Source organism: Pinus tabuliformis, chromosome X, assembly GCF_031772625.1.
Source record: "Pinus tabuliformis cultivar Carrire ecotype Pingquan chromosome X, CPIR1, whole genome shotgun sequence".
NCBI lineage: Eukaryota > Viridiplantae > Streptophyta > Pinopsida > Pinales > Pinaceae > Pinus > Pinus tabuliformis.
The window spans coordinates 888585385-888657473 of NC_142308.1; the positions used below are offsets into that span (position 1 = coordinate 888585385).

At 36.0% G+C, this 72089-nt stretch overlaps 1 protein-coding gene across 1 annotated transcript; it reads left to right on the plus strand.

The window, feature by feature from the left end:
* Positions 1-30631: 30631 nt before the first annotated feature.
* On the plus strand, positions 30632-48860 carry LOC149142545 (clavaminate synthase-like protein At3g21360). The gene is made up of 2 exons (XM_089451508.1): positions 30632-30994; positions 48777-48860. Exons 1-2 carry the CDS (start codon positions 30632-30634, stop codon positions 48858-48860), a joined length of 447 nt encoding a protein of 148 aa, XP_089307634.1.
* The last annotated feature ends 23229 nt before the right edge of the window (positions 48861-72089 follow it).

Genomic DNA, 72089 nt, shown 5'->3' on the forward strand with positions numbered 1-72089 from the left:
GGTAGCAGATTTCCTTGCCAATCTGGGAGTAGACAATAGGCACTCTCTCCTCACAGGGGACCTAGATATAATACAAAATCATGAACAGAAACAAGAATGCAACATTTTGGTCCAAAAGGATGTAGGCTCCCCCGATGTGGGTGCTTCAGTTGGTAGTTAAGGAGATGGGATAGGCTTGCGGCAAAGTAGGACGACACCTGCCAGCCTAGCACCACCTGGATAAGGATGGGACGAGCCTCATACAGAGGAGGGTGCGTTCACATGGTCTCAAGCATTGGGATGGCAGCATGCACAGCCGGAACCTGGACCGGACCATCACCTCCGCATGCTTCAGGTATAGCTGGGCTTCGGCTCCATTAATTGCAGAAGTTATGGCGGGGGATAGTCGAGGAGAGCTGGCGGTAATCAATCTCATGTATAGCCATGGTCTCGGTTGGAAGTTTCATATGCATTGTTGGTCGGGCGAAGGTGGGTTCTGGGACGCTGTTGGGTCATGCTCGGCTTCTGAGACGCACCCTCCGCCAGCTCCAAATTGGCTCTTTTCTCCTCTCTCGGAATACCTGTGCGCTCTCTCTGCTCCATTTCCCATCATGGTGAGACAACGGTTAATTAGCAGAAGGGGCGGTTCGAGAGGTGGCAGCTCTCGACAGCAAGTCCGGAGGCGCAGCACCTCGGGCTCTCCCTCTTCCTCTGCAGAAAATAGTTGCTATCGCAACTATAGAAGTGGACGAGGTAGAGCAGGCCTTCGCTCAGCTCCATTTCCTCTGCCCCAGCACCCCTCTCCCCATACCATGCTCTTCCACTTCTGCAACACTCTCAACCAGCCAGTTATCACTGCCACCATCTCCATCTCCTTCTCCAAGGAATCGATTCAGAGTGGCGAGATGCCCTGACCTGGAGGCGATGCGCCTAAACCGGAGCCCAGTCACCGTAGAAACCAGCAGAATGAAAGAAGGGACAAGGCAATTGTGCATGGTGGACAGCCCAAGCGGAAAGGGAAGGAGGCTATGAGGGAAAGGCAGGAGGATTCAGAGCCTCAGCATGCCAAGCCAGCCATGGAAGTGGGCAAGATGAACGAGGAGAACACGCAGTAGGCTGAAGGAAGAGGAGAAGGCGAGCAATCTCAGCCAGATAACCGTGAAGATTGGAGCTGCCCGGTGGTGGAGGAACCTGCCACGGAGGAGTTCATCAACCAAATTACCAATGCCAGGTGGCACTTCATCTAACATTTGGTTCCACCTCTTTTTTGTCCACGTAGGTACATCCAGGAGGATGAATTGCTGGTTTTATGTTGTTTTCTTAGCTCTCTTTAGAAAACTGAGGAAAATGTTCAATGATGTCCTTCTTCTTTTTGTAATTCCCGCACTATCAGACTAGTTTCCCCTCTGTTGGGGCAGTCTTAGAACTAGTTTTTCGGCAAGCTGAGATAGGCTGTTTTCTTTTACAACCAGTTCCTCTCTGTAAATATCTTTCTTCCTCTTAATAGATTAACCTTACTTAGAAAAAAAAAAAACTGTAAACAATGAAACTACAAAAATGAAGTGGTATATAAATGGGCAATAAAAACAATGAGAAAACATTTAGAAAAATGACAAGTAATTTAAAAGAAAAGTAAGTACAAATTACCTTGATGTGAAAATAATAAAATAATTACGAATTACCCTGATGTGGAAATGATAATAATTTTTTCTACGTAGTCAGCCAACAATAATATTCTCATGTAATGATCATCCAAAGCAAAAAATAAGTACAAATTATCCTGATGTGCAAATAATAGTAATTTTCGTTTGCATAGTTAGATGATTTATTCGTTATGCTAACCTTTACCAAATTATATTAATAAGAAATGATAATTTCATATAATTTCATGTCGTTCTTTCTTAAATTTGTTGTAGTAATATCTTCACTTAGTCATTTTTTTCCCATTTTATCCATCGAATGAGAGTCAAATGTTAATGAGTAAATAAATATGAAACAACTCAAATGATGGTAGTTGCAATCAACATAATCTCATGTTCCCAATTCCCAGAGGTTCTCTTCTCATTCTTGATGGGTTACCATATCTGTTTCATGACCAGTGAACCTCTGACCTACTTCTGCCATAATTTTCACTGGATTATAATTTAAATTTAATCAATTAACAACTATGATAGTTCCCACATAACATTCTATCAAATTTAGCTTTTCCCTGGCCACTACAATTTGACTAAATATTTATTACGTCGTAAGGTGTTCCCCTTTGAAATAAACTCTCCTCTTTCCCACCTGTCATTATTGTGGACCATATGATTATGTGTTAAACGATTGAAAGAGGTTCAACCGTTCGATAAAGGAGTAACAATTGTTCGAGTACAAAGAGGGTTCCAAGGGGCCTGAAAACTAGTGGAAGCACAACCATGAATGGTGGGCCTGCGGAAGGGAAAGTAGTTATAATTTCTCATTCTGTAATGACTATTTGAGTACAAAGAGGGTCCCAAGGGGCCTAAAAACTAGTGGATGCTCAGCTACGAATGGTTTGCCTACAGTCATAGGATGCAACAGTCTCCCATCGACGTTGTGAACAACAAGGCAACAAAAGTCTCCCATCAATGTTGTGAAGAGGAATGCCACATTTTGTCGGGAGTTTCACCTGCTACACAAAATCTATGACCTTGCACTTGCAACCCTCATCAACAAGGACCACTGCATCATGGTTAGTAATGCATCTTTCTTTTAAAGCTTTTTCCATCTAGAGTTTTAAGGTTTGATTCGCTCTTACACCTATCGTTGTGTTACATCAGTGAACTAGATGGACTATTGTGTTACATTTCAAAAATGTAAAATTTTCTAAACAACTTTTTAATAAACCATAGCCGGAATTTCTAATGGTAAATATTGAGACTTGTCTAACCAAATGGGAAAGAACTTGTGTTGGTTCACCTGGTTAATGTGGGGAAATCCCGCTGACACCAAGTTGTAGAGCTCCGCCATGAGGAGCAGTGGAGAGAAAATGAGCCAAACTGAGGGCATGACTTCCCACGTTTGATACCCTAACTAATTGTGGAAGAAGGTGGACCATCGGATTAACTCCAGAAGAGACAATGGTTCAGATGTACCCAGCTGTCCAACCAAATGTATTTGAGTATCCTGAGGAACTTCATAAGGACACTTACTATCTATTTGAATGTAAACAATATACACTTACGGTAAACGCAGGATTAAAAATAATTTACCATCAATTAATTTATGAAGTTTGTGATAAATGTCAAGTTTCGAATAGTTCAACATTGACCTAAAAATAATTCCCAGAAAACATTTTTTCTTTCTGAATTTAAAACTATTTTTTTCAAACCAAAAAAATAATATGAATGATAATAATACAAACCAGAGATTGAACCAACTTCTAATGGAAAAATAAAGATTAATTTCTCTTGAAAATTAATAATTACAGGAATCGCGGTACCAACCTTTACAAAAATTCCATAGCCAGAGAAAAAATTATAGTAATCGCAGTATTGGCCTCTAAGAAAATTCCTTTACTAGACAATAAAAAGAAAATTCAAATTGCGATATGAAAATTCATAGCCAAAGGAAAGCCTGGAACTGAAATATAAATTAAATTGCTAATAATTTCCATTCTCCCAGACACAAAATTATACAGATTTCAACATTTTACAAAACTCAATGCTCTGCTGACATCGTGCAGGGAGAAAAAGAGGTTGCAATTCATTTTATCCATCCTTGTTTAAACGATTCCAAAATACAACATATTAAAACAAAAAAGAATTCCTTCAAATCACATAGATTCGACTTCTAGCAATATCTCTGGCACAAACCTCGGGTTCTGGTAGAAGATTTAGTTAACAACTAAAAATCTAGAGACATCACATATATACAATTTTTCCTTTTACATGGATAAGGGATCTAGCAGAAGACCAAGGCTCTAATTTAAGAAATAGAGATATTTAGAGGAGAAGACTAGGGCTTTAATTTAATATTTAGAGATATTTAGAGGAGTGCAAGTCTGTTCCTTTTAAACAATGAAACAACCAGTTGAGTGGCTTTTCTGCTAGGGAAAAAAATCCACACTGCAACATAAAGCCGATTAAATTAATTTATGGCCAAGAAAAATATTTATTCAATAATTCGTGATTCGGGTCATCTTAGACTTTCTGCTTGTCATCATCCTCAAATCTGATAATATTTTTTGTAGATGAAGAAGTGCTTCATATTCATTAAAACTCAATTGTATCAATGATTGTATTTTCCATGAGATAGTCGCTCCCTGAAACGTTGTGCCTTTTTCTTTCCAATGATGCTTCTTACAACAAAACTATGATTGATTCTCACAACAAAATTCAATCCTTGGACCTATAACAGTTTAATTGTGTCTGGAATATTGTAAGTATTAAAGAATAATTTATGTATTGATTCTATAAAACTTTTGTAAATCTGGTATATGTCTGAGAACTATAACCCTTGAAAGAAGGGACGGTATGGGGGAGGGGTCTCTAGCTTTGCAGGGAGGTTTTAGTAATGAAATACGAGGGAAAAGAAAATTCCTTCTTAAGTAGTCATAATAAAAGATTACACACTAGGAGTAGAATGAAAACCAGTCCCGTATCACCTACAGGAAAGTGTGCCTGTGCTGGAGAAGACCATGAAAAATTGGTACCGCCAGAACAAGATTGGAGGCCTAGAACCTCTCTACCGAAAACTATTTCCATGACTCAACGAGGTGGTATTTTTCATGGCTACGACCTGTGGAACCTCCACCGAGTCCTTAACACAGATAAATATTAGGCCGATAGGTAATAGGAAGGGAAACAGACCTTATGGCCGAGAGGGTTAACTGTGAACCCCAAGTTCTTGAAATCATAACTGTTTCTACAAAGAGAACTCAATAAAAACAAAATATGACCTTGAATGCAAAATATTATATGAATACATTAAGAGTTAATTGACTATAGCTAGTTTCGGAAAATAAATTTTCTGTTAAGTATAGGAGAAAAACCCTTGTTAGGTGAACTAGGTTGTGGAAGGGGTTGAGACCAGGTTGCCGAGTGCATAGCTACCGAGTCTAGTCCCCTTCGAACCTCTGTTCAAGTTCCTCCATTCAGGTATAAACTGAACCAGACTAAACCACAATTTCCATTCTTAAAGTTGTCTAAATTCAGGAACTGAATACATTCAACAAGACATTAAGAATTTAAAGCATAAAATTCTATAAGCATATATATATATATATATATATATATATATATATATATATATAAAGCATTCAATGAAATACCATAAACCCACAGGAAAAGATAGTGGAATCCAGTTTCACAGTTAACAAGTAGGAAACCCTCTTCTGGGTCAAAATTGCTAAGAAGCTCTACATTTGTCTGAACAAAAGTTTAGCAAAACTCACAAAAAGGAAGCCCACAATTCTTAACCTATAAAATACCTAGCCACAAGAAAATAAACAATTTTTTATAGTCAGGATATAGTTGCAGCAGTGTTATTGGTGCCCAAATTGCCTGAGGAGCAATACATGTCACATACAACACAAATAGATAGTGAAAACCAATTTCATAGTTAACGATTAGGAAATCCTCTTCTGGGTCAAAATATCCAAGGGGCTCTACATTTTTCTAAATAATAGTTCAACAAAACTCACAAAAGGGAAATCCACAATTATTAACCTATAAACTACACAGCTAGAAGCAAATCAACACCTGTTTATAGTCAGGATATAGTTACAGCAGTGCTACTAGTGCCCAAATTGTCTGAGGAGCAATGACTATCACATACAAAACAAATTGGGGTGAGAATCATAAGGAAACTAAATGAAGGGATAAGCTGTAACTTAAAGAGCAGGAACAAAATCGTAAGTAGCTCACTGCCTGTAATAGGAAACTATGTCATTTGCACCTGAAAATTGTGTAGGTTACCTTCTATTAACCCTGACGTAAAACCAGAGACCAGTCACCTGTATGCTCCCTGCAATCCAATTGAGGGTTCAGAGAGAGCCCAGAAAAATAAACCACAATCGAGGGTTCAGAGAGAGCCCAGAAAAATAAACCATAGTTGGAATTGCCAATGGTAAATATTGAGACTTATCTAACCAAATGGGTGAAAGGACCTGCATTGGTTCACCTAGTTAACATTGGGAAATGCCAAAACAAAAAATCCATCGATGCCAAGTTGCAGAGCTCGGCCATGAGGAGCAGTGGAGAGAAAATGAGCCAGACTGAGGACACGACCTCCTGTGTTTGATACCCTAACTGATTGTGGAAGAAGGTGGACCGTCGGATTAGCTCCGGAAAAGACAACGGTTCAGATGTACCCAGTTGTCCACCACGATGACCGACAGATGTCACCCTCACCTCCTTCGTGAACCTTCGGGCAAACCTTATGGTGCATAGTTAAGTTGCAATGTTTATTGGAGCATGACAAATTATGGTATGGTTTTTAATAACATTTCAAGTAGGTATGGTATGCCATCCATTAACCAAAGTATCAGATTACCATAATAATTATTCAAAGAATGCATCTACTCCTAGGTGTTTAAGCATATGGTAATAATTAAAAAAAAATATTACTTATTTCTGATTGTGTTAAAGTTTTAAGTTTTACATGTTACAAGTGGATACAAACAATACCATCAATTATGTGCATATTTACATTTTATTGGGTTGCCTCCAGCGTTTTACTAATTATAAAACGCCCCACGTAAGTCGAATAGAAATTCTTGGGATAACCAAGAAAGGGGATGCATTTGTAAAATCCCAAAAACCACAATGCATCACCAATTCATTTGCCTACGTAGTTTTCGGAAAGAAATGGGAAATGAAATCATTATATAGGTTAATAAGGTTATATAAATTAAATAATTGATAAATATAAATAGATATTAGTTTATGATAAGTATCAATATAATAAGTATATTTAATTAAATTTATTATATTATTAACTAGATTAATTATTTAGAATTATAATTTTTTTTATGTTTAGTATAAAAATGATTTACATATTGAAATTCCAAATTCCTCTTTTATATGAATTTAACTAATCCCAAATTTTGTTTTTTCAATTTTTATGTTTTCTTTTTTGAGTTAAATTTACATTACTACTTTTACTTCAATTCTTGTACATTTATTTCCTATAAAATAAAAACAGTAGAAAATATTTAATTCCACAAGAGGTAGACTGATTAATTAGAAGTTATAGTAAAACAGAAATTTGAATCTCCTTATGAACTCGATTGGAAAAAGAAATTACCAAGATTGTCGCTGGAACTAGTTTTACTCGAAAAAACCATAAGTGTGATATAACACCTGAAGGAAGAAAAACTGAGATATAACTATCTAGTTCTGAGTAATACAACTCTGCGAGAATATTAAGAGCTTGTGGTTGAGGGTTTGGGGCCGTCGGTGACCCTGTTTCTTGAACACCATCACAAATTTCTGTAGAATACTTACTCCCTATCAGATTGGTTAGCTAGTAAGAATACAATGGATAAATATGAAGTAAAAGTATCCATAGTGCGACAAAGCTAGCACAACTGTGTGTACAAGTAGCAAAAACATTTTTGGAAAATTAAAGACCATAAAATTTCCTCTTCGGTAACAGATACTTGCGAAATTTCCAAAACAAGAAATTCATGCTTACAATATCACGAGGACAGAAGGATAAACCCATAGAACATTGGAGGAAGAAAAAGCATTGGAAAATATATATATGTATTCATGGTCCAAGTCTAAGAAACCATACATTATGGAAAACCCAGAAAAATAAACATGAGAGTTCATGCAATCCAGTAACATGTCTTGCTATAATAATTCCAAACTAGTTCCTGCATCAGCAAATTCTATCCATGACATGCTCAGAATGCCAAATATTACATTTAACTGAGGAAAAGAAAAAAATGGAAAGCCATCATGGGTGCAAACTAAGAGTGTTGTACACCGCTTAACACGAGTGACAGTAGGAGTTTCTGATATGCCAAAATTTACTGAGACTAAACCCATTGAAACAAAACCAGTAGGGGAGCCACAAAGCTTACATGGAGGGTCTTTAGAGGCTCAAGCTCTATATGGGTGAGGTCAAAATCCTTTAGAGGGTTTTCCATAGGCGCGGCCTCGTTCATTTGCCAATTCTGCAAATAAAAAAAAAAGAGGGTTAGTGGAATAGTAAAACCTGCAATCATGCCCAAGCTTGCAGTAACAATAAAACTATAGGAAAACAATTTATTCTCACGTGGGTAACCACAAACAGGTTGCCTATCTTGAGTATGAAACCCTTGAGCAACATTCCAAATAGTTTAACAGCATCAAACGACATGCTTGCAACACAAATCCACCACCATGGACAGAGAACGGAGCTCGGCGCGAAGGAGGAACAAGCAGAATGAACCGCGAAGCTAGTCCCAGAAGAGGGTAAAACACTTCGATTAACACTAAGCCATTGGATCAGGGCCTGGCAATCTCCTCTGTAGATGTCATGGAGGATCCCGAGGACTATTGAAAGCTCCTCTGTGTGTATTAACTCATAGGAATAGATAAAGTATATGCCAGCCAAAACCAAGGCGTGCCAAACCAGAGAGGAGTAAGAACCATGTGAAATATAGGGAGAAGCAGGCCTGGAATTTGACGTCCTGTGGGACGTATTTTTGGTTGAAGAACGTATTTGACAAGAGCTGAAAAAATTTCCACGTCAAATCCGGTGTGTGATACACCCCTGCGAACTGTCAAAATGACATCTATTTCAACAAGTGAAACGTAAAAATTTATAATACCTTATTTGGCTGGGACCAGCAAGTTGCAGTAGTACATAACACAGTTTAAACTTGAATTCTTCACCGTCCTACTACCTACTACCTAGTACTTACCATAGTTACCAAATTTGAATTCAAATTCGAGTTTGAATTCGATTCGGTACGGAAAAAATTCGATTACCTAAAATTCAATACGGAAAAAATTCAGAAATATACATATTACAACTATTTTATTTGTAACATTGCATTTCGTTGCCTACATGCAATTGATAATGGTATCAATTATGATGTACAAATGATGTATATATTGTATATGTTGCTTCTTCAGCAGGGATGCTTTTCCCCCCTGAAAAAAACTATTTAAATATATGTTTTAACCAAAAAACAAATTGAGCTAACCATTAAAACTATTATAAATTATATAATATGATATTCAATAAAAATTTAATTTCTATACAAATTTCATATTACAAAACATACCGATTTCATATTATCATAAATTTTATACTTAAATAAAGTGAAATATTTTTTCAAAATTTAAACTGTTAATTAATAACTAGCTAAAAAAATCAAATTCCTTTTATTTAACTTAAATAAATATATCTCTCACAAATACTTACAATATAATTTGTAAATTAAAAATCTAAGATATATCAGTATTATGTTTTACAAACGTCATTCTGTTGTAGCTTTTCGCTATATCTCATAATTCCTAACCTATTTATACATCATAAGCGGTAAGTTAATATATATATCATAATCCCTAGCCTATTTATACCAACGAATTTCAACAAAACCTTTGCCATATAAATCATAACCGATACTTTGATATGTATCACTAGGCATTTCATTAAAAACTTGCCATCTAATTTATGCTCCAAAAATTCATTGCAATCGGCACTGTTCTCCCTGTACCGAACTTCGTATCAGCCAATTATTCGACGAACCGAATCGAGCCACCGAATTCTCGAATTTTTTCGACTAGTGCGATCGAATTTGGTAACTGTGGTACTTACCATTAATTATCCAACTACAATCTACCGCTCAAATTTAATCCGATGAGACTTGTAATTTGGAAATTGCAATCTACTGCTTACATGTTCATTGCAAATTTACAGAATTCATGTATGGTGACTCACTCACGGTCACCTCCGGGTCGGCGCCGTGTTCTTTCGCAACTTTGAAGAGTTGCCTTGTGTTCAATTCTGCAATAGTTTGCGAGTGGATTATCCAGTCTAAACACGCAGAAGCTCACAAAAACTATCTTTACTGGTTCGTTTTATGAGCGTGTTACTGTAAAAACGCAAGCATTATAGCCAATTAGCTTTTTATGCATGTTTATATTGTGATGCATTGTACACGGAGCCTTAAGTTTGCCTTTTTCAAAAAAAATCAGTTTGGGTGTTTTTGTTGGGGTCTAGTTCAACAGTAAGTTTGGGATTTAGAACTAATGGCTAAGTTGAATTTTTCATCGTTAGCCTGCAAAAAGCTTTTCTTTTGTTGGGTGTTAGCCTCCTGCTGCAGCAGGTTAATCATCTTTCATGATCGACAGTTTTACATGCCAAATATGTCGTACTATGCATGCTGCAATGCTCCATATTTGCTACAGATGGCCAAAGAAGTGTCCATAAGAGTATGCTAGTCTAAGTGCCACTGCTGTGTTCCAATTTTGATAAGCAATCCATTTTTCGGTTTAAGGCAGTATTTTAGTTGGAGGTACTCAGGCTGGAGTTCACTAACCTCTCTCTTCTTCTCATCACCCTTATTATATAAACTCCCTATTAGTTTTTCCCTTCCCCTATTAAAATCATGTATATAAATCCCCCTATGTAAATACCCCTCCCTGGCATTATAGCCATAAATCTACCAAGTCCGGGAAATCACAGTCCATCTGGGATTGCTTTTAGCCCATCCACGTCATTGAGGAACTAGTTTGACATCTGGTCAGCTAGTAACCTCTCCTTTAACCCTAAAAACTCGCATAAACCCATTTCCCTAAGTTTTAACCCATCCGCCGCGCGTATTAAAAAAGGAATATTCCTGCGAATATTCCCACCCCTTAACCCGCCGTCCCTTCGCATCCGCCGCCAGCCGTCCAATCCACAGCCCTGCAGATCGACGGTGGGCGGGCATCCCCATTCCCGACACGCCCGACCTTTAACGTCCGGGAGTTCGGCGGTTTTGCCGCCGTACTCCCGCCACGCGTCAGGCGCTGGGCTGTGGCGGAGCCCCCTCCCCTGAAACCGCCTTTGCCCATAAGCGGTGCGCCATATACCGCTTACCGCCCTGCCGGGTGACGTCACCGCCCACGTCACCCCCTGCACAGTCACCGCCCACGTCACCCCTTGTCCAGTCACCTGATGAGTCACCAGACTGCGTGGCCTCCTGCCACGTCATTGCCACGTGTCATCGCCACCATACCTGCCACGTCATCATCCGTACGTGATGACGTCATGCTGACATCATCCTGCCACATCGCCCTGCTGACATCATGTTGACGTCACCCGCCGTACAATGCTGACGTCATGCTGACGTCATCAGCACTTTTTTGGGCGCAGAGGCGCAAAAGTCGCACTTCGAAGCCCCGGAATCGAATTCTGAGGCAGTTTTTGATGGATTTTTTGGGCCAAAATGGAGAATCTTCAGGGAATCTTTAGGGAATCTTCTCACCATGCAGCCCCAGGAAGCCTGAAAAGGCGGAAAAATGATCGGTTTTCTTCACAGAGCATACCAAAATGATCAGAAGACAATTCCAGATGATACCGAGGCCGAACAGCGGCCATTTACTGGTGATTAGACCAGCAGCACAGCAGATCAGCAGTCTAGATTTTGTCAGAGAGTATCAGTGGAAGAAAGGACGCCAGAGAGAATCAGTCAAGGTTTTTTAGGGGCTCGAGGCACCTGAACATTTATGGAGCCCCCAAAAAATCAAATCAATAAGCATCAGCCCATCCTTGCCTTCAAATCACCATTAAGGCATTCAAAGCACCAGGACAGCAAGAAGCAGAAACCCATACTCATTTATTGCAGAAAACACTGCAGCAAGCCACCGAGGATAGCATCATTTATTCAGTTTTGACACATCGGCCCTGAGCGCGGCCCGAGATATTTTTTGCATTCATTTCTAGATAGGATTAGGTCAAGTAGTCATTTTTATGACCTAATTAGGTCAAGATGTAATAAAGGAACTCTGCAGAGAGTTTTTGCCCTATATATACCACCCTCTGTATAGTTTTAAGGGTTGGTTAATTGAGATTTTCACTAGAGACTCGCTGTGTATACCTGAAATTTTTTGTAATCAAAGATTGCTTAAAGCTTGGAGAGTGAACTGTCTGTTGCTGATGAATGTTCTGAAGAGTTGAAGATGGAATTCCTGCGCTGCGGTCTGAAGCAATAAGTGCCTCTTATCTTTGTTTATGTGTTTGCCATTATCTAAATAGCAGAAAAAAGGAATAGCCTAGAATTAGTTTAAACACTCTCTATGCTCAATTTCTGTTGTTTCTTTATGTTTTCCTCTAAAGGAATTGGTTATGAACATTGAATTCCTCCCGGCTCATGTTTACCCCAATTCACCTGTGCTGGCCAATTATCTAGGGATTCTTAACTGCCCCTAGGTAGCGCCCTGTTATTTTCTCTACTAATTTGTTGGAGAGATTCTTAACTGCCTCTCTTCTTTTAGCATTCATTCCATCCTTTGAACCTGAAAGTCGCTTCTGCTTCAGTTATCTTGCTCCATTTTTGCCTCACTGTTATTAAGGAAAGACACCAGCAGTTCCCCTCCTTGACTCCACGCCCAATGGTTTGAAACATTCAGACTATACTCTGCCTCTCTACCTGGAAGTGTCAGTTTTCCCACCAAAACTCAATCAAACCCCCTGTGCATCATATCTAGCCTAAAATCACCCTTTTCAACAAAGCTAAATCATAAAGAGAGAGCCCTCTCTGGCTGCAGGTAGGCTAGGACCTGCAGTCCAAAGTTGGTTTGTGGTTACCTCGGCCGTATCCCTTTAGGAGTCAAAAGGGACAACCTGAGTGATAACATTGGGTTTGACTGGTCAGGATTCTTACTGATAGTTGTTGGGCTTATTGTCCACTCGAGGGTTTAACTGACATGAAGTAGCTAGGCTGATATGGCAAGTGGGACTGCAAAAGAGTTGGAATGCTCCTTTACTTGGGTTCCAAAATCATGGCTAGGAATTACCAAGCCAACTACAATAGGTCAATTAGTTCTTGCAGCTTTGTCGACTGTGCAATCCTAAGCTGGAATCTCCTAGGTTCATTTGCTACTTGATTTTGATTGTGGTTTTCATCGTAACCTGCTTACTGGGATTTGAACTCGTGTCTCTTCATTGCAAATGCTGCTAAATTACAGCCCCTGTTCTCACGAATACATTCACCCCCAGGCTATGAGTGTCAGTTGGATGGCTTTTGCAGCTCTTGATGTTTATTTTTAGGGGGAATTTTATGTTCATTGGTATCTTATACTTGTCCAGTGCTAATGATAGTAACCTCCTAGAACTGTTGGTTCTGGAAAGCTGGTCTTATAGGGTTGACCCCAACGACCATTCTCAGTCAGATAAGGTCCTGAAAGTTCTTACTAGCTTCAGTTTAGTTATTGCTTTTGTTTATACTTAGTGCTAGAGTCTCTGTTTGGTGTGTTGCATATTTGGGATGCAAATTTTAGCAGGCTGAAGTTCATTTTCAGGTATATTTACGTTCTGCTTATTTATTCTACAATGTTGTCAACTATTATATTCACTTTGTTGTTGTGTATTAGTCCAATAACATCTGTCGTGTACTGTTATATCTCTACTTTCTTGCCCTGCATTATTCTTGTTTGCATGTTATACACTTGCTGCATATTTTATTTTTAACTGGTAAGGCATAAAACACTATGCTTTTCATATACCTACGTCATCACTATGTCTTAGGAGGGTCCGCAACTGCAAACCGAAAAATAATTTATAGACTGGTGAATCGCAGTGTCGCAGAAAAGGTGTCTTCGAGTTCTGCACATTCGACAACTTCTGCACATTCGGCTCTGGTGCAGTGGTGCTCCTCTCTTGTGGATTGACCGTGTCTGAGTGGAATCTGTGAGCAAACTTGGATGCTCAACAACTCAAATCTCCACTTCAAGTTTCACAAGTAACATTCCAATACTTAAAATACAACCAAATTCATATTCTAATACTTTTCTCCTATAAAATAATATGGTACTTTTGACATACTATTGTTTGATTTCTTCATAACTCAACTACCTGGTGGGTTAATATTGCAAAATTTCCTATAATTTTACAATTTCCCAAACAATCTTTCCATGCAAGTTTACAATTTTACAATTTCCCAAAAAAAAATTTCCATGGAAATTTACAATACTTTTAGGAATCAAACCTCTGTTTAACTCTATGCATTTAAGCATTTTGGATGGTGGGTTTAGTTGAACCCAAGACTTCCCTGGTCACTGGCATGGTATTCTGTGATCAGTGCTTGTCTGCTCTTAGCCAACCCCTTGTGAGTGTGATGCAAAGCATCAAGAATGAGATAGAGAAACAATCAGGATCTAATTCATACCATTTTAACAAGATCCTCATCTTCTGTTATTGGAATTGAAGGCTATCCAAACGCCCAAAAGCAGAAAAGTGACAGGGCATTAGCTTTCTGCAACATGGGTATGTTATAGACATGGGTATTATTTGAAGTCGGAATAGTGTAATCCTGTCTTGTTGTGATAATTGTCTTGTATCCCTCTGCTTCAAACAACGTAGTTATCGTGACAATATAGTGAAGTCACAAGAGCACAGTATAAAAGAACTCTCACTTTGTGAAAAGAGTAGAGGATTTCACCATAAAAGTGTTCAGAAATTCCATGGAAACATTCATCTACAATTTCCATGTTTGAAACATTATAGAGTTTTTTCAGCCCAGCAGATATCGCTAAAGCTGCGTAATTTCTTTGCCACAGAATAAATTCAAAAATTTATTAAAAAAAATGATTTAAAAAAAAATCTAATAAATTCAAGAATTTATTTAAAAAAATAAATCTCATTTAAAAAAATTATTATTAAATATTTATGAATAATGGAAATTTAAAATGAATTTTTATAAATAACAGTCATTATCAGCCTCCAATTTGATGACTTATTGTGTATTGTGGAATAAATTTAAAAAAATTCTTAGAATAGAGTTGTCTGTGACACTCACATACATATTTGATTAAAAAGTAAAATGAAAGGTAAAAAAAATGCAAAAAAACTCATCAAATTTTAATTTGACAGGCAAAAGGAATTTGAAATTCCAGGCCTGGGGAGGACTGGTGGCATAGTGGAAGAGTGTATTGAATTCCAACACAAAGGTAGCGCCATAACTAGGGATAACTAGGGATACCAGAGGAATTACAACCCTAACTAGGGATACAAGAGGAGTTACAACCCTCGAGAGGACGAGAACAATCCAACTTCGGACTGAAAATAACCAAGATGACCTCACACGAGTCAGACCAATGATAAGGCGTGACTTAGTTAAGAGGTATAATGGATTTTTCATAACAGTCAAGTGCTGGATATTCGAGAGCAACAAAAAGGGTGGTGTCAAAATCATTTTCCTTATTATATTTCTCGTAGATTTTTCATGCAATTAATAAGTAGAATGTTAAATTCTTTCGCAACATGCAAGATGTTTATTAGAGTTCATTAGGTTTTGAATTTTGAAACTTATTAGTAAAAACTATTGGTGTAATAGTAAAGTAATAATGAGAATATAACTATTGTGTGATTTTTGAACAAGAAAATTGGTTTTGTAATATCATAAGCTTAGTTGTGGAATTCCAAGCAAAACAATAATTACACATTAAAGAGAAAGGGGGCCACTAACTAGACCAAGGGCACTTGAAAAAGGTGGATCGACAAATCACTAAAAAAAACTTACATGCATGTATCTTCCTATAGAATAAAAGGTTGTCACAATCGACTTTTCTATTCGATCTCGTACACGTGATTGATCACCATGAAGACACTTGGAAGGAAAAACGACCGAACATCTTAGCAAACCTAATCCAATTAATATATACGTCAAAGAGATTTGGAAATCTAGTTTAAATAACAAAAATATAAATCGTGGTAACATAACGCTCCTTTAATACTTAACAACTTACAAATTCAACAACGGGGTAGCAAATTATAATTTATTGCTATACATGGGGTCTTCCATGAGAAGAGACAAACATCAAACCTAGTAAACGAGATAGAGGCTTATGGTTGATGGTATATATTTTCTTATTTATTATCATTATATGATGGAATGAGTTGAATTGTGTGATATAGATAGGTAGTTTATGAGTTGAAATGTTTTATTTTTAATAACATTATATGATAGGTAGCATGAGAGGTTGAAAGAGGTAATAAGGAATGTAACTTTATAATGAGAAATTGTGGCTTTCAAATAAAAACATATTTGATTCTCACATATCTGAATTTGTCATTAAAGGTGACTATAACAACAAATAGGGACTTCTAAATAGAGATTTATCTCATATATTTTTAATTTCTCAATTATATTATTCAATTTTAAAATATTATTTATTTTAAAGTTTATTTTTTAATTGAATTTTTATTTTAATAATTTTTGTTTAAAATATAATGAGATAGAGGCTTATGGTTGATGGTATATATTGTCTTATTTATTATCATTATATGATGGAATGAGTTGAATTGTGTGATGTAGGTAGGTAGCCTATGAGTTGAAATGTTTTATTTTTAATAACGTTATATGATAGGTAGCATGAGAGATTGAAAGAGGTAATAACCATTGCAACTTTATAATGAGAAATTGTAGCTTTCAAATAAAAATATATTTGATTCTCACATCTCTAAATTTGTCATTAAAGGTGACTATAACAACAAACAGGGACCTCTAAATAGAGATTTATCTAATATATTTTTAATTTCTCAATTATATTACTCAATTTTAAAATATTATTTATTTTAAAATTTATTTTTTAATTGAAATTTTATTTTAAAAAATTTTGTTTAAAATATAATGAGATAGAGGCTTATGGTTGATGGTATATATTGTCTTATGTATTATCATTATATGATGGAATGAGTTGAATTGTGTGATGTAGGTAGGTAGCCTATGAGTTGAAATGTTTTATTTTTAATAACATTATATGATAGGTAGCATGAGAGGTTGAAAGAGGTAATAACCAATGCAACCTTATAATGAGAAATTGTAGCTTTCAAATAAAAACATAGGTAGCATGAGAGGTTGAAAGAGGTAATAACCATTGCAACTTTATAATGAGAAATTGTAGCTTTCAAATAAAAACATATTTGATTCTCACATTTATAAATTTGTCATTAAAGGTAACTATAACAACAAACAGGGACCTCTAAATAGAGATTTATCTAGTATATTTTTAATTCCTCAATTATATTACGCAATTTTAAAATATTATTTATTTTAAAATTTTCTTTTTAATTGAATTTTTATTTTAATAATTTTTGTTTAAAATATAATGGGATAGGGGCTTATGGTTGATGGTATATATTGTATGATGTATTATCATTATATGATGGAGTGAGTTGAATTGTGTCATGTAGGTAGGTAGCCTATGAGTTGAAATGTTTTATTTTTAATAACATTATATGATAGGTAGCATGAGAGGTTGAAAGAGGTAATAACCAATGGAACTTTATAATGAGAAATTGCAGCTTTCAAATAAAAACATATTTGATTCTCACATCTCTGAATTTGTTATTAAAGGTGACTATAACAACAAACAGGGACCTCTAAATAGAGATTTATCTAATATATTTTTAATTCCTCAATTATATTGCTCAATTTTAAAATATATATATATTTTTTTTAATTGAATTTTTTTTTTAATAATTTTTGTTTAAAATATAATGAGATAGAGGCTTATGGTTGATGGCATATATTGACTTATTTATTATCATTATATGATGGAATGAGTTGAATTGTGTGATGTAGGTAGGCAGTCTATGAGTTGAAATGCTTTATTTTTAATAACATTATGTGATAGGTAGCATGAGAGGTTGGAAGAGGTAATAACCAATGCAACTTTATAATGAGAAATTGTAGCTTTCAAATAAAAACATATTTGATTCTCATATCTCTGAATTTGTCATTAAAGGTGACTATAACAACAAACAGGGACCTCTAAATAGAGATTTATGTAATATATTTTCAATTCCTCAATTATATTACTCAATTTTAAAATGTTATTTATTTTAATTTTTTTTTCAATTGAATTTTGATTTTAATAATTTTTGTTTAAAATATAATGAGATAGAGGCTTATGGTTGACGGTATATATTGTCTTATTTATTATCATTATATGATGGAATGAGTTGAATTGTGTGATGTAGGTAGGTAGCCTATGAGTTGAAATGTTTTATTTTTACTAGCATTATATGATAGGTAGCATGAGAGGTTGAAAGAGGTAATAACCAATGCAACTTTATAATGAGAAATTGTAGCTTTCAAATAAAAACATATTTGATCCTCACATCTCTGAATTTGTCATTAAAGGTGACTATAACAACAAAGAAGGACCTCTAAATAGAGATTTATCTAATATATTTTTAATTCCTCAATTATATTACTCAATTTTAAAATATTGTTTATTTTTTTTTTTTCAATTGAATTTTGATTTTAATAATTTTTGTTTAAAATATAATGAGATAGAGGCTTATGGTTGATGGTATGTATTGTCTTATTTATTATCATTATATGATGGAATGAGTTGAATTGTGTGATGTAGGTAGGTAGCTTATGAGTTGAAATGTTTTATTTTTACTAACATTATATGATAAGTAGCATGAGAGGTTGAAAGAGGTAATAACCAATGCAACTTTATAATGAGAAATTGTAGCTTTCAAATAAAAACATATTTGATTCTCACATCTCTGAATTTGTCATTAAAGGTGACTATAACAACAAACAGGGACCTCTAAATAGAGATTTATCTAATATATTTTTAATTCCTCAATTATATTACTCAATTTTAAAATATTATTTATTTTAATTTTTTTTAATCGAATTTTTATTTTAATAATTTTTGTTTAAAATATAATGAGATAGAGCCTTATGGTTGATGGTATATATTGTCTTATTTATTATCATTATATGATGGAATGAGTTGAATTGTGTGATGTAGGTAGGTAGCCTATGAGTTGAAATGTTTTATTTTAATAACATTATATGATTGGTAGCATGAGAGGTTGAAAGAGGTAATAACCAATGCAACTTTATAATGAGAAATTGTAGCTTTCAAATAAAAACATATTTGATTCTCACATCTCTGAATTTGTCATTAAAGGTGACTATAACAACAAACAAGGATCTCCAAATAGAGATTTATCTAATATATTTTAATTCCTCATTCATATTACTCAATTTTAAAATATTATTTTTTTTTATTTTTTTTAATTGAATTTTTATTTTAATAATTTTTGTTTAAAATATAATGAGATAGAGGCTTATGGTTGATGGTATATATTGTCTTATTTATTATCATTATATGATGGAATGAGTTGAATTGTGTGATGTAATTAGGTAGCCTATGAGTTGAAATGTTTTATTTTTAATAACATTATATGATAGGTAGCATGAGAGGTTGAAAGAGGTAATTACCAATGCAACTTTATAATGAGAAATTGTAGCTTTCAAATAAAAACATATTTGATTATCACATATCTAAATTTGTCATTAAAGGTGACTATAACAACAAACAGGGACCTCTAAATAGAGATTTATCTTCTTTTTTTTTTAATTTCTCAATTATATTACTCAATTTTAAAATATTATTGATTTTAAAATTTATTTTTTAATTGAATTTTTATTTTAATAACTTTTGTTTAAAATATATTAAACTATAATTATTATATAACATAAAAATATTTAATATATATTAGATGATCATTTTTTTTATGAATATATAAGATATATTAGATGATAGTTTTTTTAGGAATATATTGGATTTTAATTACTTTCTAATGTGTATTTTCAAATATAGTTTAAATGAATTAAGATTTTAAGGGGAAATTATATTAATATGTTAGATGTAAGGATTTTGTGATCTATATTGTAAATAAATGTCTTCCAGATTAATCACGTTATTAGGATTTGGTTCATCCTCGGGACAAGGTGAAAAAATCAATCACTCTTCAAGAATAAATAGTATTGATGCATCATTGCTCACAGTTAGCCGTTGAAAACTAGTCGTTGGTGATTAGTTAAAAATATTCTAAAAATGATAGTTAGGAATTATTAATTAATTAAAATATTATAAATTTAGTTACAAAGTAGCTGTAAGGAATCATAATTACTTATATTAATTCTTTTTAATATAGTACGAACAATTAATTAAAATAATACTATATGGGTCAAGAAATCGTTACAAATTATTATTTATATATAAATTAGTTCTTAAGAATAACTCAAAAATTAATTAAAAAGATGCTTTAAAGGTTAGGAATTGGTTATAAATATTATTATAGAGTAGTTTATATATTTTAATTATATTAAATCAACTAATTATAATATTGATTAATAATAAGGTTATAGGGTAAAGAATAAGCTCCAAAATATTATATATTTATAAATTATAGGGTTAAGAATTGGTTTAGAATTATCTAATAATAAAGTAATTAGGAGTTTACTTAATTAATTTAATTATATTAAATAAATAATTTATAATATAAAAAATTGAATCATAATAAAGATAAAGGGTTAATAAAGGTTACAAAATATTATATATTTATAAAGAAAATGTTAGGAGCGTATTTGTTTTAATTATGTTAAACAAATAAATCAGAATATGGAAAAATTATTAAATAGTAATAAAGTTATAGGGGTAAAAAACACAAGGAAACTAAAAAAATTAAAAGACCTAGCCTGCGTGCTCTGCAACTGCTACAGCCGCCTTTGACTACACCCGGGTTTGCTGCTAGATCCTATTCCAGATGGCCCCTCCGGAGGCTCCACCGGAGGAGGCCGCTCAGCAACTAGCTTTCTCAGCTCTCATAAATTCTTTGCCGCCCCAACGAGCTCGCCCTGCCATCTCTAAATTCGTAAAAAAAATAGAGGGATTGCAAGAAGTTTCCCTTCCTCCTACCTTGCCCAGAATGGCTGCACTTGCTTTGGCAGAAAAGGGACTGATAGGGAAATTCACAGGCCTTTGGCCCTCACCAAAAACTGTTCAGAGGTGGGTGGAAAGAAACTGGGCGGACAAAATTCAAGGGAAAATTGCTATTAGATTCTGCGGGAAGGGATACTTCACCTTCCACTTTGAGACAAAGAACGACAAGGACCTGATATTTCGCAATGGGCCTTATTTCATGGACTCCAGAGGTCTGTACTTAAACAAATGGACGCCAGACTTCGATCCAGAGCTTGATATTCCTAATGTGGTTCCTGTCTGGGTTCGCCTCCCCCATCTCCCATTACACTGCTGGGGAGATGAATCAGTGCGTGCCATCGGAAATGCAGTTGGAAAATATATTGACAGGAGCGAGCCAAGAGACAACATGCAGGCATGTGCCCGTATCTGTGTCGAGGTTGACCTGGGCAAAGGACTTCCAGAAGCCATCAAGCTCAAAGTTGATGAATGGTCGCACATACAACAACTCGATTACGAACAGATCCCCTTCAAGTGTAAGGTATGTCACGAGTATGGTCATTTTGCTAATCGCTGTACTAAGCTCATTAATGTTGATAACAATACTCAAGAACAACAATGGGAAGTGGTAAAAAGGAAAAAACCAGCACCTAGCCCCATTTTGCCCAATGAACCTGGACCTTCCTCTCTTAACCCTTCCGCCCAATCCCCATCTCCTCCTCCTTCCCCTCCTCATCGACCTCAATCCCCTGGATTGGAAAAATCCCTTCAATCTCCCCCATCCTCCAATCCTTTCCATGTTCTCTCCCTTCCTGAAGATGATCCTACTCCCTCGAATCCTCCTGAACATCCCTCTTCCCCTCATTCTATGACTACCCTCCCCCCCCTCTTATCAGACCCCCTCCCTCCTAGAATCACTCGCAGTAACTCCAAGGACCAGGGATCTTCCTTTGATGGTCAAAAGAAGCCAGGCAAAAAGACCTCAAAACAACATAGGGATGAGAATGCGCAGAAAGATATAGCCCTTGGACTGCAGAATCCAATAGAATCTTACATTCAAGGCAAAAAAGATCAAGAAATAGCAAGTAGAGACAAGGGAGGTAGAGCACCTCCTCGAATTAGAGGTCTGAAATGATCAAAATTCTTTCATGGAACAGCAGGGGACTTGGGCACCCCTCCAAAGCCAATGCTCTAAAAGATCTTATAGCGCAGGAGAAACCATCCATTATCTTATTATAGGAAACAAAGCAAAGAGAACCAGAAATCAACAGGATCGTTGAAAAGTATAAATGTTACAAAGGAAGCATATGCGAAGCTAGAGGGGCTTCTGGTGGAATCACTACCATCTGGAATCACAATGAATGGAATAGTGAAGCTGATCTAATTGAATAGAATTGGATAAAACGGTTCTGAGAAATAACATTAGCAAACAGTAGATTGTCATTTTTAATTTATATGTCCCTAATCACTACAGGGATAAAGAAATCTGTTGGGAAACCCTCAGTAAAAACATCATGGAAGAAGATAACAGTAACATCATATTAGGAGGTGACTTCAACTTAATCCTACATGCCAATGAAAAGCGTGGGGGGAGATTTATGCCAGATCCTTTCAGAAATCAAATGGAAAATATAATGCACATTGGTGACTTGATAGATATACCTCCAAAAAATCGCAAGTATACATGGAGCAATTGTAGGCTGGGCAGCAACAACATCATGGAGAGGCTGGATCGGTTCTTGGTCAACTTCTCCCTCCTATCAACCTTTTCAACTATCAATTCCTCCATCTTGCCATTTGCTGCCTCCGATCAATACCCTATCACTCTAGCTCTAGATACATACTGCCACCTCGGTCCGCTTCCATTTAAATATAATCACATTTGGAGTGATTATCAAGCTGCATGAAACATCATCCAGCACACTCGGGACAGCATATTGAAGGATCCCTAGGCTTCATATGGGAAAATAAATTAAGGAATGTGCAAAAAATGCTCAAAAATTGGGCCAAATTGCACTACAATGAGCCTAAAAAGGAGAAACGTGAGCTTAAGTCCAAAATTGCAGAACTTCAATGCACAATAGAACAAAAGGAATATTGCCAAAATGAAAAGGCTCAAGAAGAAGAGCTTTACAACCAACTGAGCAGAATTAAAAGAGAGGAGGAAGAAAAGTGGCACATCAAATCAAGGCAAATGTGGCTGGAAAGCGGGGACAAGAATACTTCCTTCTTTCACAAACAAGCCACTGCAAGACAAATCAGAAATACCATAACTACCATTGTTGATAGCGCAGGTACTCAGCACGTTGAACAAGCAGATATCAAAGGAGCTGCCACAGACCATTTTAAGGATCTCTTAACTGAAACAAAGGAGGAAGAACCTTATGATGATCTGCTACAGCATTTGCCTACTAAAATCACAGCTGATTTGAACAAAAGCCTGATAGCAGAAATAAAAGAGGAAGAAATAGTGGAAGCAATCTGGAGTCTCCATCCCAACAAGGCACCTGGACCGGATGGATTCCCTATTTGTTTTTACAGAGATTACTGGGAGCTGATAAAGAAGGATCTCATCAAATACTTCAAGTGGATCCAGAAAAAAGGCAAAATTGGTGGATATACAAATTCTACCCATCTTGCCCTCATTCCTAAGGAGAACCACCCTTCCAATTTCTCTCGCTTCAGGCCTATATCATTATGCAATTCTTCATACAAAATCTTCACTAAAATCATAGCCTCTCGGCTAAAACCTCTCCTTCCGATGCTAATCTCTGAAAACCAAGGAGGCTTTATGGCTAATAGACAAATTTCAGATTCTATTCTGTTGGTTCAAGAAGCCATTCATTCAAGTCATGCAAGGAATGAAAAAGGATTCATTTTGAAACTAGACTTGGCCAATGCCTTCGACAGGGTAAGGCATTCATTCTTATTTGCAGTTCTTCAGAGGATGGGCTTCTCACCTCTCCTTATTAATGTCATAAGAGCCTGTATCTCTGGCCCATGGATCGCTCCCCTCATCAACGGAAGACCTAGACCTTCCTTTCAATCCTCAAGAGGATTAAGACAAGGTTGTCCCTTATCCCCATATATATTCATCCTTATGGCAGAATCATTCAGCTATGCACTTGACCAGAAGAGACAGTCAGGCCTCATCACGGGCATTAAGTTTGAAGATGGCATTAAAAACATAAATCACTCTCAATTCGCTGATGACACCCTATTGCTAGGGGGGGCGACCACCATTATAGCAAGAAGATTCAAATCCCTGCTAGACAAATTTATGAGATATTCAGGAGGTCAAATAAATCATCTCAAAAGCTGCATTTATGGATGGAATGCTTCACCTCAAACGATTCACAGCATAGCCAACATTTTTGGTGTCCCCTGCAAGTTAAATTGGGACTGCTTCAGTTACTTGGGAATGTCGGTAAGCATAGGGAATGCAAAGACAGGTGTTTGGGATTTAACATTAGACAAAATGAAAAGGAAAGTTCAGAAATGGGGAACTCTGTGGCTCAATCCAGCTGGGCGACAGGTGCTTCTAAAATCAGGTCTCTCCTCCCTTTCCCTTCTATCAATTCTCCCTGGCACAAGCTCCAGCCTCATACCATCGAGAAATGGATAACATTCTCAGATTTCTTCTCTAGAAAGGAGGCAAGAACAAAAATAAAAAATGCAACCTAGTAAAATGGACACAAGTCATTCAAAGCCTAGAGAATGGAGGTCTTGGCATAAGATCCCCATCTCTCATGAATTTAGCATTTGGCGAAAAGTTGATTTGGAGACTTCTGGACAATCAAACAGCACGGTGGAAAAAAGTCCTGGAGGCAAAATATCTCAATCAGCCAAGGCAGCATCTTCTCACTTCTGAGATCCCCAGCAGAAATTGTACAAAGATATGGAAGCTTTGCAAAAAAGCCATTGCATTCATGGCACAAAATGTCTCCAAAGTGCCAAAAGGAGGTGAAACAGTGAACTTTGGTTCGGAAAAAATCATGGGGAACCCTCCCTTAAACAATCTCCCAGGTATGGATCCTATAATTCATTATTTACAAAGCAAAGGTATATCTAATCTGAGCCAAATCTCTCAATGGAATGTATCAACCAATGTTTGGATGCGATGGGAATTTCCACCCATACCCCACCATCTTAAAGGCAGCTTCGATTCTTTTTGCAACCACCTGCACAGTATTGCGCCCACCATCAAAGATGAAAAGGATGAGTTCCGATGGGATCCTACACGAACCAAATATTCAACCAACATAGGTTACAACTATCTAAGTAGCAAGGAATACCCAACGACTGTTTGGACACCCTGGAAAATTTTAAAGAGAGCTGAAGCAATTCCAAAAGTCAAATTTTTCATGTGGACTCTCCTACATGGGAAACTTCTAACTGTAGAGAATCTCAAGAAAAGAGGCATCGTTGGACCCTCTAGATGTCCCAACTATAAAGTTGCAAAAGAATCCATACAGCCTTATTCATTTCCTGTCCCTTTGCAGCCTCATGCTGGAACAACATCATCCCTTTTGCACCCCCCATTTGGAATTCTCAGCACTCCATTGAGGAAGCTCTAAAAAACTGGAGGAGAAACTACCCTTGGCAATCAGTGCAGCAAAATCTAGCTAAAAGAGTTTGTAACACCATCCCTTTTGCTCTTTTGTGGCGTATATGGATTGCCCAGAACAACATGATATTCCAAGATAAAATAACTACAACCAGGCACATTCTCATCAAAGCAACAAGTCTGGCTTCTGAAACCATAGCTTCCAAAACAACAAAAAAAGTCGACTCCACCAGTGTATGGGCAGAGGAAAGAAGTTTCATTTGGCACCTTATTGACAAGACCAGTAATACTTCAACAGCACAATGAGCAAGTTCAGAGGGAAAGCCAACAATCCTGATTGGAAAATCCGCCTAACAAAGGAAGAATTTAGTAAATGGCTCTAATCAAAGCAATCTCATTCTTTATTCTTTGACGGAGCATCTAAGTTTAATCTGGGAGCATCGGGATCAGGCAACATCATCCTCAACCCTTCAGGCATTCCAGTTTCCTCTTTCGAATGGGGTTTGGGAAATCTAACCAACAATAGAGCTGAAGCACTGGGCCTCTACCAGGGCATCCTTCAACTTCAGGTCCAAGGGATCAAAAAAGCGCTTATATTTGGTGACTCTACCATCATAATAAGCTTAATGAACAACAATCGACAAGCATCCAATCTTTTTTTACATCAAACCGTCAACCACTGTAAAAGTCTGCTAACTCAGGATTTGGAGTACCATTTTTTTCATGTCCTCCACTCCAAAAATCAAGATGCAGACAAAAGAGCCACTCAAGCCTGCTCACGAGAAAGAGGAAGTATCCTATGCAACCACATGAATCTGCATCAATTCATTCCCTGATATTCATGATCGCTCCAAATCGATTCCCTCCAATGAATTGCGCCTCTCCTAATAAGGACTCTGACCAAATTCAAAAAATGCCAGATATTCACAGCAGCAAATCCCAAACTTTACAGTCGTATTACATCTCTGGCGATTTTGACACAAAAAATCGAATCCTAAACAGTAAAACATGTGATCGCCCTTGCTTCCTCCTTGTGATCTGGTCCTCTTCTTGCCCCTGTCTGCCCGCTACAAAATCTAGCTCCGAGTTCCCCCTTGACCGAATCCTCCTCTTCGATTCAACAACTCCCGCTTCTCTATTCCTCTGCTCCTCTGTTTTGGCCTGTTGTGGTTTATCCAGTTCGGCTATAGTGCCTGATTCTTAGACAAATAGCTCTCTCAGAACTGTAAACAAATTTATAGTAGCAGTAAGTGCAGGCTCTTATCCAAAATTCCCCAAGACAACGCTGAAGTTCTCCTTATGAATCAAAGCGAGTATTTCTTTGAACAAGAGAAATCCCGCGCTCTCTCAAATACCTTCCAAGAGTCAGGTGAGATCCTCAAGTTCATTTTGAACAAGATCATCAGGTCAAACAGTCCAAGCACCAGCCCCTCCAGTGCAAGAGTTGCAGTAGTAGACAACCATCCGGAGGCTCCAAATGCGTGACAGATCAGCCTTATAAGCTTCGACTAGATGTATTGCAAAGTCAGCCTGCTTCTGTCCCAATTTATCAGAATTTATACTTGTATTAGGACCTTTCAATCGAATAGTAAAAGCATTTTTGTGAACTGTCATAATGTAATACAACCACAAGCTATTTCGGTGAACTCATCCTTTGTAAAATCGGAGCTTAGTCTCCCTCTTCTTTTTTGAATATATCTAGCAAACGACTTTGTGAAAAAAAAAAAAAACACAAGAAAACTAATATTACAGATCACTCCAAGAACTTAATAAATTGGGGAAGAGACGGGGTTGGAATCATGAAGAGACGGCTGGAATCCATCTCTTGTTCAATTTCCAACCATCATCCTTATTAAATTTCTTGCATTCCTCTCAATCTCAATAGCCTCTTGAAGCTTCCTCTGGTGGAAGTGATCAACCATAGCAATGACTCTGGAATTATCAATTCAGGCATGGTGTTTGGATTCTTCCACCCTGGTGTCTTCCATAATTTATTAAGTTCTTAGTGTCTGTTTCTAAATATTATTAATATGTAATATTAGTTTCCTTCTATTTTTTACCCCTATAACTTTATTATTATTACTAATTTTGTATACTCTAATTTATTTGTTTAACATAGTTAAAACAAATACACTCCTAACATTTTCTTTATAAATATATGATATTTTGTAACTTTTATTAACCCTTTATCTTTATTATGATTCAATTTTTATATTATAAATTATTTATTGAATATAATTAAAATAAATAATTAAATTCCTAATTACTTTATTATTATATAATTCTTAACCAATTATACTTTATAAATATATAATATTTTGGAACATATTCCTTACTTATAACCTTATTATTATTTAATATTATAATTAATTGATTTAATATAATTAAAATATATAGACTACTCTATAATAATATTTATGAGGAATTCCTAACCCTTAGAAGGTATTTAAATTAAATTTGAGTTATTTTTTACAACTACTTTATATAAATAATAATTTGTAACTATTTCTTAACCCATATAGTATTATTTTAATTAATTATGCATACTATATTAAAAAAGAATTAATATAAATAATTATGATTCTTTATAGCTACTTTGTAACTAAATTTATAATATTTTAAATAATTAATAATTTGTAACTACCATTTTTAGAATATTTTTAAGTAACCACCAATGACTAGTTTTTAATGGCTAACTCCAGGCAATGATGCATTCATACTATTTATTCTTGAAGAGTATTGATTTTTTCACTTTGTCGTGAAGATTAACCACATTAATTGGTTCGAAATATTGACCAAATCTTAATGATGTAATTAATCCCATAAACATTTATTTATATCAATATAATTTATTTATTAAAATTTCATATAAAAGAAAAAATATTTTGTTTTTTTATAAAATAAAAAATAATTATCTTATATATTTTGAAAAATTAAAAAAAGAAATTATATCAATCTAATTTATTTATTATAATTTCAAATAAAAAACCTTTTAGATTTCTATATTATCTTTGTTATAAAATGAAAAGGTAGTTATCTTGTATATTTAGAAAATTGCACCACTGAATTTAGGATTTTATAGTTTAACAGGAATATAAGAGTTAAATTATCCCTTATATTCCTTTCCATGTGTTTGATAGGTGTTAATAATTTTTCTTTAAAATATTTCCTCAGTCCGAGCTGGAGGGGTGGTCATTAAATCCGAATTGGATAAGGATCCGTCCTCCACTATACGGATGATTAATTTCATAGCATATTATTAACGATTGATAAACCCTTGATTCGTGTTGTAAATGTTGTATATTCTGGATGGTTAGGTTTCCAGCTAAGATTTTAATTCTTTTAACAGTGGTTATATTTAATAGACTAGTTACATGTTACAGTGAATAGTTGACAGCGGCATGAATAGATCTTATATATACAAAAATTATATTTCGTGTAAATGGGGACATGACATGGATGGTATAAAACTTAAAAATTTAGATGAAGTTATAATTAAATAATATATATAATTATTTAACGTGAAGTAAACTAAAAAGAATTGAGGAGATAATAATTTTATTTTATTAGTTTGGGAGAAAGATAAGAAATGGATGGTGGGTAAATTTTTGATGAAGTCAATTTACAGAGATTATAATTTGAGAAAACTACTAGGTGAGTAAGAATTACCAATTTCTTCAATCATAACATATCATAAGAAAAATAAACACCAGTAAAGAAACAAAATTGCAGAAAATTTTGGTTTCTTTCTTCTATGTTATTGTTTCTTATGCCATTGCCTTACGATGTTTCTTTTACAACATGTAATGCAAACGCTAATTTTTATGAAATCTCATCTCATATATGATACCATGGAAATTTACGAGTCGGATATAAGATTATGACCTATTACGTAGCTCGAGGCTAAAGGAATAACTTTCGCTTAAATTATAAAATTAATAGATGACAAATTAAATCTTATTATGTGAAAACTTGTAATATTACGAGTCATCCCATGTTATAGAAACATTTCTTATCCCTACTAATGTTGGATCATGTTATCGTATAGACATGGTATCGACTAAGCTTTGTTGGGGAATAAATGCTTACATTCATGTGAGTGTAGTTTTCCAATTTTCTTTTAATTTAAATTATCATTTTTCTTTGTGTTTCATTTTGTTACTTTCATTATAGGAAAAAGATAGTTATGGTGTAATGTCGGGGTGAATTTTAATTTTGATTTAGCTAAGCCTGTTTAGGCGTAATTAGAAATATCCATTGTTTCCCCTCACAATTTGAAGGCTCTCACAATGATAGAAAACATGCTTTAGATGGAAAATAATTCATTAAACTAGATCAAAAATCAAATCTCTTTCTGAACATTCGATAAAAAAAACTTCATTTAAAATTGTCCTCCATGCACTTCCAATAAAAAATGCTCGCTGGCCACGTGATTAGACCAACACAACAATGTCATGAAAACTGCATACAATCTGATCTCCATCTCCAGAAAAAATGAAAAAGAAAAATCATGCTAGGAGATTAGGCCAATGTTTGCTTCAACACAAACAATATAGGTATATAATGTGCAAAATTCCCATGTTCATGTACAAGAACATGTGCAAAAATAATTTTTCCTACATTTGCAAAAATAATTTTTCCTACATTTGCAAAACCCCAAAAGATTGAAGATTTTCATTTGGAAAATCTTATTCAGAAAGTTTTTCAGTAACATGTAGACGCAAAATTTTATTCTATGTAAACTATGATATTCGCTATAGTGTAATTGTTAAATTTATTATTGGCTCAGAACTTAAACAAAAAATGTGCACATTATTAGACATGCAGAATAAGCATATGGTAAGGAGAAGATAAAATGTATCTTGGGTATCGAGCCAGACTACTTAATTCTAACTACAAGTATGGCAAGGCTACTTTGTCCTTAAAAGTTGTCATTTGAGCCAGCAACAACTTGTCATCATATATATATATATATATATAAATAAAACTCCAATGCTGAAGAGAAGTGGTGATCATTGCTCCTTATTTGCTTCAATAAATTGACTGCTTGAAAACTAGTTAGTTTTACCCACATTGAGGCAAGTCACCAAATATCTGGTATATAAACCTAACTTCAATACACGAAAAGATTTCTGATATCGTATATTCAGGAGAGCATTCTAAACAAAAACAGGATAAAACAATGGAAGAATTAACTGCTTTAAAAGAAAGGAGGATTCCCCAACAACAGATTCCCGAAGATGGCACCCTTTTTCCCATGGTTTTGCTGCCTCAAGATGGAAACCCCTCAATTGGGTCCCTCGTCAACGCCATCAAACAGAACAGGGAATGCATCGACAATAATCTAAAACGGGTTGGGGCATTGTTGTTCAGAGGATTTCCAGTGAGAAGTGCATCAGATTTCAATGCAGTTGTTGAAGACTTTGGATGGGAAGAACATTCATGTCTGGGCTTAGCTTCAAGGACCGGGGTTGAAGGAAGGGTTTACACTGTAAAGGAAGCTCCTCTCGACCAGAACATCAAATTCCATCTGGAGATGGCTATGGTAAGTCGATCCTCTATGCATTCCACATTAAAATTTTCTTATCTTCTTTCTGTCTCTTCAAACTTATCCTCAGTTTTTTTTTTTTTTTCCATTTCAGTTCGATAGTTTTCCTACGAAATTAATTTTGTTCTGTGAGATTGGGCCTATAGAGGGAGGGAAGGGAAGACATCAATTTTTTTAAGAAATAAAGTCACCCAACTAATGGAACAAAATTTTCCACAGGTTGTAAAACAAAATTGAAGGGGGTTGATTTATTCATGTAGAGTCCCTCAGAAAGAGGATCCTCAATTATTTTTGAAGGGGTGGCAGTCCCGTTACAAAACCAACAAAGAAGTAGGAAGAATAAAGAAAGTAAGAATAAATTAAATTTATATGCAGCAGGTATCTATCTTACTTTTTAGTGATATTTATAGAATGACAAAGTTTATATCGTATTTATGTAGATTTCCACAAATGGTATAGTTGGTTTATTTCTTTTGGCTAGTAAATTTCCTATCATATTTTTTGTCTTTTATAATGGGTGGAATGTCTATCCAAAATAATCACACTACTATTTTCTATATTTTATGTTAGGTGGAGTTTCTACACAAAACACCCACAACGCTTTCTCCGACACACTGTTTGCTCAAAGCACCTACCATGCTTTCCCCACAAAACACTCATAGTGCTTTCCCCCACACACAAGACTACCTTTATCTATCTTTGGGGAACTTTCGCCTATAAAAACATTCCTTTTGGCCTTAAAAATTTTGGTTCAACCTTCAAAAGGGCCATGTATTATGCTTTCCATGATATCAAAATTATCATTCAGCCATACCTTGATGATTTACCCGCGCAGTCCTCTAAACATGAAGACCATCTGGCTCACCTCCGGGCTATTTTTCTTCGTTACCTACATTATAATATCCTGTTAAATCCTTATAAATGTCTCTTTTGGGTTGAATATGATCGTCTCTTAGGATTTGTAGTGTCCAAAGAAGACATTTGAATTGATCCTCTTAAGGTGGAGGCCATTGTCAATCTACCCCCTCCATCTTCCTTACACCACCTTCAGAGTTTGCAAGCGAAGGAAAACTTTCTTTGTCAGTTCATCCCAAACTATGCTGAGCTTTCCAAAGGTTTTACTCACCTTTTGAAGAAATGGGTTCCATTCATTTGGGACAACATTGCCCAAAATTCCTTCAACGCTTTAAATACCACACTCATTAGCGCACCTTTGTTGGATCCTCTTAATTACCATCATTATTATTTCCTATACTTGGCCACCACTTACAATACCATTGCTATGGTGTTGGTTGAAGACAATGACAATAGAAATGAACATGTGATATACTCCCTGAGTTGTAACCTCTTTGATGCTAAGATTCAGTATGCCCATGTAGAGAAGATAACATTGGCAACAGTTCATGTTGTCCAACGTTTTCGCCACTACATCCTCTTACGCAAAACTATAGTGATATTTAATTGTAACCCCATGACTTATATTTTGTCTCATCAGTTTCTTAGGGGTAAATAATCCAAATGGATTGCCATCCTTTAGGAGTTTGAATTAGAGTTCACTAAAGCTAAGTCAAGGAAATCACTATTTTTTGTTAAACTCATTTGTGATCTTCCCTCTGCAGACACAACCACCATATCTGATAAATTTATTCCTGATGAATCCATCTTCCTCATTAGCACTCTCAGTCCATGGTATGGAGACATTATCATATATCTTCAAACTCATACTTTTAGACCATAGTTATCTCACTCTGAGCGACGTCAAATTTGGTACAAATCCCAACCTTATCGTATTATTGGGGATACCTTATACCGTCATGGTGTGGATTTAGTCCTTCGATGATGTTTCACACATGAGGAAGATTAGAAAGCTTTAAATTATTGCCACTCTGGAGCCTATGGCGGTCATATGTCAGGAAACACAAAAACTCAAAATATCCTTTACGCTGCATATTTTTGACCTTCCATCTTCAAAGATTTTTAGTATAGAAATATCATGCTTTCCAAATTTATAACCGGAAATAGCACACCCCAAACACTCCCTTACACCCACTTATTACGGTTGCTCCATTTGCAAAATGGGCATTGATTTCATGACTTGTAATCGTCACTCGGCCACGCAGGATGGGTACACCATCATTGTCACGGATTATTTTACAAAATTGGTCAAAACGATGCCTACATACAATGTCAATGGTAAAAATTCAGTTGTAATCCTATTTCATTATGTCATAGCTCAGTTAGGTGTTCTGCAAGCCATAGTCACTGACCATGGTTCCCATTTCCATAATTACATGACGACAAAACTCACTACTAACTTTGGATTACATCATAATAGCTCAACTCCATATTACCCACAGGCCAATGGTCAAGTTGAAGCTATCAACAAAGTTTTAGTCATTATGCTTCAACAAACTATTGGGATGAATAAAAAGAACTGGCATATTATAATTCTTCAGCCTTATGGGCATATTGGACCACTGATAAAATGGAAACTGGATTCACACCTTTTTAATTGATATATGGTCTGGAAGCCACTCTACCCATTGAAAGTGAGATCCCATCATTGAAGCTAGTTGTCGAACTACTTCCTGGCGCTTCACCTGAACAAGCACAGGTGCTTTACTTTGAACATCTTGATGAGACTCACTGAAGTACTGCATTTATAACTAAGAGTAAAAAAAGATGAGTTAAAGCCAAATATAATAAAATCATGACCCCTCGTGCATATGCAGAAGATGACTTGGTCTTGTTGTATGATCTAGCTAACGATAAATTAGGAGCTGAAAAGTTTGAACCCATATGACATGGGCTCTATATTGTCAAACATGTATTAGGAAAGGGTGCATATGAGTTAGTTGATTATGAAAAAGATCATTTGTCTAAACCTTGCAATGGCCTCTACCTGAAAAAATATTATACTTAATCTTATGTAGATACTTTGTACATTAGTGTGTGTTTCATTAGTGTGTTGTCTTTAGTTGTGATTGTTTACATTTTTGTAAACATGTTCTCCCCTCCTTACCGCATGTTCCAATTGGTTTGCAGATGTTGATGAAACCTCCTCCTTATGTTGGCTTCATTGATGGTGTTTGTCATAGCACACAAAATCTGTCTTCTGCTTCGTGGGAACTCTTTGCTCCGAATAATGAGTTAGTATGTTTACAGGGTATATGTCTAGTACACACAACTAACAATATAGAATAATATAGTGTGGTCATCGAAGAATTGTCGGAAGCTATTTCTCTTGCTATATGTGCTTTAGTTGTTAAACTTGATTCACAACTCATTATATTACAATTAAACATGCATTATTCCATCATAAACCCACAATTTTTAAGAATGTATTTACACGCTCGTCTCTTTGAAAGAAATTTTGATTACATAACATATACACACATTCCAAGACATCTAAATACATTGGAAAATGCATTAGCTAACCATGTTTTAGATTGAAATTGGAAACATATGTAAAAAGAAAAACCATGACACAAAAAGAACACTAGGTACATAAGGTAAAACATGTATATATAGATCACCATATAGATTTTGCAAAATGGTTTTTACATAAAAAATAAAAATTTGAGTTCTGAGACACATGGCTCCTCGAGCCTACATAAGTGCAAAATAGGACTAGAGACATGTCTAGACACCAACATGATTCTCATGATAACATGATATATCCCTAACAACTCGGCCCAACAGTTGATGTAGTGTAGATGATACCCTCGTGCTATGCCTCTGATACCGAAGTGGCATCGCATTAATAACAGCTTAATATGGAATGCCTCTAGGTAGGTCCTCTAGATTGTGCTTCACCTCCAACATAGGATCAAATCCTTCGACATATGGTGCATCCTTGAGCTGTCGTGCCGCCCTCTCACTGTTAGAGAAACCCTTGGAGGTCTATCTAGGCCCACATTTACAAAATATCACAAGTCGCAATCTTAGTTCACATAATTGAAAACATCAAAAAAATTTAAAAACTTAAAAGACACTTCTTTACCTGAGTCATTCCACTGCACTCTAGGTGGCAATGGGAGATCAGGATTTCCTCAGAAATCTATCCATCATATGTCTAGTCATCCACCATGATGAGCTACTGACGTAGCCACATAAGGAACATAGATGGAAAGGAAATTTTTTGCCCACCTCCATGATGAGGCAACAACTCTCCCCACAATAGCGAATGTGGATCCTTGAATTCTAGAATTTCTACCTCCACCCACCGATAACAACGAAACACACTTTAGAAATAATGTCACCAAAATCTATCTGTAGCCAAATTGTTTGAGTTTACATGTAATTCACTTGGTGAGCTAGTCTTTCATATTGAGTAGTAGTCTTTCTCACCAGTTGAACATGGTCGGACTGAGGGAATCTAGTGCATACTAAAAGTGGGATTTTCTAACGTCATGTAGAGCTTAGACCCCAACCATTTGAGCTATAGTATAGATAATTACTCTTAATTGAGGATTTGTGATGGTTTTGATGTCTATATTCTCGCTTTTTGTCTGGGAGGAACCATGGAAATGTCTGGCTATTAACAAGTCAGTGCTTTCTCCTCTAACACGAGAACCAAAAAATTGTACTCATTTTCCTCTCTTGGACAAAATAGTGATAAATTGTATGTCTGGAACTTCTATTTCAATCTCTTGGTCCCCTATCATAAACATCTAACACTCTACATCACACCACCCTACCAAGTATTGTTATAACTCCACTTGGGCTCTAATCCCAAGGGTACAGAAAAATTAATCAATCCACATGCATGGAGAGCTCTTATGCAATGAGGATACTATGATTCCTAGTAAGCTTATGCTTCATGGACTCTTTCATTCCACTCAATAGCCGTTTTCTCCAAGAAATATCCTATAAAACATCATTGAATAAGGTTTTAATTAGATTCCATGGATGAAAATTTGCAAAATTATATCTGTTGAAAAATTATACTTCGCAGTGCCAGCATCACTGTCTCTAATTTTTTTTGTCCTTCCAGCACGATGGAACTATTAGGCTTAGGAGCCCAGCATGATCTGAATGGGAAAATCCGTGTTGGGCACCCTTGACTCATTTTTTATTTAAACCCTCCTCGCTGCCTATTCTATGGGTTAAATTATTTGAAGTTACTATAAAATTGCAGAGGAAGGACAAATATCTTACTTACAATAGACGGTTCACTAAATGGTGCCTAGATTGATCACATTCCTCACCAGAAGATTGGGGGAATTTAGGGAAAAATGTGCTCTCTACTTCACAAAATGAAAAAAGGCACTTTTATTTTTACTTTTGGAGTTTATATAAAATTTTTAAAGTATTTTTTACCATTTAAGGCATATTTTTACCTATACTTGTATATTTTTCTCGAACCAAATATTTTGGATGAACTATCTAGTTTTATTTTATCACTTTTTCAGACTCGTAAAAAATAAACAAAAAGGAAACCCCTTGGAGTCATATTTCATCTCTCTTCTGACTCTCGAAATATGAAAATATTGTCGAGCACTTGTCTTTTTGGGCTCGTAAAAGTAAATGAAAATACATCTATTGTGTATAAGTTAATCCTTTCCTGGACTGAGATAGACTACTTAGGGAAAGGAATACCTTAGTCACACGTGGCTAAGAGGTTTTCTTGAGTAATCTTTTTCTACATTTTCAGACTTAAGAGTCTATCTATGAAAAGGGACCTCTACAGTTTTATTTTTCCTCTTTTTCAAAATCTCTAAAAATAAAAAAGATGTCTAGTTACTCCTCCATTGGAATCATAAAATTAAAACAATGAAGGACTTGTCACCATGACAAGATGAGCTACTCCTTCCTAGGGCTCATTAAAAATACTATGATGGATTCTTCCAAAGCATGAACTTATATGACAAGCATATGGTAGATAAATGTCTTTCAGATTAATCACATCATTAAGGTTTAGTCGACATTTCGAACCCACTAATGTGGTATCCTCTTCAAGCTTGAGATTAAAAATAAAGAGGTGCTCGCTAGAAATAGTGGGGGAAAATGGAAGGAAACGTATATCCGCTATTTTGTATAAAAGGTAGCATGTCACTCTTGAACATGACATTTATATGTATCTCATGTCAGGTTTGGTTTATCCTTGCTTCCTCACCTTCCTTACTAGGTTCTGGGAATCCATTTTCCTCTCATATGATTATATCCTAAGTTCATCATGACCTTTGATCCTTTTTTGAGTCAAATCCTACCAAATTCTAGAGTTGTGTTGTCAATATGTTCAAGAGAAGTTCCATCTATAATTTAAACCATTGATAATTTTTTGAATTTTCTACAACAATCCTGAATCACTCTTGCCAACTCTAAAAAATCCTACGTTTCATGTCGATGATGTGGGAAACATTATGGCCCTCCTTAGATGGATCACTTCTTGTCGACTGCAACTCATTATCTAGGAAGATGGTCTAGAAACTCCCTTTTAGTACCTTGGAGCTTATATGCCACAATGGCAGGTTCTTCGCATTCAACGATAGGTTCACGTCGCTAGCCTTCGATCAAATGATTCTGCGAGTGTTTGACTTTTGTTTCATTGTTCGCACTCATGGATTGTGTTGTTGTACTTTGAGATCCATCGTCATCATTGGTGCTTTAGCTCATACCTGTTAATGGTTTACATCATTTACCAGTAATCAGATGGTTTCTACCATGTTTGACATTGAAACATTTATTCACATGGTCAGATTCATAATTTGGTTGGATCAGGACAAATGAAGACCCTCGGTTTCATATAATAAATATATGCTACGTGGAGTTATTAAATATTCATGATTGTACACATCATCCCTTCTATTCATATGGTTGCATCCATGACGTGGATCCATAAACGTAACCCTTTCTATTCAGATGGCTGCATCCATGTTGTGGATCCATAAACGTAACCCTTTCTATTTAGATGGTTGTGTCCATGTCGTGGATTCATCTATTGTTAGATGCTTACTCAGAGATGTATTATTAGGCATACATACATCAAAGATGTCAAATATATTGTATTATGTTTTATTTGTAGATTTCATGATGGTGTTTCTCTAAGTCCTTGCCTTGGCTTGTAAGGCACTTCAACCATCACTCCTTGTTCTCCCTTCATCCTTTAGGGGCAATTTGTTATATAGTATTTTGTCACACTCCCCGTCTCGTATCCTAAAGTGTTGAAATTTGCATTGTTATTGCCACAAATATCACAAAATCACATAAGTTGCTAGTGTATTCACCATGAAACATGTTCATAAGGATCCATGAAGAAAAGAAGAAGACATTCCATGAAATAATTCTGAAGATTTGTCAAAAATCTTGTTTTTCAAGACCAATTCCTTTTGCATAACTAGTGACCCGTGTTGATCACTTATTGTATAATACTCTCCTAGTACTGCTAGCATGACCTTTATCATGAAAATCAATGCTGGTCCTCTTCAGGAATTTGTTCCCAAAATGGAGGAGAAACTTCTCTTACTAGAATTCTCGAGAATGGCGAGCTAGTTACAAGTGAATGAAGATTGGAACAGGACCTCCCATTATTGGTTCTGAATCCTACTTTCATGGATATTTCCCTTGAGATGTGGAACTTCAACCTCCTTTCATGGATCCTCAACTCCCTCTACTTCCCTATAAATGAGATCCCTACTATCCACTAATGGTTGCCGAATGATTGGTTGCCTTCCCAGTGTTGAATTATGCCCAATTGTTTCCCATCTTTCTAAGGAGAAAGGAGTTATTGGAGGTTAAGGCTAGGACTTTTAAACTCACCTAAAGGAGGCTTCCAACATTAAGGCTTAAGTGGTTGTAATGATCCCTTTACCATCTATTAATAATAAATTATGTGTTTGCTCTCAATAAATGTGTCAATTATTGGTTATTTAGTGTAATACTCCTTGATCTGTTACATGGTTTGTATTGGAATGAATTTTTCTTTGTATGTTTATGTTGTCTCCATGTGTTCTTCCTTGTAGTTATTCATCCATAATGGTGAAGAGGATATTGAGCTTGGAAACAAAATAATCAACAACAACACCAATGGATGTTAGCATCAGAGTGAGGTAGGTCATCTATCCTCCTTTGTGTTTTTTGGTATAAACTACGCAATTTTACATATATTTGTCTTCATTTCTTGCTAGATCCTCCCATAGGACTAGAGGGATCATTTTTTTCTGCATAAAGGATTGCCTGCACAACAATTCATAGCTCTTAACATGGTAATAATTTTCCTTTATGGCTTATTAGGAAGAATTCGAAGTGGGTGCATATGAGAATAGTGAGGGTTCACTCTCATCCCTATTCTTGCTGTAGGTTTGCCACCAATCCTTGATGTTGGCGGTGGATTTGAGGAGTGCCAAAGCAATATTTTCCCAATTGGAGAAGTCATGAACCAAGAAATATCCTTTGAGCATATTTAACCATTTATCTATGACATTCACATCTATCTAACCTTCAAATATGGGGATGTCAAAATTAACTTGTATCTTAAAGGGAGTGGCACTCCCAAAGTCATTGTCGGAATAAGATGTTGTTAAGAAATTTATTGGAGAACATAAATCAATTTTGGATATTTAATGAGAGAAACAATAACCATGAACAAGAATAAACACATAAACACACATCTTTATTCAGGAAAACCCTAAATCTAGGGAAAAACCAAGCCCAGTGAGATCTCATTAGCCTTGGCCAGAATCCTGGCGAAGGTGGCCAAATTAGCCTTCACCGCTCACCTCCCAAGTCTACCTTACAATAATGTCTTCCAGCCTTTTATAGGCCCCATTACATGCAACACCATGGGTACACTATATAATGTGCCCAAACCACTGCTATTTAACTAGATCAACCTTGACTCAAACCCTGAGTCAATTTTACCTAACAATTTCCCCCTTAAACTTGACTTGAGGTTCCTTGACTAACTCCAGCCAAACCTGCTAAGTGAGACAACCATGCTGACTCTAGCCCTTATCCCCTTCAAAGTTTTTACACAAGATATCTTTAACCTAACATCCCCCCTATCACTTAGGCCTAACCCAGACTTTACTTGTGATTACCCAGGGGTACGCATGCCTTACCAGGTCTTATAGTAGTATGCCCATTTACATGAAATAATTTTGACTCCATTATTATTTTTTGTTTATTGTTGTCTTTATTCTGACCCATACTCTCTCATTGTGATTGCTCCATACTTTGAGCCTACCTGATCTCCATAGCCACAAAATATTTGAAAACATTCTATCAAACCAATTGAATTCCCATTAAACATCACTATAGATTTATCATCTACCAAGTTGGACATACCCATTTAGCTTTATCGTGATCTAATTTTAACTAGCACGTCCACCACCTACAAGTTTCGTTTCCAAAAATGATGATCTCATAGACATCATATATCCGATCTTTTGGCCCCTCTATTATCATAACTGATAGTTGTTGCATTTACCAAAATATATAAGATATATCAACACTAATCTTCTCGGCCAGGCTTTACACCTTGCCAAATCAGGTGTTTTTTCTTAAAGCCACAATATTTCATCCCCAAACTTACATGTGTTCTCTTGAGTGGTTCTCACCTACGAGTGATAACACTCCTCCTCCTTGAGTGACTGGGATATGATGGGTAGGATTCCATTGCTCGACAAAAGGGAAAGAATATTGACTAAAGTTCGATAATGAACCTCTTAGCTCCACCACAATGCCACCACCGCTAGATGGGCTCGTTTTTGTTGTCAATGGTTGATATCCATATCGCTTCAAAATTCTCATCCATATTGGAAATCTACACAATGTCAACATTTTACCTTGATGATATTCTCGACTTTCACGAACCATGGGCTGCAGCTGTCTCTCCTTGACCCGACTTTTTTTCTCAAACCCTTAGAAGATAAAACTAGCCTGAAAATGGCTAATCTCTAAGTCACACTTCATGCTATGGTTATCAACATCCAAGCTCTATGAACAAACTGCCACATTATTGCAACAATCATGAAACTTTTGGGAACTAGGGATGACAATATCCATTTTTGCAGACACTTTCAATTTAATTTATATTACACAACACAACATGTGAGCAAGGTCCCATACACTGGTTGTGACAACATTACATATATGCATAACAACCCTAGAAATTCTCTTAGCCTCCACTATCCAACCATGCCTCCACTCTATTGTGCCCTCACATCACTTCTACACGACGACTTTGTCATGCCCCATTGGAGAAACTATCATTTGTATGACAACTTTACCATGCCCCACCTGAGCAACGAGATTCTGCAAAAATCGGGAACCCTTCTGATGCAGCGTTTTCACTACCATGCAATGCCTGATCCTCTTTCTTCAATGTCGTAGACTAGATCTTGACCTACGCAGGTCGCTCACCATGGCATCAATCTTCCTATATTTTCTACTCCACATTCACCCCAACATCAAGCAACCATGTGCACTACCTTTTACAGAATCGACAACCCCTCTCAGAGGTTGTCCTTCAATTTTCATTTCAAATCTGTTATAGCTATCAATTTGTAGGAATTAAACCTTCGCTATTCACAAGCATATTCAACATGGGAAACTAGTGAAAAATCGAACCTCATGATATTTCCCTCTATGGATCGTTCTAGGGCTCTGGCATAGGAAAATCACACCTTCTAGTAGCTAGTGAAACTAGATCCTTTCATTCAATCTACTCCAATCCGTATGTGCTAATCATGGCTGCTTCTTTTAGCTGATCCAATTTGATCCATAACTTTGTAGTGTGCAATTTTCTTCACAATCTATGGCTTTTGATCTAGATCTTCAAGAAAAATTAGCTATATCTCTATCTACCATGCCAATATAAACCCTTGGTGACAAAATTCATTTTTATGAAGCCAAAATGGCTCTGATACCACTTGTTAAGAAATTTACCAGAGAACATAAATTAGTTATGGAGATTTACTTAGAGGAACAATAACCAGGAATAGTCTTAAACGCATAAACGCACATGTTTATCTAGCAAAACCCTAAATATAGGGAAAAACCCAAGCCAATGAGATCTCATTAGACTTGGCTAAAATCTTAGCCAAGATGGCCAAGTGAGCCTTCACCGCTCACCTCGCAAGCCTACCTTACAATAAAGTTTTCACACCTTTGATAGGCTCCATTACATGCAATACCATGGGAAAGAATACCCTGGGTACACTATATCATGTGCCTAATCCATTTATATTTAACCAGGTCAACCTTGACTCAAACCCTTAGTCAATTTTACCTAACAGATGTGTCACTTGTGGGTAGCCACCGAAGGATCGGGGAAAATTTGTCCATATTTGTGGTCCGCTATCGCTTGAGGGCTTCTTTGAACAATATTTTGAAATTATCTCCTACTCCCTAGGGCATATTTGAGAAATATTTTGAAATTATCTCTTACTTTAAGATGGAGATGGAGCATTGTCATCTACTCTATCTTTACCATATTCCTCTTTTGTCATTTTCTCCTTATAATCTACATACATTATATCTACCATACATTCCATCCTCAGGAGCTCCTCGTAGGGGTCTTTGTGATCCTTCATTTTCCTTCTTCTTGCACGTTTTATATCTAGTTATCATTCACACTCATAATTCACATAAGCAAGAAGACCGCTCTAATACCAAACTTGATCCGGATCTGTCAACTATTGAAACTAACCAAGATCTTTTACTTTTGTGATATTAGCATAAATGTATGTCACGAAGTATGAAAACCCACTTGTGCATACTTTAAAGAAGACAAAACATAATGACAACCATCAAACCAAAGAACACACAGAAGTTGATAATGGAGTTCACCCAGTGTGGATTACATCTTTGGGCCCGGTGTCAAGAGTGGGGAGGTTACTTCATTAATTGTTGAAAGATGATGATGAATACATGATGTATTCTTTTTCAATATAAGGAATAACTCCCTTAACTAGAGAGTCATATCTCTGCACGAGGAATTCTCCTATAAGAAATCTCACTCATAAAATCTCTCCATCAACATCACAAAATATCAAACTCTCACATGAACTGGCATTCAAGGATCCTTCGACATAGTAGTAAATAAGGATATCAACATCAAAGCATCATCTCAACAAAAATCAAAAGAACACATGACCTCAATGCATATTATACCTCGACATTCGGGGATGGCCTAAAAACTCACACCTCTATCGAAGAACATACTGCAAAATTGAAGTCCTGGTGAAAATTCATGAAATCTGACTGTAAACTTGAGGCCCCTTCTGACTCAGTGAAATATGGTCTCCCGAGGAATCTCAAAGATTCCCTTCAATGGGTTGACTGGAATTCAACTACTTAGATGAAGAAAATGATCTCACCATCACATTCGTTGTGAAAAACTAAGAAAAATTAGTATAATGTTTGTTTGGTTCAGGTACTGCCAATTTCATGCCACCAAGGAGACTTTCAGATTCCATGTAGATTCTTCCATGAAGGTTCCACCTTCATGGTTCCTCCCTCTGGAAAATCTAATGCGTGGATCAGAAAATCATTTGCACCATCACATTGCTCATGAAATTATGACTAATATGAGTATAAACTTGGCATATTTCTCACACTGTCAAAATTTTGTCCCCGTGGAATCTTGAATATTTCCTCACATATTCTCTACATCATGGTTCCCCTCCTCAGTTTGCATGTCAAGTCAAGTTTCCTCCCCCATCTTGGGTTCTGCGCTTAGCGTCCTTTGTCTCGAGAAAATGATTGATTGAGTTTTTATATGTGTTTTTGGGCAAACATTTCAAAGAGAAGCATGTGGGCCATTGGTGGGCCCTAATATTACCTTGGGAAAGGTTCAGGTTCCAACCCCCCAGTGTCCCCAAAATAGTCGACAGTTAATTTTTTGATTGGACATCATTTCTGATGAGCTTAGCAGGGCTGCGCACAGGGTGGGTCGGTCAAACCGTCCTGGCGGGTTCAATCCTTGCATCGTTGGAAATCTTATGATGAGTGCTTCGATCTAAACCTATTTTACCTACAACACAAAAACTTTGGTTTTGAGCTTTTCATAGGCCTTCTTTGATCTCTGAGTGTCTCTGGAGCCACTTGGATCACTATGTCATTGAAGGATATTTTCTCTTTTACTACAAATTTTCAAACTTTCTTTGTATTTGATGAGGTCGTTGATTGTTAGACTAAACAATGCACAACGGAAATAAAATAAACAAACTTACACAGCACATTAAAAAATACAAAACCATAACACATAGATTTAATGTGGTTCACCCAACCAATCTGGGCTATGTCCACCAGAACAGAGGCATTGACAATCTTATTATTCAACAGGAGATTACAACAATTTTAATTCTTCACACATACTCTCAGCTCACCCTATTTTCTCTACACACTCTACACACACCCTCAATCCTCTACGAGATTACATTTCTTATAGCTGGAGTATAAAACTGAATCATAAATTTCCTCACAACAAATATAGGATGCATTAACTCCTCCTCAAAAAATACTGGAGCTAATATAGCAACTAATCCTATTTTTGTCACATACATGAGATTTTTTCCAAAATTAATTAAACAGAAAAATCTCAACAATCTCCACCTTGACAACAATTAGCCTGATACCCTGTTCATTTATTATTTTTATCTTTTCTGCAAGCCAAGAGAAGCCAGACACCAACGTAGCTTCTCTAACAAAACTGGTTTCATGAACATGTCTGCACAGTTTTCCTTTGTATGCACTTTTTCAAGAGAAACACCCCTTTCAGTGATAACCTGTCTTAGAAAATGGTACTTGATAGGTATATGCTTTGATTTACTATGATAGGCCAGATTCTTAGCCAAATAAATTGCACTTTGACTATCACAAAATAACTTGATGTTGTCCTGTAACCTACCAAGCTCACCAATCAAACCTTTCAACCGAACCGCTTCTTTGCAAGCATGCAAAGCAGCTCTGTATTCTGCTTCAGTAGTGGATAAAGCAACAATGTTCTGTAGCTTTGACATCTAGCTTATAGCTCCACCTGCAAGAGTAAAGACATACCCTGAAGTTGACCTTCTCTTATCCAAATCACCTGCAAAATCGGAATCAACATATCCGCAAACAAATTCACTACTTCTGTTATAAGTGATACGATAATCACTTGTGCCTCTCAAATATCAAAGCACCCATTTCACTACTGACCAGTGTTCTTTTCCTGGATTTTCCATATACACGCTGACAACCCCAACTGTGTGTGAAATATCTGGTCAAGTACAAACCATCGCACACATTAAACAACCTACTACATTGGCATATGGAATTCGAGACATATATTCCTTTTCTTCATGTGTATTAGGACATAAACTTGAAGAAAGCTTAAAATGGGAAGCTAAAGGGACTGAATCAGGCTTCACATTGTTCATACCAAACCTCAAGAGTATTTTCTCAATATACTTCTGTTTTGATAGCCACAGCTTACCATTGCTCCTGTCTCTGAAAATCTCCATGCCCAAAATTTGTCTTGCTGCTCCTAGATCTTTCATATCAAATTTCCTAGCCATCTGAGCCTTTAACCTGTTGATCTCTGTTATGCTTTTGCTTTCTAAAAGCATATCGTCAACATACAACACTAAGATAATGAACATGCCATTACTTAATTTCTTAAAGTAAACACAATGATCATATTCACTTCTTATATAATTTTGACTCAACATGAAAGAATCAAACTTCTTGTACCATTGTCGAGGCGACTGCTTCAGACCATACAATCATTTCTTGACCCTGCAGACAAATTTCTTGTTGCGATCTTGAACAAACCCTTCCGGTTGTTCCATGTAAGTCTCCTCGTCTAAATCTCCATGTAAAAATGCAGTTTTAACATCTAGTTGTTGTAATTCTAAATCAAGTAAGGCAACTAATGCTAATACAATTTGAATCGAAACAATTTTTACAACTGGTGAAAATATCTCATGAAAATCAATGCCTGCTTTCTGAGAAAGAACTTTCGCGACCAGCCTTGCTTTGTACCTGTCCTTTGAACCACCAACACCCCTTTTCAACTGGTACACCCATTTACATCCCACAGTTTTTCTGTCTTTAGGAAGTTCTACCAGCTCCCACGTGTCATTCTTGTCTAATGCCATCATCTCGTCCTTCATAGCTTCTTTCCACTTTTCACTTTTAGAACCTTCTACAGCTTCCTCATAGCACAAAGGTTCATCATCGTTAGCGGTTAAAGCAACTGAAGTAACATAATAATCATACCTTCTAGGAGGACGTTTAATTCTTGTGGACCTCCTTAAAGATGTTTCTAGTACTTCCACAATTTGTTGATTATTATCTGTAGGAACTTCTTCATGATCAGCATCTGAATCATGTTCATGATCTACATCTGAAACTTGTTCATGATCTGCATCTGAAACTTGTTCATGACTTACATCTGAACCATGTTCATCTTGATCATCATCAATATTTGGACTGGTTTCAAATTGAATGTGTTGAAGCTTGGATACATTATCTTGTTTCAATTTAACATCTACATCTGAACTTTCAAGTGAGGATTCATTAACTTTAACATCTTTGTTAATGATGATCTTGTGAGTAGTAGGATCTCACAATCTGTATCCCTTAGTCCCATCACCATATCCAACAAAGATATATCTTTTTGATTTAGGATCTAATTTAGAACGCTGATGTTTTAGAACTAGAGGATATGCATCACAATCAAAAACTTTCAGTTTAGAGTAATCGCAAGGATGACCTTTCCATACCTATTGAGGAATTTTGCATCCTATTGAAGTTGATGGTGATCAATTTATCAAATAGCAAGCTGTAGCAACCTCTTCTGTCCACAATTCCTTCTGCAAATTGGCGTTACTCAGCATACTTCTTGCTCTCTCTAAAAGAGTCCTGATCATGCATTCAGCAGCTCCATTTTGCTGAGGAGTATATACAGTGGTTTTATGTCTTTCGATCCTAGCTTCCTTGCAATAATTATCAAATTCCTTTGAAGTAAACTCACCACCATTGTCAGTTCTTAAACATTTAATATTTCTTCCAGTGATGTTTTCAACTAATGCTCTAAACTGTTTGAAAACTATAAACACATCATACTTCTTCTTTAACATGTAGACCCACAATTTTCTATAGAAATCATCAATAAAAGATACAAAATATGACGAACCTCCATATGAGGTTGTAGGAGATGGACCCCAAACATCAGATTGGATATAATGAAGGATTCCCTTACTAGTATGTTTTCCAGTTTGAAACTTCTGCTTGCTTTGTTTCACAAACAGACAATGTTTGCAGAAATCTAACTTAACAGACTTTAAATTAGGAAGTAACTTACGATCAAATAAAATCTTTAAACCTATTTTGCTCATCTGGCCCAATCTTTGATTCCATAAACGAATAGAACTACTTTCATTTTCAGACACTATAGAAACATGATCTGACTTTGTTCTTCCTTCTAATTGAAAAAGATTTCCAACCTTCTCTGCTTTCATTACTAGTAAAATTCCTTTATAAATTTTCATTACTCCACGTTGAATAAAGGTTTTATATCCATTTGTGTCCAGTACTCCTAATGAAATGAGGTTTTTCCTTAGTTCAGGTACATGTCTTACACCAGTTAAGATTTTATTTGTCCCATCAAACATTTTAAGTTGTATACTTCCAATTCCCACAATATTACATGTGACATCATTTCCCATGTAAACTACTCCATCATTGATTGGTTTATAAGTTTTAAACCATTCCCTATGAATACACATGTGATTTGATGCACCAGAATCTAACAGCCAATGTTGATCATGACTAGACAAATCAATTGATAACACTTCATCACTCATACCTGTCTTGGATGCCGAACCTGTATTTGTCGTGTTTGCTTCTTGCTTCGCTATTGAAGAGTCTTCTTTGGATGCTTGCTGTCTCTTCCAACAGTCCTTCTTCAAATGTCCCGATTTGCCACAAAACCAGCACTTTACCTTACTCTTCTTCCCTTTCGATTTTGAACGCGAGTCGTTCTGCTTATCGGAGCGTCGTTCTCTAGAACGACCTCTAGCCATCATTGCTTCTGATGTAGAGGTTTCTGAAATTGACCTCTTCCTTGTCTCTTCGGACAACAAAGCTCCAACAACATCATCAAATTCAAGGGTTTCTGATATACTTAGACTTATAGAAGTAACAAAATGATCCCATGACTCGGGCAACGAGCATAATAAAGTTATAGCTTTATCTTCTGATTCAAATTTTACTTCTATACTTTCTAATTGCACCAGAAGAGTATTAAAGACATTCAAATTATCAGTAATAGTTGTACCTTCCTTCATGCACAGACTGTACAATTGTCGCTTCAAAAGAATCCTATTGGTTAAGGATTTTGTCATGTACAGATTCTCAAGCTTTGTCCACAGACCAGCAGCAGTTTTCTCTGACACAATGTTAAACAAAACATCATCTGCCAAACACAGTCGAATACCGCTCAGAGCTCTTCCATCCAATTCATTCCATTCATCATCTGTCATGGTGTAAGGCTGTTTGGATTTTCCCAACAGTGCCTTCGCCACGCCTTGTTGCACAAGCAGATCATGCATCTTCACTTTCCAGATTTCAAAGTTATTTTTTCCATTGAACTTCTTGATCTCAAAACGAGCACTTTGAGTCTTTGCATGCTGTATCTAACTGAATATCCAATTCCAAGTTAATAAATAAAGTTAATATCTAACAAAAAAATGCCTTTGCCTTCTACTGTGCTGCCTTTACCTTATCATACAATCCCTCTACTGTATAAACTGTAGATTACAAATAAAAATTAATAACAAAATTGCAGTTTTACCAAAGCGATTCTCGCTTGGCGCGTTGGCACTTCTTTGACAGCAGACGATTCGTGCCGGAACAAAAACGGTGTAAGTGACAAAATAATGGCACGCTTAAACCCGTCGATTCCGTGCCAATTGAGATATTGGCGCTTTGGCGCGAGTATTAAACTCGGATCCGTGCCACTGGTGCGTCTGTTCCAAAACAAAATGTGCCAACCCGATCTCTGTCAGAAATTAGCGTGACTGTCTCTTCCGAAACCACGCCAATCGCCAAAACTCCACCTTCAGCAACTCTGTCACATGCACCAGCTCCACAACCAGAGACCTGTAGGTTATAGGCCCTCCACACTTCCGCTGCGTTGCTCTGATACCACTTGTTAGACTAAACAATGCGCGACAGAAATAAAATAAACAAACATACACAACACATTAAAGAACACAAAACCATAACACACAGATTTAACGTGGTTCACCCAACCAATCTGGGCTACGTCCACCAGAACAGAGGCATCATCAATCTTATTATTCAACAGGAGATTACAACAATTTTAATTTTTCACACATACTCTGACCTCACCCTATTTTCTCTACACACTCTACACACACCCTCAATCCTCTACGGGATTACATTTCTTATAGCTGGAGTATAAAACTGAATGACAAATTCCCTCACAACAAATATAGGATGCATTAACTTCTCCTCAAAAAATACTGGAGCTAATATGGCAACTAATCCTATTGTTGTCACATACATGAGATTTTTTCCAAAATTAATTAAACAGAAAAATCTCAACATTGATATTTCTTCCTTTCCTTGTTTGTTCATATCTAAGGGTTGTACTTGTTATTACGTCTGATATTCTTCAACGTAACCTACCCAACTCAAAATAGGAAATTCTACATTACAAGCTCAAAATTATACATTGTTGGAAAGAAGGGCTTGTAGTTGAAGGAGTATGCCTTGACTAGTCAATGTTTATTGAGGTGTCCCTAATTTCAACAAAATCCACTTATCTCTCTTATGTAGAGTGGACTAGTTTAGGTTTTGTCGAAATCAATTGATGGTCTTCCTTGGTTCCAACCTACCATGTTGGATTTCACCACTTATTTTTAGCTTTACTTGACCCATTTGGGAAATATCCTACTAGATTCATGTTCTACAATGAAAGAAAACATGCTCATAATTATCAGGAGGACTTAATCTCACCTTACAAAATTATGCTAGAAACCCTTTTTTGAAGTCCATATGGTCCATATCAGCACATATGTGATCATATGTAGAGTTGATCCACCTATTTTTTTACACTCTTCTATGCTAATATCTTCCAATAGCTCAAAGAGAGTAAAAACCACAAAAATGTAGAGGCATATTTGAAAATCTAATGCAAAACGCATCCAGGGAAAAGGAATAAGTTAGAGCATCAAAGGAATGACTCCATTGTTTCATATCAACCAAAGTTTCCCTAAAACCAAAGATTTGAGTTTAAAACAACATCTCGATCTTTAACAAGATCATGTTCCACAATGAAGTGATCCTTGCCATAGGGAAAATAAAGGCCTTATCTTTTAAGTAACATTTTCGAAAGACATAAATATTTTCATGCAAATCCACCAAACTAGAAGCCATTGAAATGACAAACAAACCCATTTGCATCAAAGGAATGACTCCATTGTTTCATATCAACCAAAGTTTCCCTCAAACCAAAGCTTTGAGTTTAAAACCAAATGTCAATCTTTAACAAGATCTGGTTCAACAACAAACTGATCCTTTCCATGAGGAAAATAAAGGCCTCATCTTTTAAGTAAGGTTTTCGAAAGACATAAATATTTTCATGTAAATCCACTAAACTAAAAGTCATTGAAATGACAAACAAACCCATTTGTGCAATAGAAGAATTTCTAAAGGTCAACACCTTTTACTAAATTATTAGTGATTATTAGAGCTTCCTCAATAAGAAAACATTATGTTTAATACGTGGCAGATGTAAGTTCATATTAACCCATACTAGTTGTGTCTGGAAACACCTTTGCCATGACAATCTCTTCAAGAGAAATTTAATTCTTCCATACACAACATAGAGATTTCTATCAAATTACAAAATTTTGGCTGAGAGACCTCATTAGAATTTTGATATGTTGAAACCCCTCAGGGAAGAGCTCAAAAGCATATGTGGCCAATAATTGTCATCTGCTCAAATTTACTGTCAGTTTGACTTAATCGTGCATGATCATTTTTAATACTACCAGGCAAGCAAAGTTGAGGTAATCCAAACAATCGATCACATCTATCAAGTTGCGTAAATTTTATGCAAAAATAGGGTATTTGATGAATTATCACAAGAATAATTAAAAATATATATATGTATAATCAAAATACAGGATTTTTCGGAAAGTCCAATACAGATAGATCTTCCTGAAACATTTCTCGTGAAAACAGTGAAATAATCACTTTTTACTGACAAGACTCATTTTCATACGCTGCTATACATATATTAAGTGCAATTATCAATGTACCAGAAAAATTAAAATGACCTACCTTTGAGCCCAAATGTTCTAAAAGTGAGAGATGTTTATGCATATGATGGATACACACAGCACCCTGTTATAACCTCACCACATGTAAACAGCATAGCCGTCTATAAAATTATTGAATGGAATAGTAGAGCTGTGAAAATTCTCATAGTACCTGTCATACGTTGGAGGATTATTAGGGAAGTAAGCTGATCTCCGCATATTTGAAGCTGTTCTCTGCATTAACAAACAAAAGGAACGAAATAAAGCAGAGAGTTCCTGAAGCATCAACGGTATGCTCCTGCTTGAGGGAATGCGTAACGCTACAGAAGAGAGGATATTGTCCAGCACGCCCAACATGTTACAAATTTAATAACTTCTGACGAAATGAGCGACTGCAATCCTGCGGATATGTAGGTATTGGGTAGCTCAAAAGAAATACCAGTATACCTCCGCTATTCAAAAGATAGACCGCTGAAATTGGAATGTTAATGCCAAAAAAGACTTTACATATATATATCTATGTAGCAGGAGAAACGAAATGCCGGTACAGCTCCACTATTCAAATCTAAACGTCTGAAATTGAAACGCTGGTGCCGAAAAACTATTGATCAAAATTAATAGTTTGCGAAATCGCAAATGGTCCAACGATTCCCTCATGACATGCTCCTAGTTAATTACCTCACAGCACTCGCTTCTTCAGAGAGAGCATTCGGTTTTTATGGTACCCTGAAACATGTGCCATCTGTGCCCCAAAGTTTTCGTCGCTGTCAAACGCCGAAACCAAGATTTTTTCGTCGCAAAATAACCACTCCCACCCCATACCCAGGCGGATTGAGCATTTGATGTCATCGCACATAGTATGTAGAATATGATTGATTGGAAACTCTTACATTTCCTCCAGAACGTTCCAAATTTAAAATCGGCGTAAATTTACTCGTATCAAGTTTTAGATTCCCCCGAAGACTTTTTTCACTTAACAAAGTTCTTTTCTAGAACCTCTTCCCAAGAAATCCTTGTCCAACTTAAAGATATTTCGGACACCCGTAATCAACTTAAAGATATTTCGGACACCCGTGATTGCGGGTCAGGTTGATTGTTAGGGCAGAACCTAGCGTCCCTTCAATTTATTTGAAATTTTGGAATATTCAAAACATGGTGTAAATTTTTCATGACTTTGGGTTAATTTCTACTTAGATGTTAGAAAGTAAAAAGTTACAGATTTTTCATGTGATTATATAACATGATAAATCTTTATTATTTTAGTATGAGGGCCACAAAACATCTTGTTGTAGAATAGTATCATTAATAATATTTTTTATAAACTTGTAGAATAGTATATTAATACTATTTTTTAAAATTTTTATAAGAAAATTAATATCGATATATGTTTCTTGATATATATGGTGTGTGAGCTTATTGATGTGTTTTTTTATTGTTATTTTTATTATCACACATTTAAGTAAAATATGATCTATAGGAAAATATTTAAGTAAAACGTGATATATAGGAAAAGAGTGGTAGGGTATTTATATAAAAAATTCTATGTTTTGTGGAGTTTATTGATGTTGTATTTTGCTAGTGGTGTCACCACTTATCATTAGGGACTCAAGTAAAATATGATAAATTGGAAAATAGTGCTGAACTATTTATACAGAAAGAATCAACTAGTAAAAAGTAACAAGAGTCTTAATATAAATGTGTGATATATATATTAAATTTTTTTTTACCACATTTTTACTTTCTCCGCCTTCTCTCTTCCCCCTTTTTCCTCTATCCTTATTTTATAATTCTTTTTCTTCTTTGTGTTATCTATTATTTGTTTTATTCTATGTGTTTGGGTATTTCTCTCCACAATTTTTTCATCACTTTCCTTCCTTAAATTTATCATTTTTTTCCCTTCTTATTTCTATCTTTTTCATAATTATCATAATTATTAAATAACTTTGTTGTTACTATCATTTTTATCCTTATCATTATTATTAATTATTCTTTTATCAATTCACCTAAAATTTTTATTACTTTCTTGCAACATTATCATTAATTTTTTCAAACTAATTATACTTTTAAAGTAATTAATTGAATACTAGTCATAAATTAAATTTATATTATTAATTGAATGTAGTAATAAGTCAAAATGTTTTATTCACTTTCTCATTTATTTTCTTATTTTATTAGTATTCACTTATATGATTTATTTTATTTATATTTTTCAAAACATTTTTAATAAAGGAGTTGCCTTTAGTGCCATTTTTTGGAAGCTTTTACGATGGGTTTTTTGGGTCTAATTTCTCTAAAATCCCAAGGGCACTTAAAAGTACAAAAAGTCACAGTAGAGACAACTCCTTTAATAAATATATTTTATTTTATTAGTATCCAGTTATATGATTTATTTTATTTATATTTGTCAAAACCTTTTTAATAAATATGTTCTAGTTTTAATACATCCAATTTTAAGTTCTTTTACTTTATTTTATATTGTATTCAGTTATATAGTTTATTTTATTTATATTTTAACTTGGGTCAAAACTCTTTTAATAAATATATTTTAGTTTTAATACATCTAATTTTAATTTCTTTTACTTTATTAGTCCCTGCCGCAGGCACGATCGGGGCTATAGTAATCGGTCGGGACTATAGTAATCGATTGACCAACTTGGAACATTAATTCTAGCTGCTTTAAGTCTTGACTACCACAAATAACCAAAGTATTTACCCTACCAACGTATGCAATCGATTTCGTCATGTTATTTGGCCTCTTCCCGAGGTGGAGGCAGGTTAAACCATATATTATAGTCATTTATTTCTTGTGCATTTTTTAGTTTAATGAAAGCTTTAAACTAATGTTAGCATTAGTTTGGATGAAATTTCATGCTAGGAATTAAAAGCATGTGACAAGGGTAAGTTTCCAGTTTATGTGCCAAGGTTGCCAAAATTGTAGCGTTTGGCTCCTACACGTTTAAAAATTTGCATGGGCGTACACACTTGTCCACTCGCCCGATCACTACGTTGGCCCCTATTACTACTTGTATTGCACCTCTGTTGTCTTCTTCCTTTCCCACCAGCCAATCTCTGCCTGAGCTGCCCTCCATAAGCACCGTAGTCAGTTTGATGGGTGCTGATCAGATTTCTAAATCTGTTGATGTGGAAGAACAGATCAATTTTCCTGATCTCATTGACGTAGGTTTCTTTGAGAAACTGTGGAATGAAATAAATATTGAACCGATGGTAAGAAATTTGTAAGAACTGGTATGCATATGCTGATTAGTCCTCTCTGATGATTAGTTTCTTTTATTTGGCTTCTAGTTCCAAGTGTTTCGACTCTTTTCTTTAATTATTATAATGCTTACTCAGCTTATTGCATGCATCCCTTTTGAAATTTCAAGGATTAATTATTCGACAGATTATGTTGTGCATTGGGAAGTTTTGTGCCTACGGTTAAGAAAAAGACCATGAGAAACTCTACTTTTAAATGTTCATTTCATTTCTGTTGAGGGGGGATTTTCCTGTTTTGTTGAATCGCACCTTGATGCAGAAGAACAAATCAATTTGCATGATCTCATTGACGTAGGTTTCTTTGAGAAACTATGGAACGAAATAAATATTGAACCGATGGTAAGAAATTTGTAAGAACTGGTATGCATATGCTGTCATGCTTCCCACAACTGCTAAAATAACACAAGCTCCCTCATGCTCTTGTTGCTTATTGTTTGCTTTGTAGACTCCTGATTATTCTCCTGAGCACACTAGAATCATTGAAAGATACTCCAAAAAATACTCCTTTAGTCTCATGGCCCTTCAGCGCACTAGAATAGAAAAAAGATATGTCATATCCCTCTTTAGTTAGCCCTTCAACGCACCAGAATAGCACATGAAAATAACAGAAAGATATGCCATATCCCTTCAGTTAGCAGATTGCAGAGGTGCAGAAAAATTTGTTTTGTGCCTCGTTGAAAAAACTCCAAACCAATTATGGAACAGGAAGAACAATGGAACAAGAAGAACATAAACAATTAAATTGCAGCAACAAATCCTAAAGGTAAGAAACTATTCCATTCTTTGTCATACATGTTTCTCATGCTAGAAGATATTTCTCATAGCCCTTCAGTTTGCAACAATGATTCATACAAATGATATAAATGATATGGTATGTTTTACTATGTCTAGAAAGTTTCAATAATTTTTCAAAATTTCACTCTATAAATAAATCTATTTACAATTTTTCACTCTTCACATTTTCATATTAAAAGTTAAAATGAATCTATATAGCTAGTAGTTAAAATGAATCTATATAGCTAGTAATAATATCTAGTCTTCTTTCTCCCTCCCTCTTCTGGTTCCTTTCTTATCTAAAACCCAAGCCTTCATGGCCCTTTTGTTTGTTCCCCCTTTTGTCCCCCATTAACGTCTTTAACCTCTTGTCCATCTGTTTCAAATTTCGTTGAGCATTCTAAAGTTCCTGCCCAACTAATTAATTAGTGAGCTTGGTGATTCCCAAACTAAAACCCACTATATCTAATTAGAATTTTGGAGGAACATAGCATGTCAGTTGTGGTTTATCTAATCTATCATACTAGTCTAAATCCCATGGGGTTGACTACTAGCCAGCAAGATCAAGAGGAATCAATGGGTGAGGGCCTGAAATGGAGTCTGTCAAACTGAGATGTAGTGGACTTTGGGTGTTAAACTAGGCGGGACAATGTCATTGCGCATCTCAAACTACAACTACAACCCCTCCATAACCTCGGCTAGCTCTCACAACTTGCTTTGGCCTTGAATTTCCTCTGTTCAGTAAAGCAGAGAACATTAATAGGCATTATGCATTTGAAATTTCACACGACAGAGAATGTCAGCTTTCTTCCATTCAGTATACTATAGAACATAAATAGGCATCCTGGGTTTTAAACTTCTCACAACAGGCAATGCTTCAATGCTACTAACTTCTGCAAAATCCTTTCCATGTCTTTCGAGATTGCTAGAAACCTACCATTAAATCCATACAAACCTTTTCATTTTTCCATCCAAGGAAGCAAAGTTCTAAGATAGGGACATTTAATGAGGTATTTTAGAAAGAAACAATGTTTCAAGACTGTACAAAGCTTCTCACCCCAAGGTGTACCAAACCTAGCTCTATGCTAGGTCTACCAAACTTAGCTCTATATGCATCTTCGTTACTAACCCAAATATAAAAAATGAAAACTACAATACCCAATTTCTAGAATATATCTTCAAGTGCCTCTCAACACAAACAATGGTTCATTCTACGAAACTTAGCTGCAATTCATTGATATGAGCATTAAAGGAAACTATTGGGTCCCTATAATACTAGTAATTACCCATTACTATTGTAGTTGCATCCCCATATTGTTATTATTGTGCCACATAGAATCCCTGTATTGTTATTTTTGTGGCTTTATATTATTATTGTTAGGTCGACCGGGTTATATTGTGACTCCTTAGACTCCTATATATAGAAAGGGGGTTTTGTCATTTGAATCATCAAAGAATTGTTCATTTATGTAATGTAAAGGAGGTTTCCCCCTCTAGGAGGCTAAATTCTAAGGAATTGATCTATCTTTTCTATCTTTTCTTGAGCTGGTTTCATAACATTTGGTATCAGAGCTTTGGATTCTAGGGTTTCACTGCTCCAAACATGTCATCGTGGAATTTTCGCTATAACTTCTTTTCTACAACGTTTCAAAAGTTCAAAAAAAACCCATTTGCGAATAAATCGTGCCGAACCTAGCTTCCGAATTTCACAGCTTTTCGTGCTACATTTGCGGAGATATGATCTGAGCAAGTTGGTCTTTTTGTAGACTCCTGGATTACATTCCAAACAAGTGACCTGGGTAAAATCGTCATAACTTTCTCTCTGGGGATTGGATTGAAATTCTGTAAGAAGTTATAGAAATAGGACATAGAGTAGTTTCTTTTATGCATTTTTCAGATCCAAAGGTCGAAACAGTGACTCGTGGCACGTCATAAAAGTTCGCTCTATTGAACTAGTCTATAATCAAGTCACTGTGGGAGATTTCACATAACTCTTCCTTGGAGAATCCAATCTGGATCAGACTTGTGGCATTAGATAGAGGACACAGAGGGCTAATGTGGGTCACAAATTCAGAACTAGATGATTGGAAAGTATAGAGATACATCAGAGGCAATATCGAGCTTCTACAAAGTGAAAAAAGGTGTGTAGATTTTCTTAAATTTTTGCTTAAGCTTGGTCTGAAAATTTATTTTGAAGTAATTCAAAGGGCATAGTAGAGAATTATTATCAGTAACTGATGCCCTAGGGAAAGAAAATGCAAACACCTAGTAAGGAACCTAAAAGTTCTAGCATGACTCATGAAGAAGAGGAAGAAATGCTACATGATATATCAAAATTACAAGAACAAGTGCAACAAATGTCACTGTCACAAAAGCTAACAGAAGCTAAGATGAATGGCATGGAAGCTAAGATGGACAACTTGAAGATAGATTTGAACACAAATTTGAAGACAGGCATGGCAGATTTGAAGACAGATTTGACAAATTTTCTACAAGAAATACTTACCAATGGTGAAAAGGTAGTAAAGGAATCTCATGATGCGAAAAAAAGAAATGTTAATCATGATTTCTTAGACTCTAATGTGGGATCGAAAACCCACCATATTCCAAAAATTGATATGAGGAAGTTTGATGGCAAGGATCCTGCAACATGGATATTACAAATGGAGCAATTTTTTGATCTCAATAATGTGCAAAACACACAAAAGATGCGTATTGCAACTTTATATTTGGAACAAAATCAATTTGTATGGTATCAATGGCTTTGCTCTCGTAAAAAAATTATCAGTTGGGCAATTTTTACGGAATAATTGATAGCACATTATGAGGATACAAAAAGCAACACTTTTTTTAGCCAATTGATAAATCTCAAACAAAAGGGTTCAATAATGGAGCACATTGAGAAGAAATGATATACTCTAGGAACAAAGCCTAGAAATGATATATTAAGGATATACTCTAGGAACAAAGCCTAGATAAAGAAGAAATGAATCTCACCATATCTTGTAATGCATTGGCAGGAATTACCACTCCTCAAACCATCAAGATAGAAGGACAAATCAAGAAGAAAAAGGTACTAGTGTTGATTGATTCAGGAAGTACCCACAATTTTATTCATTGTAAGGTAGAAAAAGAATTTAATTGCTTCTTATACACAGCAACAGAGTGTCAAGTGATGGTTGCAAATGGAGGAACAATAAATTTCTCTGGAAAGTTCCATAATATCAAGCTATCGATGGGAGAATATGTATTGACTAGCACAATGCTTTCCATTCCAATGGGAAGTGATGGTGTTGTACTAGGAGTACAATGGCTACAATCCTTGGGTACAATAGCTTTCAGTTTTCAAGAACTTTTCATGAAATTTTCCGTGGAAGGAAAGGAAGTCAAATTAGGGGGTATTGCATGGAAGCCAAGAAAGATAATTAGCTCTAATGGCATGACAAAGATTCTAAAAAGGGAACAAAGGGGTGTAATTACACAATTATGTTTGCTAGATGTTTCCACATTGCAATCATCTATTTCTCCAGATCTCCAAAAAGTCTTGGACAATCATTACAAGGTATTTGAGACTCCCAAAGGTCTCCCACCTATTCGTGATCATGATCATGCTATTTATTTGATTCCAGGAAGTGTTCCTCCAAACATCAGGCCATACAGATATCGCTATGCCCAAAAGAGTGAAATTGAATGTATGGTTGCAGAAATGCTAGAGGCTGGTATAATTCAACCTAGTCAAAGCTCTTTCTCTACTCCAGTAGTATTAGTGCACAAGAAGGATGGATCATGGTGCATGTGTCCGGATTATAGGGAGCTCAACAAGCTCACTATTAAAGATAAGTTTCCCATTCCCGTCATTGATGAATTACTCGATGAATTGCATGGATCAATTTACTTCACCAAGTTGGATCTTCATTCAGGATATCATCAAATCAGAATGAAGACTGAAGACATTCCGAAAACAGCATTTATAACTCATGAGGGTCATTATGAATTTTTGGTCATGCCTTTTGGCCTTACCAATGCACCTTCAACATTTCAAGGTTTGATGAATTCCATTTTCAAACCATTCCTTATAAAATTTGTGTTAGTATTTTTCGATGATATACTAATCTACAACAAGTCTTGGAAGGATCATGTTGAACATGTTGACGGGGTGCTACAACTATTGGAGGAGAAACAATTATATGCAAAAATATCCAAATGTTTCTTTGGAGTACAAGAGGTGAAATATCTGGGTCATATTGTATCTCATGAAGGAGTTAAGGTAGACCCTAGCAAAATTAAAGCCATTAAGGAATGCAAAATCCCCACATCCATAAAGCATCTGCGCGGATTTCTCGGGTTGACAGGATATTATCGCAAGTTTGTTAAGAATTATGGGAGAATAGTAGCACCTCTAACAACATTATTGAAGAAAGATGCATTTTCATGGACTCCAGAAGCAGCGATGGCCTTCGAACATCTTAAAGAGGCGATGTGCCAAGCACCAGTCTTAGCTACACCGGACTTCACAAAAACCTTTATTGTGGAATGAGATACTTCAAGAAATGGAATTGGTGTTGTTTTAATGCAAGATGAAAGACCCATTGCTTTTGAAAGTCATCCAATCAAGGGAAAGTTTTTACACAAAGCTATTTATGAGAAGGAAGTGTTGGCAATACTCCATGCACTTAAGAAATGGTGACCCTACCTAATAGGAAGACACTTCAAGGTAAAAACGGATCATGATAGCCTTAAATACTTTTTAGAACAAAGATGATCCTCTGAAGAGCAACAAAAGTGGGTCACAAAGATGTTGGGTTATGACTTTGAAATCATCTACAAAAAAGGGAAGCGAAATGTGGTGGCAGATGCACTCTCAAGAAAGGATGAGGATGTGGAAGCATTGTTGTGCGCCATTTCTATTATCGAACCAGATTGGATAAACGAAGCAAGGGAGGAATGGAAAAATGATGAAAAAGTATGGGCACTTATTCGAAAGTTACAACAAGATTCCAGTACGTCTGATACATTTAGCTGGCAAAATGATTCTTTATGATACAAAGATCGCTTATACCTCTGTAAGAATTCCCAACTAAAACAAAAGATTCTTATGGAATTGCACACTTCTCGCATAGGAGGGCACTCAGGATTTTTAAAAATTTACCACAGGGTTAAGAAGGAATTTTTTTGGGATGGCCTTAAATCGGATATTCAAAAATTTGTGGTTGAATGTTTGGTTTGCCAACAAAATAATGTTGAAACAATTAAGACACCGGGTCTATTACAACCTTTATCCATTCCAAGCCAACGTTGGGAGTAGGTTTCAATGGATTTTATCACAGTTTTACCCAAGTCTGAGGGAAAGAGTGTCATCATGGTGGTAGTTGACAGACTTACCAAATACGCACACTTTTGTGCATTATCACATCCATTTAAAGCTAGTACGGTTTCTACTACATTTATGGAAACAATTCAAAAGCTACATGGAAAACCAAAGATTATTGTAAGTGACAGAGATCCCATTTTCACTGGAAATTTTTGGACAGAATTATTTTCTTGTCTTGGTACTCAGTTAGCTCATAGCCCATCTTATCATCCTCAATCTGATGGGCAAACTGAGATAGTAAACAAATGTTTGGAAGGATATCTTCGCTGCTTTGTATCTGATAAATAGACACAATGGGTCAAATGGTTGCCTCTGGCTGAATGGCTGTATAACACTTCCTTCCATACAGCACCAAAATGACCCAATTTATGGCACTTTATGTATATCAACCACCATCCATCACATCATATTTAAGAGAAAATTCTAAGGTTCAAGCAGTGGAACATCACATCGAACATCAACAACAAGTCCTCCAACTCTTAAAGGATAACCTTGTGTTGGCACAGAATAGAATGGAACAACAGGCAGATCAACATCACAGTGAAAGAAGTTTTGATGTAGGTGATTGGGTATTCCTACGGCTACAACCATATAAGCAAATGTCCCTCAAGCAAGCTAAGAAGGATAATAAATTATCACCAAAGTATTATGGTCTGTAGAAGTTGTTGCAAAAGATTGGTACTATATACAAATTGGAGCTTCCTACAGCTTCTCGTTTGCACCCAGTTTTCCATGTTTCATGTTTAAAGAAGGTTATAGGCGACAAGCTCCCAGTTCAAACAATATTGCCAGAACTTGACAAGGAAGGAAAAATTATATTGGAACTGGAAGCAGTCACAGAAACAAGAACTCGACAGCTACAAAATCGATCAATTTCAGAGTATCTTATCAAGTGGAAGAACTTATCCGCTGAAGATTCCACATGGGAGGATGAGAATTTTATACAGAAGCATCCAGAACTACTCAAGTGTTGAGGAAAACACTTTTTCTTGAAGGAGAGGGGCATGTTGGGTCCCTATAATACTAGTAATTATCCCATTACTATTGTAGTTGCATCCCAATATTGTTATTACTGTGCCCCATAGAATCCCTCTATTGTTATTTTTATGGCTTTATATTATTATTGTTAGGTCAGCTGGGTTCTATTGTGACTCCTTACACTCCTATATATAGAAAGGAGGTTTTGTCATTTGAATCATCCAAGAATTGTTCATTTATGTAATGTAAAGGAGGTTGCCCCCTCGAAGAGGCTAAATTCTAGGGCGTTGATCTATCTTTTCTATATTTTCTTGAGCTGGTTTCATAACAGAAACCATCGTCATCTACAACATTTTCAATATGCTTGAAACACATTTAATTTTCATTGAATTCTGTTATTTGAGAAATACATTTTTTGCAGTGGAAAATTCAATGTGCATTTTGACAATGGATAATGAAACATTTTGACAATGGATAATGAAATTTTCTTCTGGTGCCTGACAAATAGTTTTCATGGCTATCTTATAGAGCTTATAATTAGGGTTAGGATATAACATAGCAATATATGTCCTTGTACTGGCTTATGGAAATTTCTTTTGCATAGCACACATAGGAGAAGGCATAACACTCTGAGGTTAATGAAATCGAAAGTAGCCAAGGAATAGGTGCGGACAAGCTAAATCTCAACCTGCTTGACTACCATTGCTGTTGGCGGGAACAACCACCTTGCTTCCCTTTCCAATCAACATGTTGATTAGGCCAGAGAAATAATGCACATCACCTGGATAAATAACAAGGATCAGAGAATCAGATGCAATTGTATGTTTCCTCTAGTTCGCGAGTAATTCTACAAATTTCCTCAAGTAGTGAGCCACTCACAATAGTCGTATTGACTGATGAGACTATTTTCATGGCTCTCTTGAAGAACTTGCAGTTAGGGTTAGAGTATAACAGAGCAAAACGGAGGCCCACATCTTTGATTCACTCATCAAAGCCTTCTAATACTAACCGTGAACATGTGGTTTAATAAATAGACGTGTGGTTGATCTTTTTAAATCAACAATGGCTCCCTCTAAATATGAGCGAAGGTTGTCTAGAATGTTTGTCTATGGTCTAGATATGTATGAGCCAACACGTAGATGCGGGAAACCATTCACATTGTGCGTTGGCCAGGTGGCCAGAATATATTTCCATGAGTGATGCTCATATTTAAAAAATGAAAAAACAAAACCAAAAAAGAATTAAACTTTGATATTGTATCAATAATTTGAGTTCTGTAGACAAATGGTCCTATAAACAATCAGTTGTGTTAAAGTGAAGTAATGTTTAATAATTAGCGATCAACCATAAAGCCTACGATGAGGAACTGAATATCTCAACATATGTAAGATTTGTTTGAATATTGTTGTAACCATATTACCAATGGATTTTATAATGAGCTATGTCCATAGAATATTTAGATTTTATAATTAGCTATGTCGATGGAATAATTCATATTGATTAATGGCAACAACCGAACATACGCTGCTACATCATTTTACAGGGTGCCCAATCTTAGGGTAAGGCAATAACTTGAAGCCTCTTTTAAACACAGATGGTGAGGATAAATAAATTCCAGTTTAAATAAGCTTTTTAAGATAGTTTGTCTCATTATTATCAAGATCTTTTATTTTCCACTTTTACAGTTTTCCTCCCAACCATGTTATTTCATCCTTGGGAATGGTGGTTGAATTGTGATCCAGGAACTTGGGATTGCAATTTTCATGAGTTGTGGCCACAAATTTCTTTGTCAACCAAAATAATTCTTGTCAAATAATTATGTACTTTTCAAGATCATCAATTCGGACCTCTGTATTAACTTGCACCTCTGTCTTCAGGGAAAGTTTGAATCTCAGTCATGATTCTCCAAAGAGTCAAAGTAAAGTGCCCTAAGGCCATATTCAAATTACAATAGGTTGCTTAGCAAGTTACTAGGCCTTGGAATAATGTACAAGATCATGAATTCAGACCTCTGTCTTCAGGTAAAGTTCGAATCTGAATCTTAAAACTTTTGTCAATAGTATGTTTACAACAGAGTTTATAGACAAGGTTTCCGCCTGAAGATGATTCGATCTCTTTATTAGACTATATACCAAATGGTGATTCTCCAAGGAGTCAAAGTAAAGTGCCCTGAAATTCGGACCTGTGGCTATGGATTTTCTTAACACAGAGATATTCTTGAAACTAGAAATATAACTTTAAGATAAAATTTCAATAACCCTTTTAATATAGAAACATTGCCTTTCTGTTTCTTTTAATATAAAACTTACCATAAACCAAACACGTCCGTATCATATTGAATTTACCTTATTTTTCCCCAAATCGAACTGTACCAGTGATTTTTAGAAACTTTTGGAGTAGTCTACCTAGGCTGTAGAATGGCCCGTTTTCCGGCACCGGCCGGAAAATCGTCCGGCTCCGGCCACCGGAAATCTCTCCGCCCTCCGCCACCATCCTCTAGCTCAGCCACCCTCTTTCTCCGCCACCCTCCCCTGACAGCCCTGACATTCCCTGCCATTCCTTGACAAAAAATCCAAATGCAGTTAGAGCGCCTGACATCCCCTGACCGATCAGGGACGCGCTGGAATTCATGCCGCGGAGTATTATGGCCGGTTCGAAATGGTCACCCGCGCTGCTCACTCACATTTCGACCCGGCGCTTCCCGCTCTGCGATTCCTCTCTGCAGCTCGCCACCCAGGTACTCTTCAGCTCGCACCCTGCAGCTCGCCACCCAGGTACTCTTCAGCTCGCACCCTGCTCCTCGTCGACACAAAACACCCAATCTACTGGCATAGAAGACCAATAACAATATCAGAACAGACAATCATAATACAAACAATCCAGAAGCAAACAATACTATTTGAACGTTGGGTGAGTTACAGCTCCCATGAGATACAAACCAGTGAATTTCAGTCATACTCCGCATTTTATAGCTACTCCGCATTGAGAAAAGAAAAACTAGCCAAAGTTAATGCTCTCTATTGACATAAATTACTAATACATCGTTGCTGCTTTCATTATAAATATGAGAAAATATTACAGGGTAGAACACAATTTGTATGCTCTGTAATGTAAGAGCGTATCTTTGCAAATAGAAGAAGTCCAAATACCAATCAGCATTGCATTCAATCGTCAGGAGCCAGCCTTTTTCTGAAAACACAATCAATGTTACCCTTATACTGATCAAGTTTGTTTATTTTCTCTATGACTAGCTTCATTCTCTTCAAAACAGAAGGCATGGCTCCGACATTGGCAGCAATCTTAGACTTCAGAAGTGCTATCTGTGCCGTCGTTTCCTGCTCTTCTTCATCTTCTTCTTCTCCTGCTGCTGCTTTCAACAATGGTGCCACTCCATGTCCCTTTTCTAAAACCTCTTCTGCCATTACACAAATAATAAAGCTTCGTCACTCTTGTAATATAACCAAAGATGGATGGCATAGGTTCAAAGTCTCTCCACCACCCACATAAAAGAAGCCCCATTGATCAATCTGGAAAAACAATTCTAGTGGAGCAAGAGAGGCTAAGGCAGATAATGCCTAGACCCGCTTAACACTTCTCAGAGTATAAGGCAATGCAATACATATAAATAGCATAGTTGCAATGTCAAAACTACAACAAATATTGTTTGCCACCATAATAACCCATGGCAAATTGTTGTGGCAGTGATGTACCTGACAAGATGGCTACATAAACAAAGAAACCCAAATCAATTCTCCTGCAGGCATTTGCCAGTGAGGAAGCTAACTGTTTTATTGTTGTTTGTCTGATTCCATGTGATTCCATGTCTACATGGACCACATATATCGCTGTCAAAACTGGGTATGCAGGAGCAGTTAATGGCAAACTTAATTTTAATGAATTTGATCAAGCTTGACAGAATTACTCAGCGAGTTTGACCACGTTTATCATTTTGATAGATAAGACTGGTATTATTTTGTCTTTTTATAACTGGAGTCATATGTGGTGTTTTCCCTTAAATTTTCTAGAGCCTCTTACTCTTTGCCTTTGTCAAGTTGTTCCAAAGTCCAAGTCATGTAACTAAGGCATTGAAAAGCCTTGTGATATTTGTCGACAAGAATGAAAAATGATAATGCTGCTCTTTGTTCAGAGTCGGCCAGATTGAGCAATTATAATTATGCTGCTCATCAACAGGGGAAAATTGTAGTGGGACAGAATCTTACACTCCTAATTCTAGAAGAACAAATTGTGGAAAAATGCATGGAAAAACTTTATAAATTAAATCACACAAGGAAGGCAGCATCATGAGACAAAGTAGCAAAGCAAATCCAAGTTCTGAAAACTGCTTATGGCAGTGATGATAAAAGCTAAATACACAGCAGAAGAAAACTAAATAAGAAACCCACAAATAAAAAGAATGCCATTGAAATTTGGAATTTTTAGATATTGTGGTCTCTTGCTAGCATTAGGGAAAGAAGTGTGAACCTTATCTATCTTCTTTTCATTACTTGCCAACACTGAGAAAATTTGACCTAGGCTTGGAGACTCTGACCAAGACTCCATGAATTTGATCAAGCTTGACAGAATTACTCAACGAGTTTCACCACATTTATCATTTTGATAGATAAAACTAGTATTATTTTGTCTTTTTATAACTGGAGTCATATGTGGTGTTTTCCCTAAAATTTTCTAGAGTCTCTTACTCTTTGCCTTGGTCAAGTCATTCCAAAGTCCAAGTCATGTAACTAAGGCACTGAAAAGCCTTGTGATATTTGTCGACAAGAATGAAAAATTTGTAAGCAGAACTTCGACAAAAATCACATGAGGAAAGACCTTTTTCGACGCGTTTCGAACCAACCAGTGTGGTTCATACGATGAACCACACTGGTTGGTTCGAAACGCGTCGACAAAGGTCTTTCCTCATGTGATTTTCACCGAAGTTCTGCTTACAACTATTATGGATCACAGAAGCCTCAATTCAATAAAAGAATGAAAAATGATAATGATGCTCTTTGTTCAGAGTCGGCCAGATTGAGCAATTATAATTATGCTGCTCATCAACAGGGGAAAATTGTAGTGGGACAGAATCTTAAACTCCTAATTCTAGAAGAACAAATTGTGGAAAAATGCATGGAAAAACTTTATAAATTAAATCACACAAGGAAGGCAGCATCATGAGACAAAGTAGCAAAGCAAATCCAAGTTCTGAAAACTACTTATGGTAGTGATGATAAAAGCTAAATACACAGCAGAAGAAAACTAAATAAGAAACCCACAAATAAAAAGAATGCCATTGAAATTTGGAATTTTTAGATATTGTGGTCTCTTGCTAGCATTAGGGAAAGAAGTGCGAACCTTATCTATCTTCTTTTCATTACTTGCCAACACTGAGAAAATTTGACCTAGGCTTGGAGACTCTAACCAGGACTCCATGAATTTGATCAAGCTTGACAGAATTACTCAACGAGTTTCACCACGTTTATCATTTTGATAGATAAGACTAGTATGATTTTGTCTTTTTATAACTGGCATCATATGTGGTGTTTTCCCTGAAATTTTCTACAGCCTCTTACTCTTTGCCTTTGTCAAGTCATTCCAAAGTCCAAGTCATGTAACTAAGGCATTGAAAAGCCTTGTGATATTTGCCGACAAGAATGAAAAATGATAATGCTGCTCTTTGTTCAGAGTCGGCCAGATTGAGCAATTATAATTATGCTGCTCATCAACAGGGGAAAATTGTAGTGGGATAGAATCTTACACTCCTAATTCTAGAAGAACAAATTGTGGAAAAATGCATGGAAAAACTTTATAAATTAAATCACACAAGGAAGGTAGCATCATGAGACAAAGTAGCAAAGCAAATCCAAGTTCTAAAAACTGCTTATGGCAGTGATGATAAAAGCTAAATACACAGCAGAAGAAAACTAAATAAGAAACCCACAAATAAAAAGAATTCCATTGAAATTTGGAATTTTTAGATATTGTGGTCTCTTGCTAGCATTAGGGAAAGAAGTGTGAACCTTATCTATCTTCTTTTCATTACTTGCCAACACTGAGAAAATTTGACCTAGGCTTGGAGACTCTGACCAGGACTCCATGAATTTGATCAAGCTTCACATAATTACTCAACGAGTTTCACCACGTTTATCATTTTTATAGATAAGACTAGTATTATTTTGTCTTTTTATAATTGGAGTCATATGTGGTGTTTTCCCTGAAATTTTCTAGAGCCTCTTACTCTTTGCCTTTGTCAAGTCATTCCAAAGTCCAAGTCATGTAACTAAGGCATTAAAAAGCCTTGTGATATTTGCCGACAAGAATGAAAAATGATAATGCTGCTCTTTGTTTAGAGTCGGCCAGATTGAGCAATTATAATTATGCTGCTCATCAACAGGGGAAAATTGTAGTGGGACAGAATCTTACACTCCTAATTCTAGAAGAACAGATTGTGGAAAAATGCATGGAAAAGCTTTATAAATTAAATCACACAAGGAAGGCAGCATCATGAGACAAAGTAGCAAAGAAAATCCATGTTCTGAAAACTACTTATGGCAGTGATGATAAAAGCTAAATACACAGCAGAAGAAAACTAAATAAGAAACCCACAAATAAAAAGAATGCCATTGAAATTTGGAATTTTTAGATATTGTGGTCTCTTGCTAGCATTAGGGAAAGAAGTGTGAACCTTATCTATCTTCTTTTACCTGGTACAAAAATGTGATGTTTTGCAGCTCTTAAGAAATCTGCAATTGTGTTACCCCTCTTTCAATAGCAACCCTTAACAAGAACCATAGACAGTTCATCTCTCCACAGTTAATGGTACCTTCACCCAGTGCAGTCTTCAAATCAATCTATATGGTTTTCCTTAATAAATAGTATGCCTCCTGCTCCCACATACTCCAAGTTTTCCTTGACAGGCCCCACGAAAACCACCCATCTTTGAATTTGTTAATGTTTACTTCTGCCATTATTCTAGGTTGTTTTTTTGGTGTTTGTTTTTCTTTTCTTCTCTAACCAGCTGATCACAACCCTCCATATCAATTTGGTGATAGTTTAGGTTGTGACTTTAAAAATAGATTATTATTATTATGTGTACCTGATTTAATGGGTTACCTGAAAACTTGGGACTCCTTTCTTTTGCAATAGCATAGCATTCCTAGCTAGCCATTTGGCCCAAGAGACCACACAAGGTGGTGCCCTAACAGACTTGTCTTCCATCCAATGTTTCAAGCAATCCTCAACATTATTTCCTTGGGCTAATAAAGAAATTGAAGTAAAATTGCTCTAAAGCATAGAACATACCATTGTTGCCTAAAATTAACAATAAAGAACTAAGAGACTAGTTTAAATCTAAGTGTCTAGCTAATAGAAGATATAAAATGAGGTGCAAGTACAACAGTGAGAGGAGTAGTAGTCTTAATTCGCATGCCAATCAAAACGCATAAGAGTGGTGACGTGAAGGGGTTTGATTTGTGTCTTCTTTGCTTCATGTTTGTAGAGTTGTGATGTAAACGTACATTGTAGAAAGCCCTTTCATTCAAGTCTAGTCTTGCTTAGCGAATGGTGACCCTAAAAAAACATGGCCAACATTCATTGGATTGCATGAATTCATGTTCTCAAAGGAATCTTTCCTTTAAGGAATGCCTTGTTGAAAGTGAATGAGGCAAGAAGCAACATCTTAAAGGAAATGCTTGCATCCCAAATTTTTTGCATCCTTTTGTGCTATTTATTTTTGTCATTATTGAGTGATTGATATTTTAGACCTCAAAAAAAGCATAAAAGAGGTTTTATATTTATATATATGTTGAATAACTTGCTAAGATTGAAATTTTGGTTTTGATGTCCTTGCATATTGTTTGACCAGATTAGTTCAAAATGGGCAAGCGAAAGAAATGGCAATATATCATGGATCTTGAGGTGCAAGATCTCAAAGGCAAAATGACTTTCTCTAGTAAAGACTTGGTTTGGGCAGAAATAAATACAAAAAACAATGGTATTGATCGTGTTGCTGTAATCCCGTTACGACGAGTTGCTGACTTTATCAAAGGAGAGGAAGAAAATCCTATTGCTCCATGTAAATTCGTACGAAAAACAAAGGGTAAACCAAAAGAAAGATCTACTGCTGCATTGCAATATGATATGTGAGTATTTAAAATATATATTGTTTAGATCTTTTGAAACCACGGTTATCTTTCTTTGTATGTACTAACAATTTAAATTTTTGGTTTAGTTATCATTGTTCATTTGGCCCAGAGGACAAAAGAGGAAATCTTTCAGCTAAACGAAGGACCTCATTTGTGCAGAAAAGGGGTTGCCAATGCCACTTTATTGTGAAAGTTATGCATGAAATTCCTGATAGAGCAATATTAACTTTCAATATGTATGAACATGAAGATGGGGAAGGTTGGGCTTGTCATGGTCAATGTGACACTTCAGGTGAGACCAGGGCCTTGCTTAGGCCAAAGCTTTCAAGGGACATTGTTGCATATGTAGAGAGTTGTTTCTTTTTGGGAGTGCCTATTGATGTAGTGTATAGAACACAGATTAAGAGACATGTTGACATCAATGTGGCAGTTCGAGATAGAGATTTCTTCTTATGCAGGAAAGATATTGTAAACATTTATAATAGGTTAGCGAAGGGAAATTATCAACTTCACAAAAAGGATGAAATGAGTGTAAACCTTTGGTATCAAAAGCATCGGGAAGATTTTTTCTTTTACCAAAAGCCCAATGGTGTGGAGGTCCCTTTTATAATAGGGATTCAAACAAAGTGGATGTTGGAGACAATGGTCAAGCTATCGCACAATATCTTAATAACCATGGATTCAACATTTAACACAAACAAATATGGGGTAAGTCAGATGCCAATGATTTATTGAATATATTTATTTAAGTTGTATCCATTCAAAATGATTAATAACTTGTATTTGAATTTATGTAATGTTGAAAATGACAGTATCAGTTGTATACACTCGTGGCATTTGATGAACAACAAAGCAGGGTGCCTGTTGCATGGGTCGTGGCATCACGAAACACATTAGATGATATTGCAATATGGCTGGAGTAGCTCATGCGCAAGTGTTTCCAAACCCGTCCTGATTGGGAAGTCAATGCTATCATGGTTGATGATGCACTGGCTAAAATCAGTGCCTTGAGGTAACTTTAACGTTGTCATGATATAACCAAACTTGCATTTTTTCTAAAAATACCACACTAAAATGCATTGAATATGGAAGGAGGATCACAGGTTGTGAAGTGATCTTATGCGTTTGGCATGTACGGAGGGATTGGTTGAAAAATGTCAATCGGTTGGCCACTAGTTCCATAAAAGCCAAAGAGATGTTCAATGAGTTAGGTTTCATCATGAAACATACTCTCAATTATGAAGTGGAAGATGCAATCAATCAATTTTTTATCAAGTTTGCAGATGAAGAGAAGTTCTTAGACTATTTCAACAAAAATTGGGTCAATGGAGATAAGATTCGTAAGTAAACATTTTTTTTCATATTATATGCATTTTTTTCTTTTATAAAGGTGATATAGTGAGACTGACATCGTTCTATTTGCAATTAGGTATGTGGGTGAAAGGTTGCCGGGAGTTTCCTCATGCAAATCAGGAGACCAATAATGTTGTTGAGTCATACCATTGTTACCTAAAAACAACATTTCTATCTGACAGAAGGAAAAAATGTGCCCGAAGGATGGATTGGTTATTGCATATGCTACTAACAACAGTTGAACCTTGTTATCGGTTCAAGGAAATCTTAAAAGAAGAAGGATTTCTAAACAACTACAAGAGAGAAAAGCAACTAGAATCATCAGTGGAACGAGCAAGAAAAATTATGGATACTGATTGTTGTCCTCATGAGAACATAAACAGTGCTTATTGGGTGAGAAGTTAGACAGATCGAGGTAAAAAATACCTTGTCACCTGGTATCGTAAGGGTTTTATAACGTGTGAATGTCCATGGTCTATCCATGGAAACATTTGCAAGCATGCCATAAAGGTTAATTGGTTGTATTTCCAATCGGATAATTCAAATCCATTGCTTCATCAACATGCTGAGGATAACATATGCAATGACCCACCTGAGATCAATATAGAGCCTCAAAGCCATGATGAAGATGTCGATGCTACTCTTATGGCCACAAATGTTGTTGACGCAGATGCCGAGGCACTTCATTTGGCAAGGGAGGAGTTGTTTAGTTATACACATCTCATTTTAGATAATCCTCCTACTATTTTGGCGAAGACAATCCAGTTGACTGATATGCTTAAAAAAATGTTGGATGAAGCCAATAATTTGCACATTACTGATTTTGACTTCACACCTGGATTGGAATCTCTTGATCCATCTTTGAAGAGGAAGAAGAGTTTCCTTAGCCCCACAAAGAAAAGAAGAAGCAACAGAAAAAA

Excerpts from the sequence above, each read along its gene's own strand:
- LOC149142545 (XM_089451508.1), top strand. The coding sequence starts at position 30,632 with ATGGAAGAATTAACTGCTTTAAAAGAAAGGAGGATTCCCCAACAACAG. Across the intron at positions 30,995-48,776 it reads TCCATCTGGAGATGGCTATG|TTTTACCAAAGCGATTCTCG; the intron begins GTAAGTCGATCC and ends ACAAAATTGCAG.